General features: G+C 35.1%; 7 protein-coding genes across 7 annotated transcripts in view; 3 read left to right on the top strand and 4 right to left on the bottom strand.

The window, feature by feature from the left end:
- Nucleotides 1-1,536, bottom strand: part of LOC112716268 (uncharacterized) — a 7,136-nt gene extending 5,600 nt beyond the window's left edge. The window contains exons 1-2 of the mRNA XM_025768139.2: nt 1,204-1,536; nt 1-924 (exon numbers count right to left, since the gene is read on the bottom strand). The exon at nt 1-924 is cut by the window's left edge and continues 359 nt beyond it. Coding sequence (XP_025623924.1) covers nt 1-743 — 743 coding nt within the window. The 5' untranslated portion in view covers nt 744-924; nt 1,204-1,536. The remainder of the gene's footprint in view (nt 925-1,203) is intronic.
- Nucleotides 1,537-27,102: 25,566 nt separating this feature from the next.
- LOC112716267 (cleavage stimulation factor subunit 50) lies at nt 27,103-33,179 on the bottom strand. Its single transcript, XM_025768138.3, has 14 exons — nt 32,737-33,179; nt 32,494-32,577; nt 32,275-32,387; nt 31,572-31,644; nt 31,360-31,443; nt 31,199-31,285; nt 30,449-30,519; nt 29,842-29,893; nt 29,683-29,740; nt 29,024-29,124; nt 28,777-28,931; nt 28,130-28,238; nt 27,664-27,720; nt 27,103-27,587 (listed from the first exon to the last, which is right to left on the bottom strand). The coding sequence occupies exons 1-14, from the start codon at nt 32,836-32,838 to the stop codon at nt 27,432-27,434; spliced, it is 1,302 nt and encodes a 433-aa protein (XP_025623923.1). The 5' UTR covers nt 32,839-33,179; the 3' UTR covers nt 27,103-27,431.
- Nucleotides 33,180-36,500: 3,321 nt separating this feature from the next.
- Nucleotides 36,501-38,906, bottom strand: LOC112717877 (uncharacterized). Its single transcript, XM_025769803.1, has 5 exons — nt 37,851-38,906; nt 37,715-37,769; nt 36,846-37,459; nt 36,651-36,758; nt 36,501-36,557 (listed from the first exon to the last, which is right to left on the bottom strand). The coding sequence occupies exons 1-5, from the start codon at nt 38,904-38,906 to the stop codon at nt 36,501-36,503; spliced, it is 1,890 nt and encodes a 629-aa protein (XP_025625588.1).
- A 3,137-nt stretch (nt 38,907-42,043) lies between these two features.
- Nucleotides 42,044-45,284, top strand: LOC112716263 (protein COBRA). The gene is made up of 6 exons (XM_025768136.2): nt 42,044-42,290; nt 42,904-42,983; nt 43,250-43,706; nt 43,841-43,997; nt 44,139-44,410; nt 44,776-45,284. Exons 1-6 carry the CDS (start codon nt 42,062-42,064, stop codon nt 45,060-45,062), a joined length of 1,482 nt encoding a protein of 493 aa, XP_025623921.1. The 5' UTR covers nt 42,044-42,061; the 3' UTR covers nt 45,063-45,284.
- Nucleotides 45,285-45,289: 5 nt separating this feature from the next.
- Nucleotides 45,290-47,742, bottom strand: LOC112716264 (COBRA-like protein 4). The gene is made up of 6 exons (XM_025768137.3): nt 47,579-47,742; nt 47,395-47,474; nt 46,606-47,062; nt 46,358-46,505; nt 45,950-46,236; nt 45,290-45,739 (listed from the first exon to the last, which is right to left on the bottom strand). Exons 1-6 carry the CDS (start codon nt 47,679-47,681, stop codon nt 45,453-45,455), a joined length of 1,362 nt encoding a protein of 453 aa, XP_025623922.1. The 5' UTR covers nt 47,682-47,742; the 3' UTR covers nt 45,290-45,452.
- A 9,796-nt stretch (nt 47,743-57,538) lies between these two features.
- LOC112716262 (UDP-arabinopyranose mutase 3-like) lies at nt 57,539-60,748 on the top strand. The gene is made up of 4 exons (XM_025768135.2): nt 57,539-58,133; nt 58,939-59,189; nt 59,262-59,430; nt 60,030-60,748. Exons 1-4 carry the CDS (start codon nt 57,765-57,767, stop codon nt 60,423-60,425), a joined length of 1,185 nt encoding a protein of 394 aa, XP_025623920.1. The 5' UTR covers nt 57,539-57,764; the 3' UTR covers nt 60,426-60,748.
- Nucleotides 60,749-62,893: 2,145 nt separating this feature from the next.
- Nucleotides 62,894-65,965, top strand: LOC112717876 (protein FAR1-RELATED SEQUENCE 5-like). Its single transcript, XM_025769802.1, has 3 exons — nt 62,894-65,136; nt 65,376-65,481; nt 65,885-65,965. Exons 1-3 carry the CDS (start codon nt 62,894-62,896, stop codon nt 65,963-65,965), a joined length of 2,430 nt encoding a protein of 809 aa, XP_025625587.1.
- The last annotated feature ends 5,230 nt before the right edge of the window (nt 65,966-71,195 follow it).

Here is a 71,195-nt window from a genome sequence, read left to right as displayed (position 1 = left end):
AATAGTTCATTTCTATCAGCAGAAGCAGCAAACTCTCTGCAACTTCCACTCTCCCCATTAGGATCATAATTGCATATAGGTGCAATACCAGATGGATAGGAAGCCACACCTTTTTCAACCGAATCCACAGCCTTCAACTCAGTGCCAGAAACCTCGCCAGAGGTGGAAGTCATAGGAGGGGCAGGGGGCAGAATAGGCGGTGGAGAGGATGGCAGTGGCGGCAGCGGGGGAGCAACAGGAGGAACTTGATAATTCCCAACATATCCAGCAGGGGGTGGTGGAGGCAGACCAAAAGGAGGTTTACACAAAATTTCCCCCTGGGAAGATGCAGGCAGCGGCGGCGGAGGTGGTAGTGCTCTAGATGGTGGCACAGGAGGAGGAGATGGCGGAATGTGATGACTCTGAGCCCCTAAATTCTGTCCAACGCTAGTAAATGTTTGTGCCGCCATGCCGTTCCCATACTGCCCTGCACTTTGCACCATTCCAGGTGGAGCTTGAAAGGGAAGATTCACAGAACTAGTGGAAGGTGCATTGGGTGGTCCATGACCATGTAGGTACATATGATGACCTTGTGGAACCGGAATAGGACCACCCTGCTGAAACTGTGGTGGTGGAGGTGGAGGATTACGATTATGATGATGATGCGGAGGTTGTTGCTGTTGATAAGCATTCGGCGGAGGCGGCGGAGGAGGGTGAGAACCACCTTGTCCTAAAGAAGGGCCATGGCTCACTTGATGATACATCTATCTTATCTTATATATGCAAAATTCTCACTCCAACGCCAATTGCTGTTGAACTAAAACTACCAATCTAACAGCAACTAACACAAAAATAGAAAAACCACTTGAAGCACCAAAACTAAAACAAAAAATTCTCCACTAGTTTTGTTTCACACATTCAATCCAAGCCTCCAAAAAGCATCCCCTGAATAAACACAGAAAACAAAACTCTGAGCAATTCTTAGTTGAACGAAATCCAATCATTCAAATCCTGCAAACACTGTTACTTCTAAAAGAAGAAGAAAACTTTGCAACATATGCTTTAATTCTAATAAATAAAGAAAAAAACATGAAATAAAAATAGTGTTTTTTTTTAAACAAGTTTTAACAGTGCACAACTAGGACAATGACACACGGTGATTATTCCAATCGACATTTGCGGTTCAAAAGAAGCTGAATCACTGTGGAAGCATCCGCAACTTACCGCAAGGGTGCAGCAAAGTAGAAAGCGAGAATCGGAGATTGGAGGAAGTCTAGGGTTTTGTTTTGGAGTGATGAGAGTGAGTGAGAAGAAAGAGGTTGAAAATTAAAAATAGAAGGTTTTCACGAAAGAGAGTGAATCAGTGAATTGAGGTAAAGAGCATTCGAATGGTTTCAGCAAGGTGTGTTAATTGTGTGATAAGTGAAATGTAAGAACTAAAAAGAAGAAAAAAGAGGCTCTGTTTATGTAATGGGAATTGGATTTGGATAAGATTTCAATGCATCAGAAAAATCTCATCTTCCATTCGTTTGGAACAGCCCCGTTTCAATTTGGATTAACCTTTTTTAAAAAAAAAAATATATATATCAGCGTAATCAACTATTGTCAATTTGTAATTTTGTATATATATATATATATATATATATATATATATATATATATATAAAACTGTAAAAATTATTTTTTTATTTTTGAATTATAAAAAGTTATATTATCCGTTTTTGGTATCATTTCTAAAATATATTTTTAATTTTTTAAAAAATTAATTAAAAAATTTTGAAAAAATAAAAAAAATCACTTCTTTTTTTTAGAAGTTATTTTATTATTTTCATTAAAAAAATTTGACTTCAAAATAAAAGAGAGTATTGTGCTAATTTAATTTTTAGTTCTGTAAAAAATGTTTGTTATTTCTCTTAGAAATATTGGCCCTCGACTATCATCACGCAATGCTCTATTTGTTAAAAATATTGACCTTCCACTACTATTTTCACACAATGTTCCGTCTGAACCACCTGACATGTGCTGCATATATTTCTTTCAAGATTTTTTTTATCATTTTACTACTATTTTTTTTCAAGTTAATTATATATTCATTTATATTTGTAAAAATGAATACACAAAAGATAAGGGTCCATTTGGACAGCCAACAAAAATAAAAGGTTACCTATTAATTCATTACAAGCATCAAAACATGACTGCCTGAACCTATCTACTATAACAGCTACCTTCCATTTCTCTTCCCAAATCCTTCAAAAGGTTCTACGGCAGATGAATAGAGCACATCAGGGGAGGGATCCTAGGCTTCAAAGGTTTTAAGGTTTCGTGCTATCCAGTTCTTCCAAGTGAAAATTGCAGTAAGAGCAGTATTTGTCTTCCAACAGGGTCTTCTCTTCAGCGCCTCCATAAGCTTCATCCAATGCCTTCAAAAATCTTCAAAGCGGTTGGAGATGAGGAAATTTTCAAATTCAGCTTTCCTTCAAATTTTTCTTGCAAGCTTACAGTCCAATATATAATGATTTACCTTTTCTCGTAATTCTTAGCATATCGGGCAAACGTCCGTGATCATCAGCAGCCTACTGTGTAATCGGTGTCGGACAGGCAGACCATTGTGAAAATCTTTCCAGAGGAAGATTTTGATCTTTGGTAGACATCGAAGTTCCCACAAGCTATTTCAGACTCTCTTCTCTCTGCACACTTCTGGAAGCTGTTGGTTTGGAAGGTGAGAAAATTTGAAAGCAGTATGGTACCTAGAAGCTATCGAGTAGTGTCTGTTTTGTTCCCACTTCCAGATAATGCTATCTTCTCCATCTTCTGAAATAGATATTTGTAGGATCTCAATAGCAATATCGATTTTGAATATGGTTTTGACTAATTCTTCTTGCCACTGTCTGAAATTGTTAATGAGCTGATTGACCTATACCATGTTTGAATTGTGATTGTTTTGCTGGTAGTCTAAAATAGGATTAAACTTCCTTAGTCATGGGCCTTCAAATATCCTAATCTGATTGCCTCTTCCCACCTTCCATTCAAGTTCTTCCTCAGAAATTCTCCTTCTGTCTAGTAAACTTCTCCAGGCCCATGATGAATGCTGACCTGTTGTGGCTTGTACAAAAGGGGAATATTTGAAATATTTGCTTTTATAGATTTTGCTTATTAGGGACTCAGGTTTGGTAAGAATCCTCCAGGTTTACTTGGCTAGCATAGCTAAATTGAACGCTTTTAGATCTTTAAACCTAGCCCCTCATACTTCTTCTCTCTACAAATTATATCCCATCTTACCCACTGTAGCTTCCTTTCTGAGCCTCTCTGACCCCACCAGAAATTCATAATCTTCTTTTGTATCTCCTCTAGAAACGAATCAGGGAGCTTAAAGTAGTAACTATCGTCTTCACCAAAACTTCTCTACCACTAACGGATAAGAGATGTCTCTTCCATGTTTGCAGCTTTCTTTCCACCTTTTCTTTAATAAAATTGAATGTCTGCCTCTTAGATTTATGTATAATTACTGGAAGTTTTAGGTAGTTATTCTGTCTACCCACATGTGAAATTTGAAGAGATCTAGCTAGGACATTTTTAATCTATGTTGGGGTGTTTTTGCTAAAGAATACTAAAGAATTCGAGAAATTAATGAGTTGCCCACTAACTTTTTTATAGTCTTCCAAAATCTTTAGCAATCTCTGTCATTCATGCTCATTAGCTTTGCAAAATAGGATTGAGTCATTTGCAAAGAATAAAGGACTAATCGTAGGACATCTACCATTGAGTCGTAGACTTGAGATCTTTCTCCTCTATTCTCCTCTATGGAGCATATGAAAAAGCTCTTCTGCACAAAGAATGAAAAGATAGGAAAAAAGGGGATCGTCTTGCCTCAATCTCCTACATGGTTTAAAGTAACCATGAGTTTGACCATCCACAGTAATAGAGTATGATACAGTGGTAACACATTCCTTGATCTAGTCAGACTTCCCAAACAAAATATCATTCGATCCGATCGTAAGCCTTGCTCATGTCAAGCTTCACAGCCATCTCATGATTACCATGGTTCTTTTTTTTCAAAAAATACATAAACTCATGAGATATTAGTATATTATCACTCATCAGGCAACCTTTAATAAAAGCACTCTAGTTAGCACTTATGATTTTATCCAAAATACCCTACATAATATGAACAAGAATTTTGGATATAATCTTACAGAGGACAGTGCTGAGGCTAATGGAATGGACCTGACTCATGGTTTCTGTGCCTTGTATCTTCGGGATTAGGAAAATATAAGTTTGATTGAATGCTCTTAACATTCGACCTCCAGAAAAAAAGCTCTTAATAGAACTACATAGATCACCCTTAACAATTTCCCAATAAAGTTGATAAAACTTTGCAGTAAATCCATCATCTCCTAAGGCTGAGAAAGGATTAATGAATAATGTAGTTTCTTGGTTTCTTCCTCCGAAACACTTCTAGTAAGTATTCAATTAGTATCATCATCAATTTTCTTCTCCAAAGATTGCAATTCTACCGAGGAAGTACTAGGGTTAGAGGAAGTGAACAACTCCTTAAACTACTCAGTGAAAATTCAGGCAATGCCTCCAAGATCTTTGCTAAAATTACCCGAGCTGTCTTGTAGTATGAAAATCTTATTTTTTCGATTTCTACTTTGGAATTTAGTATGAAAGAATTTTGTGTTTTGGTTGCCCCATTTCAACCATTGAGTTCTAGATTTTTCCTTCCAATACCTCTCCTCCTGTAAGTAGGCTTCAGCTAATTCTTCCTCCAGCTATAAAATAAATGATCTTGTTGCCTCTATCCCTTCATTTTTTTTAGTTCCAACTGATTTTTCATATCAGAGATTAGCTTTTGCAAATTGCTAGAGCCAAACTTCTATCATTCTACCAAAACATGCCTGCATTTCTTCAGTTTAGAGAATAATTTGAACATTGGAGATTCATTAAATTCAGTCATCCATGCTTCTTTCACCATATTAAGAACTTCTTCACTGTCACACCATCTTTTTTGAAATCGGAATATTCTTTTTGTATTGTGCTCCTCCATGTCCGCCAGTATCATCAAAGGGCAATGGTTAGAGCCTGTATCATCTAAATAAAGGATTGTTGCTCGTGGATAATTTGCTCTGAAATGATGTGAAGAAAGGCATCTATCTAGTTGTTCTATAATTAGGTTGTCACCGTATTGTCTATTACACCAAGTGAATTTTCTCCCTTCGAAACCCAAGTCCACTAAATCACTATCACTAATGAAGTTGTTAAAAGCCTCTATTGATGAGGCCGACTTCATTCTTCCTCCCTCTTTTTCATGATAGGCGGAGATGGCATTGAAGTCGCCTATCACAAGAAAATAACGGCTGACTGTCATTTTGAGCTCAATAATTCTTCAGTATTGATTGAATCGAATGTTGTCATCACAATGTAAATGAATAGCAACTACTTCTCATTTCCTTTAATTGGTAGGATTTGTCCACTCAAAGAAAATAAAAAAAAATCATCACTAGAAAAAATTGAGACAACTGCATTATCTTTCCATGTCAGCACTAACCCACCAGATTGACTTCTAGGATCCACATAATATACCTGCTGATAACCTGCTTTGTTGCATTGAGTTGTAACATTCGAGATAATATTCTTAGTTTCACATAAAAATATTACCTTGGGGAATAAGATATAGAGATCCCTTGTATGTTGTGAACTGTCAGGAGATTTTTCGTATCCCGACAACTCCACATCATCATCTTCATGGGTCATTGGGTGCTCATTGTGGGGTGGCACCCTCTCCCTCTTCATCTTGTACCTTTTCCTCTGAGCATAATTTCTTCTGATTGAGTGAAACCCTTTCTCTTCTTCCTAAAAAATTTTTACTAACTCTGGAAATGGGTAATTCCAAAATATAAAACCTAAGTCTAATTTAATACTCTTTCTAGCCAAGCAATTAGCATATCTATTGCTTTTCCTATAAATTTGTACAAAAATGATTCTCCAATCATAATTCTTTAGCTCATTTATCTTTCTAATTAGAGAATTTAGATGCTTATCTAATCTGCTGTTTTCATTTAACAGCTTCACTACGCTCTCAGAGTCATTTTTCATCACCACACGCTTCATCTTCTTGTTCTTTTTGTCTGTTATTTTCATGACTTGGAGCTCTTTTCAATGGACATTGCTTCTGGTCATGGTAAATTTTGCCACACGAAAAGCATATTTGATGTATGCCTTCATATTCCGCCTGATACTCTCTTCCATTGATCAAGTATCTCCCCATAAGTGGCTTTGTTAGGTCCACTTCCATACATAATCGGGAAAATTTTTCTCTATAGAGATTAGTTGTGTTGTTATCCACTTTGACTGTCCTTCCTATTAAATTTCCTATTTGCCTTAGTATACTTCTATCATATAACTCAATCGGCAATCTGGATAATCTTACCCAAGCAATAACCTTGTCTATTGTGCTATTAGAAGGTTAAAATGGGGTTCCCACAATCTCACTTTGAGATAGTGATCATATAGCTTCCAAAGTCCTTCCAAAAGTGTAAAGTCAAAATCCTCATTTGCATAGAATTTTACCAAGTAAAACTCTTGACCTAGATCTATTACATCAATTGTTTCTTTCTTATCCCACATTGTTTCAATCCTTCTCTTCATGGCCGCATAACTTACCTTCCTTCCTAAAAGCTTCACAATTAGAGTGTTCCACCATTTTCCATAGTTTTCTTTCTGTTTCTTCGTCAATGAGAATGTTGTACAACCCATCTTCTATTTTCTCCACTCTAATTTCTGAGCTTCCTTTGTTTTCCATGTTTTTAACATTATCCTTCATCTTATCTCTTTCTTCCTCTTTCGCAGAGAGGTCTTCTTTCTCTTTCATGCTCTCATCCCTTAGTCCATTCTTTGCTATTTGAGCAAAAGATAACTATTTTCACTGACCCTCTATGTTAGAAGATTCTTCGATCATTCAATCTTCTTCTCTTGGTGTTAATAGTTGTCCTCTTGTGAATCCTTCTCCATCTTTTTTGACCTTTTTCTTGTTTTTTTGTAGGGTTTCTGGTTCATTCCGAGATGGTTGGCATTCACATGGTGTCCTTCCCGGGTCTCCAGAATCTCTGGTACCATTCATCAGTGGGGGAAGGGTGATAATCACTCAGAAAGATGTGCTTTATTGGATGATCCATCTACGTATAAGCTCTAAGTTGTCGAGCTTCCCGACTTTCAGTGTATTTAGCTATGAAGTCAACAAGGTACTATGACTTGATTGCTGTCCGAACTTCATATTTCAAGTCGAACTCAGATAATTTCATAGCTCATTGTAGCATCCTTCCTACTAGATCCGTTTTTCATAGAATGCGCTTCATGGGTTGATTAGTTCGAACCTTTATAGTGTGAGCTTGGAAGTAAGATTGGAGCCTTCAGGAGGTAAGGATAAGAGCGTAGGCAAACTTTTCTATCTTTTGATAGTTTAACTCTGCTCTCTGTAAGGCTTTGCTGACAAAGTAGATAGGTTGCTGTCAATTTTCATCTTCTCGGATCAGGGCGGAAGCTATAGCTCGGCTTGCCACTACCAAATAGAGAATGAGCTCTTCTCTCACAATAGATCGGTGACTATAGGGGGTTGGTCCAGAAATACTTTAAAACCTTGAAAGGCTTGTTTGCATTCTTGGGTCCATTCAAATTGACTCCCCCTTTTTAGTATTAAGTATAATCATAGAGACTTCAATGCTGATCCTGCTAAGAACCTGGATAGTGCTGCCAACCTTCCATTTAGTTGTTGGACTTCTTTGAGACAAGTCAGACTCTTCATCTCTATTATGGTTGTGCACTTGTCCGGGTTGGCCTCTATGCCTCTTTAAGTGAGCATGAAACCTAAGAACTTCCTGGCCTCTACTGCAAAAGTTCATTTTAAGGGGTTTACTCTCATTCCATGCTTTCTTATTATGGAGAATACCTCAGAGAGGTTGGACAAGAGAGCTGCGTCATCCTTGATTTTGACGAGCATGTCGTCTACATATACTTCTACAAGTTTTTCTAAGTGGGGAAAAACACCTTGTTCATTAGTCGCTGGTATGTGGTTCTGGCATTCTTTAATCCAAAAGGCATTACTACGTAACAATAGTTAGCTTTGAGAGTGATAAAATAAGTCTTTTCTTGGTCCGGTTTGTACATCAAAATTTGATTATATCCTGAGTTATGCATCCATGAAGGATAAATACCGATAACTTGAGGCTGAGTCAACCATAGTATGAATGCTTGGGAGCGGATATGGATCCTTGGGACAAGCCTTATTGAAGTCAGTGTAGTTGACACACATCCTCTACTTTTCATTCTGCTTTTTTACTAGAACTACATTAGCCAGCCACAACGGATACTTTACCTCTCTTATGAATCCGGCTTCCAATAACGCTTGCACTTGTTCTTCCACGACCTATGTTCTTTTGGGCCTGAGTTTCTGACGCTTTTGCTGGATAGGTCTGGAACCCGGGTAGACGAAGAGCTTATGAGACATCAGGTCAGGTTCTATACCAGACATGTCAGAAGCTTTTCAGGTGAAGAGGTCGGAATTTCTTTGTAAGAGGTCAACAAGCTGTGCTTTCAGGCCTCCATCTAGGCCCCTATATTCGTTGTTTTTTTAGCATGATCTCTGATTTGCATTTCTTTTACTTTTCCTCCAGGTTGGGGACATAGTTCTTCCCGAGTTCAAATACCACCGACCTCGATAGTGTTGACTTCTTTTCTGCCCGGGTTGCTTGTTAGATTAAGGCTTTCATTGTAACACTTTTGTGCCAACTTTTGATCTCCTTTTATGGTGGTGATTCCTTCTGCAGTGGAAAACTTCATACACAAGTGAGGTGTAGAGACAACTGCTGCTAGTTGGTTTAAAGTAGTCCAACTTATTAGGGCATTGTATGTTGACATGACGTCGACCACAATGTAGTCAATGCGTAACTGATGTGTGAGCATCTTCTCTATCTTTTCCTAGTGAATTTACATTCAAATTGTTGAGTTTAATCAAAATTTAAATATCTTTTAGCCACTATAGATGCTACTTTGAGTTGTGTGCAATTTTATTTATTTCAGGTAGCATTCGGATGGATTTGACGGAGTTTTGTAGCAGAAAAGGAAGAAAGCGAATGATGCTGTCAACCCTAGCCTCCTTGCACACAAACAAAAATAACTTAAGTTACCGAGGTCCAATTGACGTAATTTTAGCGGCATTGAAAAGCTAAGTTTCAGGGCTTTCTAACGATGTATAATAGTGCACACTTCTTCTCCAACAATCTCTGCCTCCTCCACGCTGAACTTGGCTCTTTTCAAGTTCAGCGTGGACTTGAAAACTCCAAAGGAAATCACGTGCATTAACCCACGTTGAACTTGGCAAATACCAAGTTTAGCGTAGATTCAAAGTGCACAAGAAACACACTGCTTCATCCACGCTGAACTTGACATTTGCCAAGTTCAGCGTGGACCTTAATGAGTCCAATGGTCCCAACGCTCCTCAAGCCCTGCATGGATCAATTAAATAAATTTTGATTTAACTTTTATTATTAAAATTAGGAAAATATATTATTTAGTTTTAGAAAATATATTTTACATTTATGAGGATTAGAATATCTTCTCTTCTACCTCATTCTGGATTTTGACAGTTTTACGAATCCTAGTTTTTCTCTCTGAACCATGAGCAACTCCACTGTTAAGGTTAGGAGCTCTGTCTATTGTATGGATTGATAATATTATTTTTCTATTTTAATTCATGTACTGATTTATGAATCAAGAATTGTTTTCGTTCTTTATCTTATGTATTTGGGTGTAATGGAAGTATGACCCTTGTTCTAATTGTATTCTTGTATAACTTGAAAAAGTTGTTTACTTGAACAACAACTTGAAAACATATTCTCTTAAATTTCTAATTATCTAGACTTAACGGGATACATGACATATAATCCTCTTATATTTTGGTAATTTGAATTTCTGTGGCATATAACTAGAATTGAACTTCACCCTCTAATTGGAATTAAGTGACCAATGAATTGGCGATTGATGAATTTTAGAGGAGACTAAAAAGGTCTAAGGAATTAGGGTTTAGTCACATATAGTTTGTCATGAATTAAATCTTGCATGATTAAAATAGTTAGTAAGAAAAGTCAATCTGGAAAATAGATATCTCTGAAGTCTTAACTATTTCTCCATATATATTTCACAACTTGTTTACTGCTTGCTTTCTGATTTACTGAATTCACTGGTTAATGCAACTGAACTCTCAAACATCATTTTCTGTTTGCCTGACTAAGTAAATTAATCAACCATTATTGTTTAGTCCATCAATCCTCGTGGATCAACCCTCATTCATCTGAGGTATTACTTGGTACAACCCTGTGCACTTGCCAGTTAGTTTGTGGTTGTAAATTCTGCACCAGTAACGTCCTTGACTTTGTGCCGTTTCCAAAAGTGGTGTACATGAAGATGAATCCAAGAGGTTGGATCGGTGTGTCCCCCAGCCCAAAGAGGTTGTCTGGTACGCATTTGGATCCTTTTCTTCTAACCGGAGCTTATCAAAGGCAGGCTTAAACAATATATTCGCCGAACTCCCTTGATCCACCAAAGTTCTATGGAGATTTGTATTGGCAAGGACTATTGTTATTACCACTGGGTCGTCAAAGCCAGGTGTCACTCCTTCAGCGTCTTCTTTAGTGAACGAGATGGTTGGTAAATCAGAAATTCTGTTATCTTCCCCGACTTGGTACACCTCTTTAAGGTGCCTTTTTCGTGAGGATTTTGATATTCCTCCTCCAATAAACCCTCCGTTAATCATGTGTATGTATCATTCAGGAGTTTGTAGGAGGCGTTCTTGATGACCTCCATCTTCATTTCTCTTCCTTTTCCTTTGATCGTCCACCTCTTAGCCAAGTACTTGTCTAGACACCTTCTCTGGCTAAGTTTTTAATGACATTCTTTAAATCACAGCAGTCATTAGGAGAATGCTCATAAAGCTTGTGATACTCACAGTATTCTATCTAACTTCCTGCCTTTTTATGTTTGATAGGGTGAGTGGTGGAAGCTTCTCAGTGTGGCATATCTCTCTGTAGACATCTACAAGAGAGACTCGAAGTGGGGTGTAATTATGATACCTTCGAATTTTTTTGAGTTATTCTCTTCCTTTTTCTTAGCTTCTTTCTCTTTTTTCCGAGTTGGGTAGGACAGGTTGGGCCTTGGGGAGGCTCTTTAAGTCAGGAATTTTCTTCCATATTGATATATTTTTCTGCCCGCTCTTGTACTTCGTATAAGGAAGTTGGGTGTCGTTTGGATATGGATTGAGAGAATGACCCTTCTTTAAGGCTATTAACTAGTCCTATAATTACTGCTTCAGTAAGCAAGTTTTGTATTTTCAAGCAAACTTTGTTGAACATTTCTATGTAGTCTCGAAGTGTCTCTCCGACTTTCTGTTTAACCCTTAGCAAGCTTGGAGCATGCTTCACTCTATCTTTCTAAATTGAAAATATGGTAACGAACTTTCTAGCTAGGTCATCAAAGCAAGTTACAAACCTGGGAGGTAAGTTATCAAATCACTTTATAGCGGCTTTAGTCAAAGTTATCGGAAAGACTTTGCAATGAATCGCATCAGAGACATCGGCTAGGTACATCCGACTCTTGAAATTACTGAGGTGATGCCTTGGATTAGTCGTTCCGTCATAGAGATCCATGTCGTGAGTTTTGAAATTTCTGAGAACTTTAGCTCGCATGATCTCTTTAACAAATGGATCTTTTTCTCTCAGATGACTTTTTTCCCGATCCGTCTGATTTCTCTGTCTTCAAAGATCGGCCTCCAACCTTAAGAGCTTTTTCTCCAGCTCTTTTTGTCGTCGTACCTCCCTTCGCAATTCCCATTCTGCTTCTCGTTGTCATTCAGCTTCCAGTTCGAGCTGTTCCAGTCACCCACGGTGGCTGTGAACTAATCCTAATATTTTCGTCGGATTAGGAGGTTCTTCGTCTTCAGATGGGTGGACCTTTGAATAGATTCGCCATGGTTGAGGATTTTCCGACGTTCCTTCCCCATGGGGACATTCGTTCGTTCTCGAGGTGGAGGTAATGCTAGTGTCAAGTCGTCATGGTGGTGCTCCGGTTCCGACTCAGACGCCATGTGACCGTCTTTGTATTGATTGTCCACCATACACGGATGTAGACTTTCAGGTCCCCGACAACAATGCCAATACTTCAGGGGTTACCTGAAACGGTGATTTGGGCCTGAACGTGAGGTTCATACTCCTTATGGTGCAGCGTCTGACTTGTTCTGGTGCCGCCGTCTGAGTTCCTCGTGAAGAGATGCGGGATGATACCTGCAAGAGACTCCGATACTTAAGTTAGTAAGGGCTTTGAGCAGGATTTTAGTAGATTGGGACTTAAATATACTTGAGGGATGTCAGTGTATTTATAGTAGAATAGATAACAACTTTTTTTAGCAGTTCCACCTTTATTGGTAGATAAGAGTTTGTCGAGATCTATCTTTTAAGTGAGATAGAGATAGTAGGAGAGACTTAGGGAGGTAGTTACTTATTTCGATAAGTGGGACCGAACCTCCCTTATCGCGTCCGACCTCTTAAGAGGCCGGGTAGGTGGAAAAGGTCACCTTTTTGGGTGGGCTTTTATTCTTAATGGGTCTGATTTGGTGTGGGCCATGGTATGAACATAGACAAAGTAAAATCACCACTAAAACTAAAATGAATGCATGGCATTTAAAAATATAATGTGAAATGAATATTTTAAAATAAAAATATTTAAAATTAATATTTTTAAATATAAAAATAAATTATATTAATATGAAAAATAAATATAAGTTACAAATATGAAACAAATAAAGAATATAAAATAGGAGCACGCTTGAATTTAATTTTGAAATGAGAGTAAAAGAAATTACATTAAATAAGAATACAAATAAATATTTATATTGACATCTTTATGTCTCTTGTCAACTTTATTCATATTTATTTTTCAAATTAAATAAGAAACACCAAAATATATACCAGCCTAAAAAGTAAATAATATGTTAGTAGAAAAATTAACATATTCCCATAAAATGAAAAATACTTTATTACAAAAATTTTAGAAGAGAGAGCGAGAGAGAGAGAGAGAGTACATGGTTTGGTTTTAGGAGTACATAAAGAGTACATAGTACATAGTATGAGAGAAAACGCGAGAGGGGATTAGGAAAACACTGGGCGGGGTAGGGTTCGTCAACTACAACCTCAAGCCAAGAATCCTAGGGTTTGAAACCGAGAAGAGTATGTTAGATTGGAACAAGATTCTTTCTCCGTCTTTGTGGATAGGCTACCGGGAGATATATCGAAGTAGGAATTGTTTCAATTGTTTTCATGGACGGGGAGGATCAATGACATCTATCTCTCAAGAAAAATGAGAAATGATGATGTAGACCTTTTTGCGTTCATCAGGTACACTACGAAGAGAGGGGCGCTGAAAGCAATCTCAGAAATGAATTCCATGCGGCTACGAGGGGAGAAGATTTTTGTAAGGGAGACTAAGTACAGGAGGATACCTCCAAGGGAAAGATTGCGGCCAGAAGTACAAGGAGGAATGCGGTGGACGGTAGGGCTGATGATGGAAAATTCCCCGGGTAGAATGAAGAGCAAGTATATGAAAGGAGGTGCGCAGATATTGGGGAGGCTACTCGTGGGATTATTGGTAGCAAACCTTATGATCTTGTGGACGACGCGAAGGCTTGTAATCATGTAGGAGACTCATCGATAAAGGAAATTCGGGTCTCTGTGGATACCGCTAATTTGGAGTGGCATAGATTTTCATTTGTTGACTGCAACAGCTCGGACGAACTGGTCTAACGTGGTAAAGATTTGTGAGATGGAGAAGTATAAAGCTTTATTAGTTTTCGATAGCCTTCGTAGTGTGGAAGAGGCTCTTGCTCTGAAACTGGATGACCTTTTAACGTTCTTCAGTAGTGTTAAATGGTGGAATGAGGCTGAACGATGTGATAAGAGAAGAGTTTTGCTAGAATGCTTGGGGTCCCTCTACATGTTTGGTCAGAGGTGGTGTCATGTGATGCTGCGACAATTTTTCTTATGAAACTGGATAGCCTTTTAACGTTCTTCAGTAGTGTTAGACGGTGGAATGAGGCTAAACGATGTGATAAAAGAAGAGTTTTGCTAGAATGCTTGGGGTCCCTCTACATGTTTGGTCAGACGCTACGTTCCTTATGATTGGTGAACAGTGGGGTGAGGTGGTGTCATGTGATGCTGCAACAATTTCTCTTATGTCATTTAGCGTGGGGCGTGTGCTGATTGATACATTTCGGCTTGACGCCATTAGTGAAAGAATCCATCTCGTTGTAGGCACGGCTGGGTTTGATGTGGTGGTTAAAGAGGCGGGAAGTAATGCTTGGGTCTTACCGGGTTATATGTTGAAGGAGGTCGTGGTCGGCAATCGTGATCCCATGCTCGGCAGCGCCTATGATGCTGGGGAATGTAGTCACGTGCAGGTAGTGGGACGGGAAGCGGAGGCGGAGATGGTTGTCATGGTGGCAAGGGATGAAGAACAGCTGGAGGGCAAAATGGTAATACCCCCGGAGATTTTGAATGAATGGAGTACTGAATTTTTGAATTCTAAAATGGCAAAGACAACAGTCAAGGGATTTAAAGAGACAACGGCTGACGGTGTAGGATCGCTACCTAATATTGCGGAAGAAGATTTGGGTTGAACCTTATCCTGGGACTATGGAAGTGATCGTAGGACTCCTGGGGCTGAGATCAGCAGTATGTACAGGGAAAGTACAGTTGCGAGTGGGGCGCGGCACAAATTGAATGAGGTAGTAGGGTGTGGTGACGAATTCGGTGGGTCGAGTGCGGCAGGGATGCAGTGTATTGATGGTGGCTTGGAGATGGCGAGGCTGAGAGGGGAGGTCTCGTCTGGGTTGGTGGGTCCTCTTGAGCTCGTCGACATGCAGAAGGGGGAACGGGGTTGTGATTTGGTAGGGGAGGGGATAAAGACAGGTTGCGGTCCGTACAAAAAATGTTCGAAAAGGGTTCGACCGATTAAAGAACTGGACAATTTGGAAGGCCAAGGTCTGGCAGTAACAGCGGAGGTAAAGGAGGATGGTGCAAGGGGGAGCCAGAGGACCTGAGGGATGCAGCACTGGATGCTGACAGTGATACCGGCACGGAAGAGTCTGAAAATAAATGTGAGAATGACATGCAAGAGAACAGGAAGGCTTGGGAGCTGGCAGTTGAATTTGGAGCGGTTCAGTACAATGAGGAAGATGATATTATGGCAGTGGTTCAGTACAATGAGGAAGATGATATTATGGCAGTACTGCAGGCACAGAATGAGGCAATAGCCCGAAAGAAAAGGCAAGCAAAGCAAAATGAGAAAGCTAGAAGAAGTCGTCCAAAAAATCAGAGTAAGGTGTGTTAGCTGGTTTTAAATGATTTTTAGCTCTTGAAATGTTAGAAAGTTGGCGGGAGTTGGAAAATTAAGTATGGTGAAAACCTTTAGGCGAAATTTTAATATACATATGCTAGGCCTGGTAGAAACTAAAAGAGAGGTAGTAACTAAATTTGATGTTGTGCAACTGTGGGAAAATGATGCGGTAGGATGGAAGTATGTCGGGGTGGAAGGTGCTTCAGGCGGTCTATTGTTGATGGGGATGAAACAATTTTTAAGATAGACAACTGTTATAAAGGAGATAGATGATTGTGCGTGGAGGGGGAGCTGATCAAGCGTAGTTTTCGTTGTGCTATTTGTTTAGTGTATGGTGCGCATACTAGAAATGAAAAGCTGGTTGTGTGGGAAGAGCTGAGCTTTTTATCTGGGTTATGTCAAGTACCTTTTTGCTTTATGGGAGACTTTAATGAGGTCGTTAAAGTGGAAGAGCGAAAAGGGGCTACTACTTTGACGGGGTCGGCAGCGGACTTTAAATCTTGGATTCAGGATATGAAACTAGTGGACTTAGACTTATCTGACCGCCTGTTTACCTGGTTCAGGGGCCAATCTTGTAGCCGCATTGATAGAATGTTAGTTACTTTGGAATGGCTAGAAGAGTTTCCTGATACAAGGCTACGAGGTGGTCCAAAAGGGTTATCGAATCATTGCCCAGTAGTGATGGAAGCTGCAAGGGTCGGAAGGGGGCCGAGACCTTTTCGAAGTCTTGATTCATGGTTCACTCATGAAGGATTCTTGAGGATGGTGAAGGAAGAGTGGAGAAGCCTAGGGGAGGTGCGGTTCTTGGACAAGTTAAAGGCCATGACGATTCCTTTGGGCAGATGGCATAGAGAGAATTTTGGATCTATGGACATGAGGATTAAAAAGTTTGAGGAGGAGATCAAGAAAGTAGACGATATGGTCAGTAATGGAGTGCATGATGGAACCTTGGAAGCAAGAAGGAAGGCACTGGTCAGCTCTTGTAAGAGGTGGTATATAGGAAGGAGGTACATTGGTAGTAGATGTCAAGATCCAAGCATGCAAAGGAGATGGACAAAAATACTCGGTACTTTCATAATTTAGCCTAAGCTTGAAGGAGGAACAACCGGATTGATGCTTTAATGATTCATGGAAGAGTATTGAGGAATCAAGCCAGGATTAAGGTGGCTATAAGAGATTTCTACAAGGACTTGTACCAACAGGAGGTGTCACCTAACGTAGGCTTTCGGAATGGGTTAGTAATGCAGATAGATGTAGAAGAGGCAACAGAACTGGAGTTGATGCCATCTGTTGAAGAGATAAAGGAGGCAGTATGGGATTGCGAGTCAACACAAGCACCAGGAAGTGACAGATATAATATGAATTTCATCAAGAAGTGTTGGGAAGAAGTTGGGCAGGAGTTTACTGGAGCAGTCTTGGATTTTTTCCGGTCTTCTAGGTTACCTAGAGATTCGAATATCACTTGGGTGGCGCTGGCGCCAAAGTTTGTTGGGGCTAAAGAAATAAAAGACCTCAGGCCGATTAGTATGGTAGGTTGTGTGTATAAGGTCATATCTAAGGTATTGGTTCGGAGAATGAGGAAGGTCATGCCAGGATTAGTAGGAGAGACACAGAGTGCGTTTGTGAAGGGCAGAAAAATTCATGATGGGGCATTGATAACCTGTGAGACTGTGTAATGGCTGAAGGCTAGGAAGAGGAGTGCCGCGATTATTAAACTTGGTTTTCAAAAGGCATACGACTAGGTCAAATGGAGTTTTGTGGATATTGTTTTGCAGAAGATGGGCTTCGACATATATGGAAGGGGGTGGATTAAGGAGTGTGTCTGCTCTGCGTCTATGTCGGTTCTGATAAATGGGTCCCCCACTAAGCCTTTCAAGATGGAAAGGGGACTTCGACAAGGAGACCCTTTATCTCCGTTTCTGTTTGTGCTAGTTGTTGATGTGCTACATAGGATGATTAAGGAGATAGTAAGGAATGGCCGCATCTATCCACTTTTGGTTGGAAGGGATAACATTGAGCTGTCGCACTTATAGTTTGCAGATGATACCATTCTATTCTATCCTACTGAGAAAGAGACTATCAGGAACTACAAGCGATTGTTACGTTGCTTTGAGCTGATGTCAGGGTTGAGTATCAATTTTGAGAAGTCTAGCTTTATTCTGGTTAACAGTGATCGGCATTGGGCACGTAAGATGTGTCAGTTGCTAGGTTGCAAGGCGGAGTCTCTACCAGTCCGATATCTTGGCATTTCTCTTGGAGCAAATCCAAGGCTTGTGAAGACTTGGAAATCGGTAATTGATAAGGTGGAAGACAAGTTAAGTCTGTGGAAAGCAAAGACCCTAAACAAAGCGGGTAAGCTGGTTCTTATTAAGTCTGTTCTGAATAGTTTGCCTATCTACTATCTTAGCCTATACAAGATGCCGAAGGCGGTAGCGAAGAAGTTGATCTCACTCCAAAGGCGCTTCTTGTGGAGTAAAGAGAATGGGAGAAATGGGATACCACTAGTAAAATGGGAAGTGGTGATGGCTCCAAAAAAGGCAGGTGGTCTGGGAATTGGAGACGCAGTAATTCGGAATACAGCTTTTCTCTTTAAGTGGTGGTGGAGGTTCTCGAAAGAGGATTGTCCCCTGTGGAAGAAAGTCGTCTGCTCCTGTAATAACTTGAATCCGAATGAGATGCTGTGTGGTCAGCCTGTACCTACAAGGGGGTTCTTGGAAGGATATTTGCCAGTTACAAATCAGTGAGCCACATGTGAGAGAAAAAATGATCAGGGATTTGTATATGGATGTAGGGAATGGCAGAATAGTACAGTTCTGGGAGGATATCTGGTTACCTCACGGTGTTCTTAAAGAGTTGTTTCCAAGGCTTTTCTCGGTCTCAAACCTCAAAGGTTCTGTTATTGGGGATTGTGGGTTTTGGGATGGGGGTAGAGTGGATATGAAATTTTCAATGGAGGAGAGAGCTTTTTCAGTGGGAGTTGGCACTAGTAAACCAACTCCATCAGGTTTTACAGTTTGTTCAGCTAACATCTGAGAGGGAGGACAGAGTGGTCTAGAAATTTGATAGATCTGGTATTTATTCGACTAACTCATTTGTGCAGGTGTTACAGGAAGCGGTTCTCCCGGAGGAAATAACAAGCTATAGCTTCACAAGTGCAATTTGGAAGGGGTTCGTTCCACCAAGGATCGAGTTATTCTCTTGGTTTGTGTTGGTGGGAAGGGTGAATACTAAGGACAGACTGTGTAGACTAGGTGTAATTAACCCAAATGATCGTACATGTATCTTATGTGGTAAGTCTGTGGAGTCTGCTTTTCATTTGTTTGCTGGTTGTGAGATTTTCTGGCAGTTGTGGTGTGCTTGGCTATTCGCTCTTAGAAGGAAATGGACCATGCCTGGTACACTCAAACAACACTTTGAAAGCTGGACGAATGCTGCAGCAAGAAGATGTGAGAGGAGGAGGTGGGTGATTGGCTTCTTTGCTGTTATCTGGACGGTTTGGCTAGAACGGAATGATAGAATTTTCAGGAATCAAAGCTCACGTGTGGTAGATATTATTAATAGATCCTTCTTGCTTTCCGATGAATGGAATGGTTGTGAACCCTATGGTTGTTGATGGCAATGTCGAAGATAACTAGGGGTTGTCATGACTAGAGTTGTCGGGTTGTTCTTTGTTATTTTATATGCTCCACCTTGTTGTGTTGAGCTCTTTACTTAAAAAAAAACAAAAATTTTAGAAAATTACTAAAAAAAATAAAATACATTGAAGACAGAGAGGAATTTGAAATTTAAAAAAAGGACTAAATGTAACCAAAAAAAATAGAACTCAAACTGCATACTATTTAATATTCTAATTTAATTTACAAAAATAATAAGAATTTTTATGTAAGTAAAAGTTGTATGGACCTAGAAAATTAGTGACAAGTAAACAACTACTAGAAGACAATGGGCAACGTGAGTAAGCATGGGATGAAAGAGAAGATAAAAAATACTAGTAAAAAAATAGTCAAATTTGACACCATATTAAAATTTAATTTTAAAAAATATATCAAAATTTTTTTAACGAAACAGCAAAAAAAAATTGAAAAAAATCTTTTATCTTTTACCTTTTAATGAACGAAAGAGAAAGAAAAAATGGATGGAAGAAAATAAAAAAAACTACGGAGTTGGAGGCGCTGATTTTGTGGTTTTCAATCCTCGTGGATAAGAAGTGATGAAAGATCGAACACCCAGGAGATCCTCAACTAAAAACATCCTGTGTTTTGATTGGAAATATTTTCATCATTTTTAATTGGAAAAGCTGGAAACGAAAAAACATCTTTTTAGTTTTGTATTTCTTTTTGAAAACGTTTTCGTTAAAAATATCTTTAAAATGTTCAATCAATTATATTTTTATACTTTATTTTCATTTTCATTGAAAATGAAAATGAAAACACCCAAATCAACCAGTCTTTAGTTTTTAGCACAGAAAAAAAATCAAAGTCCATTTTTCGTTTTTTTCTTTTTCTTTTGGGTCTTATATTAAATCCAATTTGCACCAACCCAAATCATCTGATCCAAATTCGTAGGCATACATGATTGCTCAATCCAGCCAAAACATTGATCAACGAGCATTTAAAACTGCAGCTAAGGTTTAGCTCAACTGGTTAAATTATGTGCCTCTTAATATGTTGCATCTGGGTTCAAACCTTGATGAGTGTATCAAGTATTGAATATGAAGCCTTAAATGTTGTGTGGGTGAGTGTGTAGTGTGGGTGTGTTGTGACTTGTGATGTCTAGGATTGGGAGTTGTCCAATCCACTTAACAAAAAAAAACACGACCCAAGAAAAATGGTTTTCCTACACAGTGGAAGCAGAAAAGTGCAAATCACATCAGCACTGAAGGTGAAATTGAAGATTCAGGTGCTGGTGGTGACATTACTGATTCTGGTCAAGAAGAAGGTGGTAATGAAACTGCTCTTGTCTTGACTCCAAACCAGAAGCAAACTTTAATTGCACTTCTCCAGCAACCACCCATAACAGCTTCAAGTAGTGTGAATCATATCACTTCCTCAGCCACCTTAACTCAACCAAAAGGTAGACATATTTTGACTGCATGTTTTACTAAAACCTCTTGGATACTAGACAGTGGTGCTACTGATCATGCCTGTTATCTTCAAGATTTTTTTAAAACTTTTTATCATATAAAGCCTGTTTTGGTCAATCTACCTGATGGATCTAAGACCTCTACGAATATTTGTGGAATTGTGCAATTGTCAACTTCTTTAATCCTGACCAATGTGTTATTCATACCTAACTTTAAATATAATTTAATTTCTGTTTCCAAGCTTACTAAATCATTACATTGTGAATTTCGATTCACTGATTCTTACTGTGAGATACAGGCACTTCCTTCATTGAAGATGATTGGGCAAGCTGAGATGCAAGGAGACTTATATGTGATGAATGCTGAACCTATGAAACTGCCTTCATTAGATTTTAGGATACAATCTATAGCTCTTAGTGTGCAGCAAGACCTAGGAACTCTTTGGCATGCTAGACTAGGTCATTTACCTTACAGCAGAATGATTGATATGCAAAAAAGCTTTCCTTTTATTGATTGCATTACTTCTTCACATATTTGTGATTCTTGTCAATATGCTAGACAGAGAAAATTACCTTTCACAACAAGCAATACAAATTCTGAAAATGCTTTTGATTTATTGCATATTGATATTTGGGGACCTCTTTCTATTCAATCAACTTCAGGTCATAAATATTTTCTAACTATAGTTGAGGACAAAACTCGGTTCACATGGATTTATTGCATGAAATTGAAATCTGAAACTTGAAAATTGGTTCAAGACTTTGTCCAACTTGTGCAAACACAATTCAGCAAAAGAATTAAGCGAATTCGGACTGATAATGGTATGGAATTCAAAATGGACTCATTTTATAGTTCAAAAGGCATAGAGCATCAAACTTCTTGTGTTGAAACTCCACAACAAAATGGTGTTGTGGAGAGAAAGCATCAACACCTATTGACAGTTGCAAGAGCATTATTATTTCATTCAAATGTTCCCAAATGTTTTTGGCATTATGCTGTGCAACATTCAGTTCATTTAATTAATAGGTTACCTAGTGCCTTTTTGAACAATACAGCTCCATATGAGGCTTTATTTCATTCAAAACCTGATCTAAATGAGCTTAAAGTTTTTGGTTGTCTTGTGTTTGCTTCAACACTTACAGCTGGTAGGACAAAACTAGATCCTAGAGCTCGAAAGTGTATTTTCTTAGGATCCAAGTCAGGAACCAAAGGTTCTATTTTGTTTGATTTAAAGACAAAAGAAATTTTTATCTCACGAAATACAGAATTTTTTGAACACCATTTTCCTTTTAGATCTGTTCAAACAACAATTGGGACTCATGCAAAATCAAATTCTCACCCACAACACTCTTTTAATTCAACAGATTTTGATCCTTTTCCTGAATTACAATTGCCTTCTGCATCACATTATGAAGATATTATTCATACATCATCACATCCTAGAATTACTTCTGATGTCTCTAATAACAATAGCTCTCTTTCATCTTTGAATAATGACATTAGTAAGAATTCTACATCATCTGCATCTGCATCATCCATTCATGAACATAGTGATAATGCTACTGTCCTTATGCCTCATGTTGATCACATTCAATCTGAACCAACTCAGCCTGCCCTGAGAAGGTCTGAGAGGGATAGAAAACTACCCTCATACCTTAAGGACTTTCATTGTTTCAGTATGGCATCACATGAGGATCCCATCAATGCTGTTCGTTCTTCTTCAAACTGTAAGTACCCTTTATCACACCATTTGTCATATGCATCTTTCTCTCCAAAACACCTAGCCTTCACTTTTGCACTTATAAATAACCCTGACCCGAAGTACTACTCTGAGGCTGTTATGCATGATTGCTGGAGAAAGGCTATTGATGCAGAACTTGCTGCTCTTGAGCAAAACAAGACCTGGATCATCACTTCTCTTCCTCCTGGCAAGAATGCAGTAGGTTGTAAATGGGTTTTTTGCACGAAATTCAACCCAGATGGGACAATTGAAAGACATAAGGCTCAGTTAGTCGCTCAAGGGTTCACTCAAATTCCAGGCATTGATTATATTGACACCTTCAGCCCGGTTGTTAAAATGAGCACAGTGAGAGTTCTCTTAGCAATTGCAGCATCAAAGAATTGGCATCTTCATCAACTTGATGTCAATACTGCCTTCCTTCATGGGGATCTCCATGAAAATGTTTATATGAAGTTACCAAAAGGGCTGAAGTGTGATAATCCCAAGTTAGTTTGTAAATTAGAAAGATCTCTTTATGGTTTGAAATAGGCGAGCCGTCAATGGAACATCAAACTATCCAATGCTCTAGTTGATTTGGGATATATTCAGTCAGAAAATAATCACTCTTTATTCATCAAGTCCACTAATGTTAGCTTCACTGCTATTTTGGTCTATGTCGATGATCTTGTGTTAGCTGGTGATGATTTCTCAGAAATTCAAGCTGTCAAACGCTTCTTGGACAGCAAATTCAAGATAAAGGATCTTGGTATTTTAAAATTCTTCATTGGCATGGAAGTAGCAAGGAGTAAAACAGGGATTGCTCTTTATCAAAGAAAATACGCTTTAGATTTGATCAATGATTGTGTCTTACTTGGAGCCAAACCTGCCACTACACCCATGGATTATACTACATCTTTGTCAAGAAATTGTGGCTCTCCTCTACCCGATGCTGCTCTTTATAGAAGGCTGGTTGGTCGTCTTCTTTATCTCACCAATACCAGACCCGACTTGAGCTACCCTGTAGGCTGTCTTACTCAATTCATGGATTGTCCCACTGATGTTCATCTCAAGGCAGTTTATAGAGTGATTCGATACTTGAAACAGTCACCAGCATCAGGTCTTTTCTTTTCTACCTCTAATTCTTTTATTCTCTCTGGATATACTGATTCTGATTGGGGGGCTTGTAAGGATACTAGAAAATCTATTACTGGTTATTACTTCTTTCTTGACCAAACTCTTATATCTTGGAAAAGCAAGAAGCAAACAACAGTCTCTAGATCCTCTTCTAAAGCTGAATATAGAGCTCTAGCAAATGGAACTTGTGAACTTGTATGGTTGCTAAAACTTCTAAAAGAATTCAAGATTTCTCCTCCCCTGCCCGTTGATATATTCTGTGACAATAAATCTGCTATATATATTGCCTCAAATCCAGTTTTTCATGAACGGACAAAGCATGTTGAAATTGACTGTCATGTAGCTCGTAACAAATATAAAGAAGGAGTTTCAAATCTTCAACATATTGCCTCTAGTGAGCAGCTGGCTGATCTGTTTACAAAGCTTTTCGCACCGGGACCCTTTTCCTACTTGCTATCCAAGCTGGGATTACTTGATCTACACGAGCCAAGTAATACCAGCTTGTGGGGGGATGTTAGTTAATATATATGCTGAAAATAATATTTTCAAATGTTAAAGATTTGTTAGCATATTTTGTTTGTTTGTTAGATTGTTCAGCTGACTAATTTGTTAGGGCTAGCTAATATATAGTTTGTTATTCCTTTTGTTTTCATACCTTTTGCACAGCTATATAAACCATATAGCATAGTGTGAAGTTCTGATGATGTATTATTCAATTGGAATCAGAAAATTCATCATCACAACACTCCTCTCTCTCTCTCTCTTGGTTTCTTCTCAATCATTATTTTCTTCCTCATTCTACTGCAGCCATTTCACTAGCTATACAGCTAGGGATTGTACGAAGGTTCTCTAATTCTTCCCAAACAGATTTCAATTTGGTAAAGTAGGAAGTAACAGTTAAATCACCTTGCACGATTCTTCAAGTCCTTCCACAGATCTGAAGCATTGCTAATCCACATCACACTCTTAGCAATTTCTGGGGAGAGCGAGAGGTTGAGCCATGAAAGCAAGATGTTATTGCAACGATCCCAAGCTTCAAACAAAGGTTGATTCTCAGCTGGTTTTGGAATTGAACCATCCAAGAACTTCACCTTGTTCTTCGATCTGAGTGCTCTCCACATATCGTGTGACCATTGGTAGTAGTTTTGAGAAGTAAGCTGAAGCGGAATCAAAGCTGTACCTGGGCTTTCACTTGGATGCAGATAATACGGGCTGATGGGGTCAAAGATTGGAGAAGAAGAATTCGATTTGTTGAGCTGAGCTTGAAATTGCGAGAATTGGCGCATAAACGCTGTGAATCGTTCGAAATCTGCAGCGGAATCTACTTGAGTATTGGCATTTGAGCTGTTTTCTTCGCTTCTCGCCATTGATGTAACCTAGCTCTGATACCATGTAAAATAGTATCAATCTTAAGTAGCAAATTAACAATAAATGGAGAAAGTGAAAAAGAGTTACTAGCAGCTAGTGAAATGGCTGCAGCAGAATGAGGAAGAAAATAATGATTGAGAAGAAACCAAGAGAGAGAGAGAGAGGAGTGTTGTGATGATGAATTTTCTGATTCCAATTGAATAATACATCATCAGAACTTCACACTATGCTATATGGTTTATATAGCTGTGCAAAAGGTATGAAAACAAAAGGAATAACAAACTATATATTAGCTAACCCTAACAAATTAGTTAGCTGAACAATCTAACAAACAAACAAAATATGCTAACAAATCTTTAACATTTAAAAATATTATTTTCAGCATATATATTAACTAACAAAAAGAAAAAAAAAAGAAAAAACACAACCATTTCAAACATTAAAATATATTTCATGATAAAAAAAATATTAACATATACTCGACCCAAAAAGATTTCAAATATAAAGTGCGTTTGAATAGCTTTTTAGAATTGTCCAAAAAAAAGAGCTTTTTAGAGAATTTATTTTAAAAAAATTTAACATATTTGAATTAACTTTTTTAAGAAAAAAAAACCTTACGATTAAAGAGACAAATTCCCTGTTTATAAGCCAATGATATTGCTACGAGGAAATAGGTTCATCGGTTAATTAGTTCTGATTTTTATAGTGTAGATTAATAGGATCGTAGTCTTCTAAAAACTAAGATAAGTGCAAATGCATACTTTTTTAATTATCTGATAGTTCAGTTGGGACTCTTGTAATATTTTGCTTGAAAAAATAGACATATTTTTTTAACCTGTATTATTGTTTCGGACAAGTACTGATGCTACTGCTTTGTCGATCACTGTTGGATACAAACACAAACTCTTCACCCATTTCAGTTAGAAGGCTGTGAGAAAAACTTTTTGAACATTTGAAAAGCTTACTCGCACTCTTGTGTTCAAGTGTAATTGTGTCTTTCTGAGGATTGTGAAAAGAGGCAACAATTTCAACCCTGATCTGACCAGAAATCTTAATAGCGCTGTTAATCTTTCATTCAACTGTTAAACTTCTTTTAAACAAGTCGGACTTTTTATGTTTATGACCGTCTAGCACTTATTGGTGTTGATTTTAATTCCTCTTTGGATAAGTATGAATCTGAAAAATTTTCGTATTTTTACTACGAAGGCACATTTGGTGGGATTAAGTCTCATCCCATGATGTCTTATCATTGAAGACTTCAGGTAGATCAATCAGCAATGTAGCTTCAAACTTTGTCTTGACTAATATGTCGTCGACATAGGCTTCTATCAGCTTTCCCAGATGAGATCGGAACGCTTTGTTTCTTAGCTATAGGTATGTAGCTCTTGTGTTCTTTAACTCAAAAGGTATTACCACATAACAATGATTAGTCTTCGGGGTAATGAACAATGTCTTCTCTTGGTCAATTCATACATCGAGATTTGATTATATCTCGAGTAAGTATCTATAAAGAAAAGGAACTTATAACTCGAAGCTGAATTCACCAAAACATCAATATCGAGTAATGGGTATGGATCTTTGGGACAAACTTTATTAAGGTCAGTGTAATCTACACACCCCTCCACTTGTCATTCTGCTCCTTCACTAAAACCACAATGAATATTTGACTTCATTGATGAATCTTGTTTCCAAAAGTGCCTGAACTTGTTCCTCCACAATTTGTGCTCTTTTAAGACTGAGCTTCAATTGTCTTTGGTGCACAGGTTGTGATCCAGGATAGACTATTAGCTTGTGACTCATGAAATCGATATGTATGCCTGACATGTCGAAAGTTTTCCAAGCAAAGAGGTTTATTCTTTTTTTTTAGCAAACTAATGAAATCTTCCTTTAACTTTCCTTCTATGTTGGCACCTACACTAGTTGTTCTCTCAATCTCATCCCTATCTTATAAACTCTGCTCAACACTACTTCTGTCAATGTCCTACTTCCAGGCACTGAATCTTTAAAATTTTCTAAGAACCCACGCGTTACATTCTGGAGACAAACAAATATAATCCATACGTATCAATGTTTCTTGGAATCCATACTAGAGACTTGCCCATATTGCATAACTCAAATACTCAATCAATCTCACATATCTAACTATCTATGAGAGATTGACAAGTCTAAAAAAAAAAAAAAAAGCAGACACTAAAAGCAACTCCAATCAAATGTTTTTAAAGTATTACTTTTAATACTTATAAGAAGTAAACTGATTTAAAATCGAAATTTACAATGACATTGATAGATGAAATTAAAAAATCTCACTTTAAAAAGATAGTATCATTTTTATGAAAAACCAATAAATTTTGCAACTATGTAATTTTGATAGAATAATTAAAAATAATATAAAATTCAAATTACATTGATATCAAATATTAGAATGACAAATCTCGAGTTTAGTTTCAAATTACTATCTATGACACAATCCCTCAAATACTGATGTAGCATTTTGTGACATTTTATGAGACCCAAAATAAAATTGAAATAAGAACCAGCATTGGAGTTGCTCTCACAATCCTCAAATCTCAAGTGAGGATCACATGCATTAACTGCTCATGGAGGATATTAACAGAGTGAGGAAAATTTATGATAACAATTTTCTGTGTAAATTTTCATTCAGCGATCCCTTTAACTAATGCATGTGAATACATTCATCTTCCTTACACTTCATTATATAGTTTCCTTCCAGAACCTAACTGACCTATCAGTTCCACAGGAAATAAAAGCCGACTCTGTTGGCGAGTGATCGATCCAGCGGGGTGCGCCGACATGATTAGAAGGCCACTTTGCTACTTTTTCTGTTGTCATTGCATCCCAGATAACGATCTGCAATGCACGCCAGATCCTCAATAAAATCCAGTTAATAAAGCTAACATCAAACACTATATGGAGTTAAACAAACCTCATTGTTCAGTTCATCTATGGAAAGAATAAACTCTTCTGTCTCGTTGAAAATTGCCTGCAAAAACAAATGGTATTGCCTCGTGAACTTAGGTGCAAGTAATCGACAGTTTTGGACAGAGATTCTATTTTAACGCAACAAATACCTCCGGATGCAAGATTATAAGATAAACTTATGGTAAGCATACATGTCAGGTCCCATAGAAGATATTATTTGCCTTAATAATAGTGAGAAACAACAATTTCTTGTGAATAAAGCAAACAAAACATTTTCAAAAATAAACCATGGGAATGAGTTACTAAGGTGACACAAGGGATGATAGAATAGACTTAATTTCACTCTAATGCAAAAGAAAACTCCAAGTATATGCATCACAAATACTGAAGAATCGGCTTGTTAGTCCGGAACTGACCAATATTAATTCCGAAAATTTGCTAGAAAGGGAAAAAAAAAGTTATGTATGTACCTGGCATCTTAGCTGTGTATGCATGGCTCCCAGATATTGTTTGACTAATCTTCCAGAACCAACTTCCCAAAGCTTTATGGTAGAATCCTTACCACAGGAGAGCACAAACCTACAAAGTTAAAAGTTATGTCACTACAAAGATCCAATCCTATCAGGAAACTTTGGGAAAGTGTAACAAGTTGACAAATGGCTATCTGCAGCAACATCAATGAGGCCGGTCATAAATTCAACAAACTAGCACAGAATGCAATACTTCCGGCAAATACTAAAGCAAAAAATTGCTTTGACTGATTTACAGTATAAAACACAAGCTCTTAAATGTGTTTTGCAGTAAACAGGATGTTAATTTAAGATTGTTAATTCTGATGTTACATATTAGTTGATAAGAATGTCAAGTGTTGGAACTACAAGGGAAGTGCCTACTTCAAAATCAACATCCTTGTACATTGAAAATGCAAACCCTCTCGTCATTGTAACTTTGCAACACGTCAAAGGCTAGAAGGTTTAAAATATACGACCGAACACAATCAGTCATGCTGTCCTTAAAGAACTCATCATGCCACTGAAAGTGCACTATCCTTCAAATGGTAATTTAGTGCATCAAGGTTTGTGTTTGCTTAACTAATTGACCCAAAATATAATTATACCTTTCATCCTTTGTAAAAATTGCACTTGTAGCCTCAGCTGTTCCATGTGCTCCAGTTATTGAGCGCACACAATTAGCAGTGATGCCATCCCACAACCGAATAACACCATCTTTAGATGCCGTAACATACATGGCACCTGTACAAGAATATCTGACCTATAAAACAGAAAGAATTCATTAACATCATTATAGAGGAATAGAAGAAAAATACAGGTCCGCATAGTTTTTTAACAAGAGAAATGACATGCCTGGTTTATGGCTCCATTTGGGCCAACCTCGGGAATGTTTGCTGATAGATAACACTGGAAGGTATTTATATCATACAAATGTGGAATTGCATGATCAGTTCCTGTTAGAAATTGATATTGTCATGTGAGTTTATTTTGTGAAAAAATCAACAAAGAAAACAAGGACACTAATTGGAAGATAATCTACCACGAATACATGCTTTTTGGTCAAACTCTCACAATGTTTATAAAGAGAAAATCATTCAAATTGCACATGGTTATTACCAAGCTCCAACATAGAAGTGGATATGCAAATGTGAATTTTGAGATATTGTCCAAGTGCATTGAGAACGACCAAAAGCAGTTCACACAATTAAGGGTTGGCTACATATAGAAAACATTTGACGCTTGAAGGTGAACATTATGTAAACTGAAAAAGCATAGCTTAACACTTCATCATTCAAACTACTACCTAGGTAATGAGTTGACCTGAGAAGACTATGAAAAGAAAACAAGGTAAAATGAATAATCTTATAAAACAGCAACAAGTCACGAGCTAGGGAGTAAATTATGGTTGGCTCATACTTATATCAATTTTATCTTAAGAAAATGGTGGTACTAGCAAAAACAATAGACAAAACTTCAGCAGGATATATTTTATATTTGATAAACTTAAATACCTGCGAGAAGAAAGTCTCCAGAAGGATGAAACGATACAGATCGAACATTGTGTGTATCCTGCAGAACAAAAATTTAACAAACTGAAGGTTTACAATTGATTCTTATACTTGCTCATTAGTTGCAAAAGCTTAAATATAAGAAATGTAAGATGGCACCACCTGTATAACCCTGTATGCTCTCTTTGCATTGGTCTTAGAAATATCAAAAAACCTAAACAGGATAAAAAAACTAGCATGTCAGATGTCACATTGAAAAAGCATTTCCAAAACAACAAAGACAAGAAAAAGCGAACTATTTGGATCTCCCCCCCTGTAGTAGTTACACATGACACCCTACTTGTTTTAATCCTCGCAACGACACCCATTGCAGCAAATAATAACTAACACCTTTTATGTTTTAATTTTATTTTGCTACGTTACCCTCTCAATGCACCACATTAACCACTCCCTCCTTCAAACAAAGCTTTCATTTGGCGAATAAGAGATTTTCTCCTCTAATACAGGATTTCACGAAAAATGTAGTTTAAAATGTTACAATTTAGCTGTTAATCTCACCTGAAGACATATACTACTTCTTACTTAAATTTCCTGACAAAGTAGGCAGATGCTAAAGGGCAATGAATACATATAAACAAGGGGAAGTTGGTACAAAATTTCAAAAATAAGCAGGGAGCCATGTGTAATTACAGAATATTATGTAAGCTCCTAATATACAAAATGCAAATGAGAATAAAAAATTACATAGTAATACTATATGTGGTCTTACTTCATTGTTTGATCTTTAGCTCCAGAAACCAAGATGGTACCTTGTGGATGAAAATCCAGATCATTTATTGGCTGCGGTTCATTATTTATTTTTTTTTAAAAAAACTAAAATAAAATACACATGAACAAATTTGCAGGATCATTCTATAATATTTGCAGTTTAAAAATTTAATGCCAAATGGAATGAATGAAAAGAATCAGCTAACAAAAGTCATTGATATTAGATGAAGGTAAATTCTGGTAAGAAATATGTCACTGCAACAAAGACAGATAAAAGTTGATATGTTGAATGTCATGTTGCTTTGTTAGGTAATTTATCAAGTTTAAAATAATTTTGAACTTTGATCATCCAAAAGTCTCGCAAAAGAAGTATAATTGAAAAGAATGGATCTCAAAAACAGAAACAATACGATTTCAGTGATTAGTATCTTTGGTGATCAGCATAGACTTATATACTTTTCAAAAATAGGTATTCGACATGCTAATCAGGTATCTGACTCTACAGAAAGCATACATTGTTCAATATTGTCATATTTCCAAATGAACTATAAAATATATTTTCAAACTCCCAATAAACTAGGAATTTGACTCGTTAGAAATTACACCTACATCATGAAGCCAAGTGAACATAAAAAATTAGTTCAAAAGTGCTGATTACTTATCTTAATCATAGGTAAGACATCAATTTTGAGATAAAGGAAATATTTTTCACATAAAAAATCCAACTGAACTAGAGAAAATGTAAATATACTTGTGTGTGGTCATAAAATGTTCGAATTACAGGCCGCACAGGGCCATCCTTTGCATCCGGAAGTAACATTTGCTTGATCTTTGAAACCTGCCAAAAAATGGAAGCATGAGTGCAAAAGTCGTTTATGAGGAAAAGCGAAACAGATAACATTAAATCAGCACCTCAAAAAGCTTTATTGATGTATCTGCACTACCAGTCGCAACAAACTTCCCATCAGGACTAAATCTAGCACATCTGGCAATATTCTAGAAATTAAGCCAATCAGTCTAGAAAACAGATAACTAGAAAAAAAAAATTGCTTACAGTAGGGTTTGCATAGTACTTTTAATTGTTAGGGCAAGATGCATATATTTCATTACAGCATATTACATACCTTGTGCTCTGAAAGGTGTCGTGTCTCGTGCTTTGGAAAGCTTTTAGACGTGCCTTTTATATCTGGCACAGCACTGTTGTAACAGATATCAGCCTTTAGTTATGTGAATTTCTCTCGAGGGCTTTGTTAATGTTACAAGAGCATATCACCTATATCTGAGTTTCACTTTGAAAAACGAAGGAACTTAAAAGTACTGAAATGATACTTCAGAAGAAGTCTATATTAGTCGAGCGATGAGTCAAGATCTATGGTCTGATTTCATTAGATCATTGTGAAAAGTGAAAGCTAAAAAAAAAACACACTCCCCCAAGTTGAACTTGAATATAATATGCTAACATGCTTGCATGTTCAATTTTTAATTTTATCAGCATATAATGAAAAGAAATTAATATAATTGATTCCCATTGACATACTTATCCACCTGAATAGATAAGTACTAGTTGCTAGCCCCCTTCAGAACTCAGAAGTTCTAATACATTATACATTTTAGATTAAATGTATATGGTATCAAATGCTAATCATACCGAAGCGTGATAGAAACAACCAAATTTAACTTGCCATTATGAAATGACATAATTGGCATTTTAAGGTACATTAACCACACATTATCAACTACTACTATAGATTATAAACTATACGAGTTACACAGTCACACTAACTTCAAATTGGGAGAAAAGAATAAGTATCAGCAGAAAAGAATTGCCTGAAATCAATGATGGTAGCTCCAGGATGAGTCGGCAGCACGGGTGCACCCAAGTCGCAAAAAGGAGACGACAAAGTCCCTTTGAAAACATCATCTTTCTCCACTGCAAGACCCTGTTATCTCCTTAGAATCAAAAGCTTCCTCATGCAGCCATGCTTAACATAAAAAGTACAAGAGAATCATACAATAACAACAACTAAGCAAAATAAGAAAAAGAACCTTAGCAACCAGCTCAAGAAGCTTGTTGGGTGGAGCTTCCACATTCAGTGGTGTCATAGTTGCTGAAGCTACAGCACTTGCAGCCTAATAAAATAAATAAATAAATAAAACTTATTTTTCAAATGTAATATTAATAACCATGTAAGAATATCATTAAATTACAAAAAGGAGCGTAAAAAAGATATCAACTTTGTCCTCTCTCTTTTGTGATGCAAAAAGATGAAATAAGATTTAGGGTTTTGCCTGAGTAAGATTGCTGTCGCGAAGATGAGCGACGATTAGGGAATTGAGGTGCCGATAGAGTTTTCCATCTTGCAGAGTCTGCTCCCAGCTATTGTTCTCCATCAATTCCTGATCTCTGCTTCTTCTTGCAAGAAATTCCCTACTCTGTCCGAATCTAAAACCCTATCCTAGTTTTCTAATCATTCGATTCACTAATTTTCAGATTTGATTTAAGATTTACGATTCAAATGTGTCTGATAGAGTAACTTTTTTCCAGGTGTTTTTACGGCTTTCTCTAATTTAGTTCTTTAGATTCAATTATTTTTGGAGATTCAGTTCTAATTATCATACTAGTTCTGGATTCTTTTCGACATTGGATCAAATGAACCGAATGTAGAACTAGTTTTGATTTATCACAAGGCTAAACGATGTTGCTTAAAAAAAACAAAAACAAAATTGTTTTTGAAAATAAAAATAAAATAATATGTAGATTATAAAATGACAAATCAAAATTAATTTAATGGGTTAATACTCAAATTCGTTTCTAAAAGATCACGCGATCTTCATTTTCGTCTGAATGATTTTTTTAATCAAATTACGTTAAGTACCACGTGGCATGATGATGTGACACGCAACGTGGCAGATCAGTATCACTTGACATGTAAAAAAAAATTTTATAGTCAAAATAGTTCTTGAAAGTCTAAATGTAAGTCATTTTCATCCCTCAAATTTTAAAAATTAGTCAAACTAATCCTTATATAATTTTTTTATAATATTAAATTTATAATATTTTTTGATACTACTAATTTTAATATTATTTTTTAAACCTTAATAAACAAAATTTTCTTTACATAAAATAATAAAAATAATTAAATTTTTATAAAGTTATTTTGTCATTTGTATTTTAAAATTTTATATTTTCAAATTATAATTTTTTATGTGAAATTTTTTTATTTAAACGAGTTTATCAAATTATTGTGGATTATATATTTAAAAATTTAATACTTTAAATTTTACTAAATGATATAGTAATTATTTTAAATTTTAAATCTTTTAAATTTTTTAAAATTATAATTTTTATTATTGTTTAGTTTATATAGTAAAACTCAATAATTGAAAAACTGATTTATGGAATCACTTTCTGAATCTTAATATTCTAATACAATTTTTTAAATATTTCATTTAAAACAAAAGGAATTTTATTTTAATACGAAGCATATCTATTTATATAATGTACAGTGTGGAGTAATATATGTTATGCATAAGTATAATGTTTTCTATTTCATTTTATCTCATTGATTTGTGAAATTTAAAAAAATATATATATAATCTATCTAAAATATATGAAACACACAAAAAAATTATTATAATCTTTGCACGTATTACGCTTAAGAAGCAATTCGTTTATAATAATAATAATAATAATAATAATAATAATAATAATAATAATAATAATAATAAGGGATAAGTATGGTTTTGGTCCCAAAAATTTTGCGCCAGAATCGAATTCGTCTCTCTTCTAATTTTTTATTTAGAATCGTCCTTAACATTTTTTTTCGTATTAAAATCGTCTTTTTTAATAAAATTTTTTATATTATTCCTAAACTACCCCTATTCCTATTTTAATAATAAAAATTATAAAATTAAAAAAAAAAAAAGAAAACGCGTGTAATGCTTGTTGGAGGGGGGAAGAAAAGGGTATACGAAGGGGGAGGAGGGGAGGGGAGGGGAAGGGGGGAGGGGGACGGCGCCGGCGCCGGTGAAACTTGGAGCTGCCGTCGCCGAAAGAAAGGAGAGAAAGGGATACAGAGAAGCGGGGGGTGGGAGAGAAAGAAAGGGGGGCGAGAAACAGGTAGGAGGGGGGAGAGATGGGGTCGTCGCCGCCGACGCCGCTCCTCGCCCTCCTCGTTGTCGCCGCCGTGACCTCCTCGTCGTCGTCGGCTTCCGCTCTGCTGCTCCTCGCCGCCTCGTCGCGGTTCTTCGCTGCCTCGCTACTGCTCCTCGCCGCCTCTACTTCTTGGACCTCTGTTTCTACTTCGTCTTCTGCTTATCTGATTTAATTTGTTGAATCATTATTGGTCTTGTTGAATCTGATTTGATTTCAGAATTGTTGGTTTTGTTGATTTCTGAATTTAGTGGTGGTGTTTGTGTTGGTGGTGGTGGTGGTTGTGTTGGTGTTGGTGTTGGTGTTGGTGTTGGTGGTGGTGCTAGTTGTGGCGGCGGTTGTGTTGGTGTTGGTGGTGGTGGTGGTGAGGAGGTAATTGTGTTAGTAGTGGTGAGGGTATTTTAGTCCAAAAAAATTAAAAGAACGATTTTAATACGAAAAAAAACATTAAGGACGATTCTAAATCGAAAATTAGAAGAGAGACGAATTCGATTATGGGGCAAAACTTTTGGGACCAAAACCATACTTATCCCTAATAATAATAATAATAATAATAATAATAATAATAATAATAATAATAATAATAATAATAATTAAGTAACAAATTTTTAATATTTTGTAAAGTTTGGAATTAAAGCAAAATTTGTGGATTTTCTTGAATTTTGACTCTAAGTATTACTACCATTATATCCTATATGTAAGTAATACCGTAATGAAAAAAAAAAGATGTAGTAAAAAAAATAGTGGTATAACTTTGTTTAGGTTAACATACATAAATTTTGATTTTGAGCATATAATTTCGTTTAGGTTAATAAATACATACATTTCAATTTTATATATATATATATATATATATATATATATATATATATATATATATATATATTCCAGCAAAATGTAATAATGTAAGAAAAAGGTTTTAGAATAGAAATGAATAAGAGAGATTTTGAGAAAAATTAAAGGAGAGAGATAATTTTATTGAAAAATTTTTTAAGAAGAAAAGATGCAATTACTAATGTTTTATTTGTCAATTACATTTCTATTAAAATTAGTAGTATCAAAAAATATTTCAAATTTAATATTATGAAAATATATATATATATATATATATATATATATATATATATATATATATATATATATATATATATATATAAGAACTAGTTTGACAAATTTTTAAAATTTGAGGAATAAAAATGATTTATATCTGGACTTTCAAGGACTATTTTGACTATAAATTTTTTTTGAGAAAATGTCATTCCCCTCCTCTATAACCTTTAAAAAAACCCCTTTTTAATCCATTTTAAATTTTATGTTAACTAATGTTAACTTTATTCATTTTATTTTTGAAAAACAAAATTATTTTTACAAAAATATCCTTTAGTAAAAAATTTTATTTTTTTGTCATTAAATTTTGCTTACTAAAATACCCTTTAATAAATTATTTTTTTATTGATTAAATTATATTTTTACTAAAATATTTTTAAAAAATTAATAATTAAATTATTTTTTCTAATATACCCTTCAATAATTTTTTAATTATTAAATTGTGATTTTACCAAAATTTTTGTTAATAATTATTTTTATATTTTACTATTATTTTAACATTAAATAAAAAATCTTACCATTGCTAATATGTATAACAATTAATATTGATAAATAATTTGTTTCATAAAACTATTGAAATTTATTAACAACTTTATCAAAATTTAAAAACAAGTCGAGATGAATAAATCTCAAATTTAAAAAATCAACATCGCATTCCTTCATATCCCTACAAAGTAAATTTCTTAATCTAAATAAAGAACATTGTGCATAATAGAATATGTTTTTATGTTGGTGTATTGTCCCTTGTACAAGCTGCAATCTCCAATACCCAACTCTTGAAACTTCTAAATACTCATTGAATCGTCAAATTTGAAGAATGCTTTCTAAGAAGTTTATCTTTCCTAATATCCTACAACATCAAATAAATAGTGCATTTTAATTTTTTGCTTTTACAAAAGCTATTAATAAACATATATTTGTTGTAAAGTTAGCTAAATCTAACCCTTTTTATTTGTTTGGCTTGTAGTTGTGACTTTGCTTTGGCCTGTGCTGAAGCATGTTGTTGAGTTTGTTTTATCATTGAAGTTTGTGATTCACTTGCTGAAATTTCCTGTAATTTGAAAAGGTAAAAAAATACATTTGTATATATAAAGTGTGTGTCAAATTGTATTTATTTAAAAATAGAATAGCAGAATACCTGTCTTGCTTTCTTGGCTCTTACTGGAGCCCTTTGACAGTCTTTTCTATTGTGTCCTAAATCTTTATAATTAGAGCATCTAACTGTTGAAATTCTCCTTGCATTTGATGGTACATCTTCATCTTTTTCCCTTATCCTACTTTTTCTTGGCCTCCCCGGAAGTTTACGCAATGGTGGTGGAAGCACATTTGTATCATCCAAAGTATCCAGATCTGGTAAGGGACTGTGTAGTCCAGAATAAGCTATGATGTACTTATCTTTGTGGTAATATGCATCACAATAATTCTCCACTTTTCCCCGTATGTAAATAATGGCCGCCGCACCATGTTTGCATGGCAACCCACTTATTTGCCATGCTTTGCATTCACATGTATGCAATACTAAATTCACAGGGAATCTTGTAAAACCATCATATACTTCATATCGATGTCCACCAGCAGGTTTTACTTTGCAATATCTTGCATCTTCAGTAGTTTTATTTATTTTAGTTGCAATTCTTGGTCCAACATTATATGACCAAGATGCAGTAGAAGAAAACTGTGTGTAGAATCTCATCATGATTTTGACTCTTAGCCCATCCACTAATTTCAACACAGTCATGCTTCTCAAGTTGTCTATCCAAGCATTAAACGATTCACACACATTATTAGTAATATGTGGACTTTTATGATTTGTGTAAAATGCATGTGTAGATCAAGTGTGTAATGGGATATCCATCAAATATTGGTAGGCATCATTATCAAATGTTTTCATCTTTTCCATTACCTTTTTAAAAAGAAATTCATTTGGAGCTTTGACAGCCATCCAAAAAAGATCTTGTAAGATCAATAATGGATATTTTGCTTTGAAATTATTCAACAAATGCTTACTACAATGTCTATGCCATGAATTTGGAAAGTACTCAAAAACTGCACGTGTCAATCCCTGACATTAAATAGAAACAAATTAAAATAAATTATTAATAATGAATAATATGTCAAAATAATACAAATTAAAATATATTACCTTTTGTCTGTCACTCATTATTGTGTAACGATCATCTTCTAGTGCATCATGTAAGCAGTTTAAGAAAAAGCTCCATGAGTCTCTACACTCTGCCTCCACTATAGCAAATGCTATGGGAAATAATCCATTATTTGCATCAAGAGAAACTGCACATAGCAATACTCCTCCATATGGACCTTTCAAATAACAACCATCTAAACCAAAAAATGGTCTACAACCATTTAAAAATCCTGATATACAAGGAGCTAGACACACAAAAATCCTTTTGAAAGTACGATTTTCCTCTTCCAATGTCATTTGATCATAGTACTCCAATCTTACTATGCTCCCCCTATTTTTTTCTAGTAACAGATTAGCAAACTTAACTATTTTCTTATAACTTAAAGCATCAGAACCTTCAACTTCTTCCCTTCCTTTTCTTCTGGCCCTATATAATTGCTTAGGATGGGCTTCAACTCCAAACTTGGTAATTAATTCATTAGACATGAGTTCATAGCTCATATTTGGATCAGCATTTAAAGATTGTTTTAACTTTTTTGCTATCCATGTAGAATTAGCATTTCTCTTCTCAGATTTTCTAATACAAGTATGCCTTGGCTCATAACTCTTGATCATAAAAGCAATACCATCTGGAGAAGGAGAAGCATGAATCCTCCAAGGACAACCTTCAGAAGCACAAATGGCAGTCACTCTTGCTTTCTCATTTTTCACTCTTATTATATCAAAATTCTCTTGAATTATGTAATCTCTCAATACACTCCTGAACTCATGTACGTCAACAAATATCATAAACTTTTCTAGACTAATTTTTTCATTATCTTCAACATCAAATCTTTTCATTATCTCACCTTCATTCTCTATGTTAACTTCTACTTCACTTTCTTCCTCTGAAGTGTAGTCATCCTCATTCCACTCCTCATCATCCAAATAACTCTCTACGCATTGATCCTTATTAACATCATATTCTTCATCACTATCGGTAAATAATTGTTCAATAGGGGGTTCAGTTCCATCGTACTCATTAACACTAGATATAGCTTCAATATTGGTAGACATTTTCCTAATATGAAAAAAAAAATTGGCGTAATTAATAATGAATAACTATAACAGAAACGACGAAGAAAAGGATTTAGGGATAGCAAAAGTGAAGGGTTTAGGGATATATCCAGAATTGCCAATGATATGAATTTTTTTTTGTAAATTAATTGAATTTGAGAAAAGGATGTCAAACCTTATTACTTGAATTGATAATAACGGCGATGATTACACAAAGCTATGCAGCAATGGCAGCACCTAGTTAGCGATGGCAGAGACAACCAAAGGAAATTGAAGAGATTGAAAGAGAAATAGCGCTGGAACGCGACTGTGAGGGAATTGGAATCCTAGCTCAGAAATTGAGTTTAGTTAGTAAATAAATATAAAGGGATAGTATGGTAAATTAGAATATTAATTTTATTGAATAAAATATTTAATTTTTTTAAATAAAATATTCTGTTAATATTTTTAACTAAATGGATTAAACTGTACATTTTACAAATAGAGGGGAGGGGAGTGTCATTTTAGTATCTCTCAGGAGAGGGGAGTGTCATTTTCCCAAATTTTTTTTACATGTCAAGTGACATGTGGCATGAAAGGACTAATTTAAAATGGATGGATTTATAAACTATTTTGACACGTGTCACTAACCTGCCACGTGACACTTAACGTGACACGTCATCATTCAACTGACGGAAGGACTAATTTGACTTACATTTTATCTTTCAGAGACTAATTTGATTAAAAAATCATTCATGAACAAAAATAAAAATCGCGTGATTTTTTAAGAACGAATTTGAATATTAACCATTAATTTAATGTTTATTTATTGATCTAATGTTAGAAATTATCTAAAAATTAATCATTTTTAATATTTTTTTTCTCAAACTTACTACTTCAATGGTCAACACTCGTTAGTCCAATTTTGTGGATAGTTTAAAATTTTGCTTAATTAAAAGCTAGAATCATTTTTTTTATTAAAATTATGAGTGAGATTCTAACTTACAACTTTTAGATAAATATAAAAAAATTATGCTATTTGAACTATAATTTGTCGATAAAAATTAGAATGAGTTATTATTAATTAAATAAATAAATAATATTTTTGTAATTTTTAATGAGGCTAGTATAAATATATTGAAAATATCAAATTTTTAAAATATTATTTTAGTTTGTTTCCTTAATTAGTATCTTTAAAACTTTTTAATCAAACTCTAAAGAAATATACTCGCTTATATTAAAAGAATTCATTTTTTTTTTACTTATAGTAGAAGTACCTGTTATTATTCATAAAGTAATTTAATTTTCCAATAACAAAATACAAATCCAACCTACACTTGATCATGGGAGAATGATATTTTTTTCTAAAGAAAAACAATTGCCAATAAGAATAAAGCAATCAAGTAAAATTTGGTTTATACTTTAGAAGGATATGAAATCAAATTCTGTTTCTTAATCATCTTGGATGGATTATAATTTATTAATTAATTTTTTATTTATTTAAATAAATATTAAAAATTCAAATCTTATTTTTTATATAATAAGTTAAGAATTTATTGACCAACAAAAATTTTTAAAGAAAAATTACAGAAAATTAATCTGACTGATTTAACTAAAAAATTTTATTAAAAAAACGCTTATTAATGTAATTTTTTTTTATCAAAATGGTCATAGGCTATTAACCAAGTGGAGCAAGTTTATTGATTAATAACATAATGATATGATCCATCTCTTTCGTAAAAAAAGAGTACCTAGTTGTTGTATTTATTATTAAATTAGGTTATTACTTATTAGACAGATTAGATTCAGAGTGCAAAAGATGTAACAAAAATATCAAAGATGAGACATTATATGAAATTTCATTTGATTGAGCACCGACAGGGACACCATAGCTAAGTGTTGTGCCCACACTCCCTTGCTGTCATCCTTTAACAATTTCACATGCTCTTTTCTGTCGGTATTATTTAATATTTATGCTTCCAATATTATCCCTATATCAATTTTATAACGGTTTCACTAGGAAGTAGGAACCAACTAGTAATATAGCTAATTAAAAAATAAATTTATTATAAAAATAAATTAAAAAATAATTTTTATTATTTTAATTTTTTGAATTTTAAAATTAAAAATATAAAAACTTGACTTAAATTAACTTATATTATAATTAGTTCTGTAGACTTTTCATTTTATAATACTTTTTTAGTTAATTAATTTCATCCAACAACTTTCCAAATCTAACTATTTTATTACAGCATTATTATAACCACTTATAACCTTTGTATATACATATAAAAGAAAAATAGTTCTTATAAAAATACATATTTAATATTTTATAAAAATATTATATTATTATAAAAAGTTTGATCGTTTATTTTTATATGTTTTATTATTTTAAGAATTAATTATTTAATTATATATATATATATATATATATATATATATATATATATATATATATACAACAATTTTTATCTTATAACACCATGTGCTTACATGTTACAAAAGTTTGATTATTTATTGATTACAGATTTAATCATTTTAATAATTAATTATTTAGTTGAAAAAAGATGCGTGAATAAATATATATTAATATATATAAATACATATTAATTAAGTTGATGGTTGATTTTTATTATGTATATAATATTTTTTATTTTAGTACACCAATATATCCAATGAAGTAGGATAATATTGTTTCATGAAAATGAAATATATATGATTCAGTTAATGAAAAAAGTTATATTTTTGTTAATATTTGAATTTAATCTGATTATTACATTTTATTTCGAAGTACAAAATTACTATTTTTTTTTATTGTCCACGGTATTTTTTAACCTAATAGGCTAAGGACTAATTCGTTGCTGCATACACAAGATGGAATTCGAACTCTCGACACTTACTTAAATGAACGAGTGAGTTGACTACTCGATCAACCCAAGTTGATTATAAAAATACTATTTATGATAGCAAACACTAATATAATTACACGAATCTAACAAAGGTCAAATTTCAAACACTTAATAGGTGTAACGATATCACATAAATTTAATAAAATTAATAAGAAGGGTATTATTGACATTTGCTTTGGAAATATCCGCATCAGATCTTGGCAAAAAATAAATAAATAACAATCCGAAGAAAAAATGCTTATAAACGTGCGTAGAGAGTTTCATTTCATGAGAGCCAAACTTCGTTTCAAATTAAGAACACAAAAACTTTGGTGTATACATCATACATGTATATATATAGAGAGGCCTATAGTATATACCATATTTAATTTGGTGCAGATCTTCGAAGAAGTTGCGCAAATCTGCACCAAGAAAAAATTAATGGAGTCTATGTTGTTGTCGTCAATCACAGCATTACTTCTGTTACTGCTCTCTTGCTTCACATTCACTTCTACAGGTAATGCCATTGCCTTGCTTCACATTCTTCAGTTTTCTTTTTCAACGAAATGAAAAAGTTGGTAGAATAAAAAAATAAACGTGTATTGAATTAGTTTTCGAAATTTTATTTACATAAAAGTGTAGTATTAATTCCTAATGGTTGCATTCTTGCTTAATTGCTTTGCTTTTGTTGGGTCCCACTTCCCTAAGATTTTGTTTTGGTGTTTTTTTTTTTTTTCCCGCTAGCCACTTTGTTTTGAAAACTTGACTAACTGAATTGATGATGGGAGCTTCAAGAAGGGCATTATTGTCACCGCCAAGATTTGAAATGAATGGATCATGGATTCATGGATCTTTATTGTTGCTTAATTTTTTTTTTTTTAAGAATCTATACTCACTCCTGTGTCGGTTCATATTTTTAAGCTTGCTGCATTTTGTAATTCAACTTATTTTTCAGCAGAGTATCATGCAGGAAGTGTGATGTTGTTTATGAATCTATTTTACTCTTTCATGTCCACTAGGGAAAACAATATAGTGGTATACTGAAATTTTGATTTGATAAAGAACTCAAATTCAAATATAAATCATCATTAATATTTTCTTTTTTATTTTTTTATTTTTTCATGTGACAGATGCCTATGATGCACTTGATCCAACCGGTAACATAACGATCAAATGGGACGTCATTAGCTGGACTCCAGATGGCTATGTTGTAAGTTAACTCGATTAAGTGCGACAAAAAAAACTTCTAGAATTTAATTTTTATGCACTGTCAGTTTAGAACTTGAACAAAAAAGTGTGCTAGTTAACTGTTTGTCCAGGTTATTACTTGGACTAAAATAGAAAATACTGAAAATGAAAACACGAATCATACAGGGCCTAGTATGCCACTAAGGAACAATGCAATTGTTTTCATTTTCTTTGAATTCAAATGCACATTGGCTTACATATCCAATCCTCTTGCCTTGGATTGAGCAGGCTGTGGTATCAATGTACAATTTCCAACAGTATCGCCATATTCAGGCGCCGGGGTGGTCGTTAGGGTGGTCGTGGGCCAAGAAAGAAGTAATATGGAACATGATGGGAGGGCAGACCACAGAGCAAGGAGACTGCTCAAAGTTCAAAGCAGGCCAACCACATTGCTGTAAAAAGGACCCTCTAGTCGTTGACTTGCTCCCGGGGACTCCTTACAACCAACAGATCGCCAATTGCTGCAAAGGAGGTGTCCTGAGTTCCTGGGCTCAGGACCCCACCAATGCTGTTAGCTCATTCCAGGTCAGCGTTGGTTCGGCCGGAACAACTAACAGAACGGTCAAGTTGCCGCGAAACTTTACCCTCAAGGCACCTGGTCCTGGATACACTTGTGGCCCTGCAAAGATTGTTAGGCCAACTAAATTTGTTACTAGTGACAAAAGGAGAACCACCCAAGCCTTAAGTAAGTTACTTAGTTTTGTATTTAGTATTAAGTTACAGTTAATGATTATTTATGCATAATGGTTCATACATTGTTAAGAAGTGTCTATGATGGTTCTGTTTAGACTTAGATTGCAATTTTTTTTTTTGTGACAGTGACTTGGAATGTTACCTGCACATACTCTCAATTCCTGGCTCAAAAGACACCAACTTGTTGTGTTTCCCTCTCATCCTTCTACAATGACACAATAGTAAACTGTCCAACTTGCACCTGCGGCTGCCGGAACAAAACAGCGCCCGGAAGCTGCGTAGAGTAAGTCTCCGTTTAGTCATTCCACTGATATCTGAAACTGAAACAATCTTCTATTTCTTACTGCAGTTCTTCAAAATGTGCTTAGAATAAGTTTGTTACCATTTTCTCTATTCTGATATCTTTTGTTTTATGTCATTACAGTCCAGACTCTACACATTTAGCTTCAGTTGTATCAGGGAAGCCTACGGATACGCCTCTTGTCCAGTGCTCCAGCCACATGTGTCCGATTCGAGTGCATTGGCATGTGAAGCTAAATTACAAGGAGTACTGGAGGATCAAGATCACAATCACAAATTTCAACTACAGAATGAACTACACACAATGGAACCTTGTCGTGCAGCACCCGAATTTTGATAATCTAACTGAGTACTTCAGCTTTAATTACAAGCCACTAATGCCTTATGAAGGCTTAAGTAAGTTCTATCTTTAATAACTATGGTCATGGATTATCCTTTTCGTATAGAAGAATGAGTAGACAAGCCTGAAAAGATTGAATGCTAACAAATTAGTCTAAGATCTAAAGCAGCTTGCGACACTCGAAAGATGCACTTAGTTTGAAAAATCCACCCTCCCAAAAAACAAAATCATCTCCATTTTGATTATGTTGACAGTAGTGCCTACGTGGGTTTAGGGGAATTCGTCGGCTACCATGATCTTCTTTAGGTTCTTTTAGGACTATATTTTCAGTATTTCAATCTTTAATGGCTAGATTGGTAGTTTACTTTAGAAGAGTATTTCATGATTTAAGTAATGATTTCTTAATCTTGTTTTTTGACAGATGATACTGCTATGCTATGGGGAGTGAAGTTCTACAATGATTTTCTATCTTCAGCTGGACCCCTTGGTAATGTGCAATCAGAACTCTTGTTTAAAAAGGACAAAGAAACCTTCACTTTTGATAAGGGATGGGCTTTCCCAAGAAGGATCTATTTCAATGGAGATAATTGTGTTATGCCTCCTCCTGATGCATATCCTTGGCTTCCAAATTCAAGTTCAAGACTAGTTTTCTCTTTACTAGGCACTCTCATCATAGCCATTTTAGCTTCTATAATCTCATTGAATTAGTTAATCAATCACATAATCTTCATACACTCTTTCTTTCTGAGTGTTGAGGACTTCTCTTTTTCACATAATCTTCATAGGAGATGCAATAAAAGGTGACTTAGAATGCATCACAGTATTTATAGGTTTAAGTATTGTATAATTCTTTTTAAGTTACTTGGATGATTATTTTTTCCTATAATATAATATCCAATTGATTTCTTGGTGTTGAGATGCTTAACTCAAGCAGATTTTGATCAAAAACTTGTTTCCAATAGTCCAAAATTAGCAGATTTTGATCAAATACATATATTAATCTTCACAAAAACTTTCACCACATGTGTATCCCCTGCTAAATTAGCACTATATTCTGTAAGCTTCTTAACTAAGTTGTCACCCTTGTTCATAAAAGAATCACAACCAAATGAAAAACGATGCGAAAATGGTGCTGGCTACTATCGACGAAGCACTAATCAGTAGTCTATGAGCAGAGTTTGGCAAGAAAGGGTATGAATCAGGAGGTGGCAGCATGCATTCTTCACCATTGAAGTAGACCCTCCTTGGAAATGCCCATCCATGCTTGAGTGTGAATGTGTTCTTGTCCTTCTTCATAAGAATCTCAGATTGCACATTCCCTTTAGGCCCATTTTCCATCAATAGATCATTGTAGTACTTCAAACCATAGAACATTCCTGTGTCATCTGCATACACACAATTCAGCATTCACATGGTTAGCGAAACAACCTTAAGGCTATGTTTGGTAACTGTTTCAGAACAGAAAATACAAAGACAGAAACACAGAGACAATGGACATAGACTCCTTTGTCAAGCAGGTTTGAGATAGTTAGCGAACAAGGCCTAATAGCATGAAAAAGACTAAAACATTTTGTGTGGATTCTGAAAGAACTTACTTATGGCTTCATAGGGAAGAAGTGGCATGTATTCAAAGCTATAGACTTGTGTGACATTGTTGAGATTGGGGTGTTGAATAACAAGGTTCCATAGAGTGTAATTGAGTCGATAGTCGAAGTTGATGATGGCAATCTTGACCCTCCAATAATCTTGGTAGTTGTCTTTGATGTGCCAATGCACCCTCACATGACAAAGGTGGTGTGTGCATTGTAGCAATGGTTTTGGTGTCATATCACTCTTCTTAGTCTTTACTCTCTCATCTTCTTGTAGTAACTTTGAGTCCTTCCTGGACATCCCAAACAAAAAGGAACCAAAATTAGAGCGAAATACTAAAATTATCCACAAATATGTCACGAAAAAACTTATCTGTGGAAGAATAAAAGTTCATATCTTCAAGAGTGGCTTACGTGACACAGGTATCATTATTTTGGCAACCACAAGCACAGGTTGGACAAGCTGTGACTTTGTCACTATAGAAAGATGACAAAGAAACACAACAACTTGGATTCTTGGAGGCTAGAAACTGCGAATAAGTGCATGTCACATTCCAAGACACTGCATAGAAGCCAAAGAAAAAGACCAAATAACATTAGGTACTAAAAATGCTGAAGGAGTAGTAGAGTTTAGGACTAATGAGAGTTAGTGTGTTTCATACTCAAAGCTTGAGCTTTTCTCCTACGATCATCGGTTGGGATGACAGTGGCAGGCACAAGCTTAGCAGGGCCACAGGAATAGCCTGGCCCTGGACCGAGAAGCTTGAAGTTCTTGGGAAGCTTAACTGTCTTGTTAGAGGTGCCAGAGAGGCCTACACCTATCTGAAAAGCCGAGACAGCGCCGGAAGGGTCCTGACCCCAAGAAGTTAAGACACCACCTTTGCAGCAGTTATTGAACTGCATGTTGAAAGGTGCTCCAGGCATTAAGTCAACAACCTGAGGGTTCCTCTTGCAGCTGTGTGGGATCTTCAACTTGAACTTGGAACAGTCGCCTTGTTCTGTTGCTTGAGCTCCCATCATTGTCCATATTATCTCTTTCTTTGCCCATGTCCACCCTATTGTCCATCCAGGGTTCATGATTGTCCTGTATTGTTGAAAGTTGAACACTGTCACAGTGGCCTGCATTAGTTGAATAGCTACAACATTAGTATACACATTTTGTTTGGTTGATTGATTACTTAGCCAATCCCTATTATTTCATCAAATTTATGATTAAGTCCCTTTAACTTAAAAGCTTCCAATTGGATTCTTACACTATTTTGAATTTTGTAATTAAGTCATTGGCGTGTCAAAAACATTAGACTTAACAGAATATTATGAAAATAAGAGAAGTTCAGGTTTAGGAATTTAGTCTTTAACTGTATAAGACTTTGTTATTGTTTTACACCGGTCTTTTTATGTGATTAAATTACGAGTAATTTCTTTAAAATCATAATAATTTTAGAAGTTACCATATAGCCATCTGTTGTCCAGGACATGATATCCCATCTTATTGTCACATTCCCAGTTGGATCCAATGGATCAAATGCATCTACATGAACAAGGATTTCATAAGTTAGAATTAAATTAACCCTTTATTATCAGCTAAACAATTTTCAATTTTGAATAATAATGTAGTCAAGTAATTAATTATACCTGCTTGAGAAAGTATCATAAAGCATATAGCAGCCAAGGTAACCACCTTGAGCTCTCGGAATTCGCCGCTTCGCCGCCGCTTGTCACCATTATCAAATTCCATGCTTAAAGATCAAAGCTTCACTCAAGTTTCAAAATGTTAATTAACACTTTGCCTAGTGTGCAAAGGTGCTAGTGTTACTTATATATATATATATATATATATATATATATATATATATATATATATATATATATATATATATATATCATTTATATTGTAGCTAGTAGTTGTTAGGTCACTATGATATCATGTTCATCTGAAATATTATGTCTCCATCTTCTTAATTAATCATTTTGCCACCAGTTAATTAAGGTAGCATGAAGTTTTTTGTGCAATGTATATTGGTGTTTATGCAAATGAGTGGTGTGAGAGTTTTTTCTGTTTGCCTCACTACACATCAGGTGGTAACAAGTTCAGTTTCTTGAGGTTTTCACTGAATTTTCATTCATTCCAAATCACTTTCTTCAACTTGTTGCTTATGCTTCATGGCTTGCCACTTTTCTTCGGTCTTTGCTTTATAACAAAACTTAAAATTTAAATTCTGTTTTATTATATGCATTATGCTTATTTTTCAAAAGAATTTTTCAGAATTTAAACCTGTGTCTTTTATGTATAAAATCAACTAAAAATTTGATTCACTTTTGTTAAACTAAATCTCATTGAGTAAATAGAATTCAAAATCTTGACTCAATTATGTATGCTTAAAACAATTATGGGTTTTCTTTTTAACTTTAAATCTTTTCCATTTAACTGGCATTTATTTATTTATTTATTTTTAGTTTATCAGAATCTAAAATATATATGATGGTCGCTACTTATGTATATGAATAAATTGTTATTATTATTATTATTATTATTATTATTATTATTATTATTATTATTATTATTATTATTATTATTATTATGTCCATATACAGAGCAAATAGGTAAATGATGATAAAATATGAGAATCTGAATTGAAGATATTTGGTAGCCAGTAAGCATCTTGGGGTTGATTGAAAACAAATGTAATGTTAATTTTGCCCAACAAAGCTAAGCTTATAAATAATTGAATAGGATAATTGATATATGAAGCTCTTCGGTTTGTCGGAAATTAATTTTTTTTTATCGAAAGATAGGAAGACTTGAAAATTAATTTAATAATAGAGTAAAAATTAGTATAATTTAAATATATTGGTGTATAATATGTAATACATAGATGTAGATCTACAAATTCACAAGTCTGCAAAACGCAATTCATGTTTTGCAGAAAAAAAAAATAAAATGGTTGCTGCCAAGCGCAACCTGCATTTTGCAGGGAGGTACAACTACAAGGCGAAATGTATTCTTCTTGTTTCCTGCATGCAGATTATAGCTGGACTTTGACTGTGTTGGAACATGCCAAACACGATCTACATTTTACAGGTGGTCAATGCAAAGTGAAAATTGCATTTTGTAAGAAGACTCGTCGTATGTTAGACACGTATATTTGGGAGGATTTTTATATTTATATTTTAGGCTTTGAATTTGAATGTGAAGAAAGTTGTATAAAACTCCATGCATAATGTAAGAAGAAAAAGTATGAAGTGAGTGAGTTAAAAGGAGGAAGAAAAAAATTTATGTAGAGGAAGAAGCTTGAATGAGTGAAGAGTAAAATTAATGAGAAAAATGTTTTGTAATTTTACATTATCTCAAAAATATATTATTAAATATTTAGATCATTCTCAATAGATAAATATTTTTTGTATTTTAATTATAAATAAATTTATTTATTTGTGTTGTTGTTAGAGTTATTAGTAGATTTTGATATGTAATTTAACGGTTAATTTGATTATTATTATTATTATTATTATTATTATTATTATTATTATTATTAAAATGTTATTATTTTTATTAGTAAGTAGAACTATAGTTATTATTACTACCGTCATTATTATTATGATTATTATTATTATCATTATTATTGTTAGTATATTGTTATTGTACTGTGATGATGATGATATATTTTTTTATTAATGTTAATTATTATTATTGTTATTATTATTATTATTATTATTATTATTCAAAATATATTATTATTTTGAATAATATATTAATAATATAATAATAATATTAATAGGTTAAATATTTTTTTTTGACATTTTTTTTATGAGACACAATACATCTTAATCATCTTTAAACCTCAACTAGACTCGTATTCATCAAAGAAAATGGACAGTTGTAAAGGTGACGTTGTCAGGTTAAAGTTAATGTGTCAATCCTAAATGGTTATAGAGACTAAAAATTTCCTCCTCAAAAAAAATTTTCTCTTCTTCTCTTCTTTTTCTTCTTCCCTTTCTTTTTCTTTTTCTCTTTTCTCTTTGGCCAGTCACCATCATCTCCATCACCATCATCATCGAGCTTCACCTTCACCACCATCACCACGGCACCACCATCATCGAACTAACCTCTCTTTTTTTCTTTCTCTTCCTTTCCTATTCCTATGTCATGCCTTGCTTTTTTCCCAGCACTCCATTGCTGTTGTCTTCGCCGATTCGAGGATGAGCCTTCGCTGCTACTTCTGTTCTCTCTGCATTGTAACCGTCTCTGCCACGTGTGCTTTTGCCGTTGTTCTTCTGATTTCCATTTTTCTGCGCCGTAGCTGGCTTGCATTCGTTCTGTCTTGTTCTACTGTGATTGTCGTTTTGACTCCAGGAAATTGATGCTGTCGAAGTTACCGATGCCATTACTACTGTCGCTGTGTCTGTATCTTGCTTTTCTTGTCTATATCGCAGTCTCTGAGCTGTCAAATCGCCACTACCGTCATTTTGTTGTTGCTACTGTTGGTTGTTGAAGCTGTACCAAAGAAACCGTTGGCCACCATTACCCAACCTCACAATCTTTGCCAGCTAATTACTTTGAGGTAGCGCATCTTTAGTGAAATTAAGTATCATTCTCTCAAATCCTGGATTATGCGATTTTGATGAAAGTGGTGAACTTAATTCTGTTTGTTGTGTTGATTATTGATTGTATGATTATCATAATCGTAAGTGAATATGATTGGGATTTATGTTTGAAGGTTTTAGAAGGCTTAGAGAAGGGGGAGATTGAATCTATGATCTTCTTTAACTTTAATAAAATAACCCTATAATACAAACTTTCAGTCTGATTCTATTTGAACTCAGCAGCGGAAAATTTATGAGACAATTTTATTTTGTCTCATGAATGTCAGAAAATAGAACACAAAAGGGAAGAGAGAAGCTGACACCATCATATATCCTAGTTCAGTTGCCTTGTGCAACGCAACCTAAATCCAGTCTCCACCACAACAAAGTATTATACAGTGTTGTCAGAACCGGACCGAACCGGCCGATCAGACTGGAAAACCGGCAAACTGGTGCCATAACCGGTCCGGATAAGTTTTCGAACCGAATAAGGAATCGAACCAGATTGAACCGGCCGGTTTGATTAGAACTGGCGAACCGGCGGGTTTCATTTAACCCGGACCGGTTCGAACTCTTTTTTTTTTATCCTTCGCTTGAAACGACGTCGTTTCTTATTAAAAATTAAAAAAAAAAACTAAAGCTGCTGATTGCTGAAATGGAACCCTAGCCCCCATCGTGTTCACTCCATCCCCTGTTTCCCTTCCCAACCCTTTTTGCCATGAGAGACCACCATGACTCCATGAGAGCTGAGGCGTGAGAGATAGAGACTAGAGAATCTGCTTCAGTTTCAGCCACCTCGTCGCCAGCGCGGATCGGAGACCCGTTCAGCCTCAGGCAGCACGGCACTCACCACCGCAACCACACCAGTGCGCCACTAACCACCACCAAGAAGCATGTCCACGGTCCATCGAAGATTCAAGTCGCCACCTCGTCGCCTACCGCCTTCTGCTCGTCAGTCGTCAGTCATCACCTCCGGCCTCCCTCTTCTCTGCTCGAGTGCTCGTCCCTCCATCCCTCCAGGGTCCAGTCCAGGTATGTATTTTTAATTTTTTGAAGTTATTCAGGATATTAAATTTTCAATAATTTAGTAATGATAGTTAGAATTAATTGATTATTGTAGATTGATTATGTATGTTGGTTTCTGTTTAAGATTGTTGATTATTCACATAATCACATATGTTTGATTTTTGTATGTTGGCAGATGAAAACATGAATACTTTCACATATTTTTTCTGTTTAATCTCTCTTGTTTGTTGATTTATTTTTTATTTCTATTCAGTTTGTTAATTATCCATTGTTGTTAGATTGTTGATTGTTGATTATCTGTTATAGTGTTATATATGTTGGTTGCTATTGTATATTATTCTTAGTAGTTAGTGCATTATTCTTAGTAGTTAGTGGATTTATTTTTTTCAATACTTGCTTTGGAAGATTATGTTTATGACATGGAGAAAGCCTTAATTGGTTCTAACTTCTAAGCTTTATCCTGCGGATAAGGAGCTAGTAAATTCTACAATTGATAAAGCTAGAACTCTGCTTGATGATGGTAACAAGGAGAAGAAAGAAACTGATGTGCTAGTGGAGTATCTTACTGAAGCTAAGCTTGTTTTTGAGTCCATTATAGCTAAGACTGGTTAGTTTTGTTTAGATCTTTCCTTTGTTGAACTTTTAATTTGTTTGTGATGCAAATCTTTGTGACAGAAATTATCTAAAGGAGATTGGTCATTGAGTGTTGAAATTTGAATTTCGTGGACAGATCTTGTGAACTTTGAATGTGGTAAATGCTAATTCAATATCACAATTTGGTGTTGTTTATGTTCATTGAGTACTCTTTGATAGTGGGACTATAGGGGTGTGGTGATATCATTTGCTTTTCAAGTGAGAAAGCCAAAAGAAAAGAAAGTGAATTGACATCATTGACTTTGAATCTATGTTATGGAATCAATGCCATTGCTTTGTTATTGCAGTTGCAGATTTAATACTGTGGAGACAGAAGAATATTAGTGTGGGAATATTATTAGTCAGAGAATAGGAAGAAGGGGATTGGGAATATTGTTACTTAGTGTGAGAATATTGTTACTTATGTGGGACCGGGTTAACCGGTTCAACTAGTGACCCACCGGTTGAACCAATAATCCATTGACCCAGTAGTCTGACCGGTTCAATCACGGGTTCGGTTCTGACAACTATGGTATTACATACACCAATTCCATAGGATTGACACAATCCTTTCACTCTCAAGTTCTAACCTAACTTGACTTGGTTATGCTAATACCTAACTCTTCACTCTTAGTGCTCACCCAACTAAGAAAGGGGTACCTCACTGGTACAGGATACAAGACACAGAATCAACCGAAAAAAATCTGAAATTACTCTAGACTTTTCACTCAAGTGTATCACTCTGCTTCTTTCCATTCTTAGGATTTTACTTGAGTTCTCTCATTCTGCCTTTTACCTCAAGAAATTACAGAAAAGATAAACATTAAAAAGAAAATTACAATCTGTAAAACATGAAGGAGATTGATGCTTCAACAGCCTTTTTGCTATGTGATGAACCAGATTTGCTTGCCTCTGATTTAGTTTCTCATTCTGACGGAATGCTCCTTTGACTAGGAAGCACTGTCCAAGTTGATGAACTTCTTTAGAGAACTCTCCTCATAACATAAATCTCAAAACACTGGTTATCTCTCATTGCTTCAGCAGAAACAAAATTTTCCTTTTTGTATCACCTTGCATGTTGTTGAGGTGCTCCCTTCCAAGTCAACTCCTTGAAATGTGTGCTACACCAACTTAGTTTTTCACTTTCTTTCACTAATCCTGAAATTATGAACTTTGGTTCTGACCTTCTTTCTTGACCGAAAGCCTCAGGACGGCAAGGAAAAATTATTTTCCCATATCTGAACCCTTGAGATACTATTTGGTCTCCAAAAAATAATCTTGGCTTTTAATTACAGCAATTGTTAACAGAGATCACTTTCTCCATTTATCCCAAATTGGACTGGCAGAGAGTTGGGGAAGAGGAGAAGAAAGCACAATGCATGCATGAGGAAATAAGTTACCTTTAACTTCTGCATTAGCTTGATGTGGTTTGATTTGGGTGATTAGACCTCAACTTTTCTTGCTTAAACATTCTCTTTTTTTCTTCTTTGGTGAATGGCTTAGAAACTAAGCTTTCTCTCTCTCTTCTCTGTGTTCTATCCGAAATGAAAAAAAAGGTGAACGTTGCTTTTGGTGAAAGCAATTTTGGAAGAATTTGCTTGAGAGATGAAATCGGGCTTGGATTGGTCCTTTTCAAATTCAGTCCATTTGAATTCCTTGCTTTGTTTTCTTTGGGCTTTCTTGTTTTGACAGCCCACCAGCTTTGGTTTTATTTTCCATCCTATTGGGCTGCTACTTTGTTTTTCTTTGGCCTGCAATACTTAATCAAATTCAATTAAAGACTAATTGGGTGTTTAACCCACTAAAAATAATGTTTGTTATCGTCAAATTAATTTAGTTAATTTCTTAACTCAACAATGTTAATCACAAGGGTATGGTGAGCTTGGCTATATTATAGGTTATAATTTAAAAAAAAAAAGAGGAAGAAGAACCGGAGGAGGAGGAAAAGGAAGAAGATGAAGGGATATGGAGGAAATTTTTAGTCCTTGCAACTATTTGGGAGTACAACGTGGCACTATTACTTGATACGTCAGCGGCAACCTTTTGTCATTCGGTAGCATGAGTCGATCTATCCATTTTTTTAATGAATTCTGATTGAGGTTTACGTATGATTAAGATGTGCGTCGTCCCACAAATAAAAGGTCAGAAACCAAAAAAGATATTTACCCTTATTAATATATTATTAATAATAATTTATTAATATATTATTATTCGAGATAATGTAATAATAATATATTATTATTATATCATTATTATATTCTTATTATTATAATTTTTTAATATATTATTAATTATTATTATTGTTACTTTTACTGTTATTATTATTAATTGCTATTATTAATACTAATTAGAACTATTATTAATATATTGTTATTATTAATATATAGTTGAATAAATATGTACGACTATTATTATTATTTTTATATTCATTTTTTAATATGTGTTATTAATTGTTATTATCATTACTCTTGCTATTATTATTATTATTATTATTATTATTATTATTATTATTATTATTATTATAGTACTAATATATATATATATATATATTTTTTTTTTTGCAGGTTATCAAAAATTCATTGTCCAAAAAAATTGATTCGCTAGAAACTTATAATAAGAGAACTGCAACGGTCTTAGTATCAACTAGGTTCCACCACATTTCACAAATAGACGAAATGAAAGGACATCCGCACTGTTGAGTGCTTTTGTGGAACAATGGAAGTCTAAAACACATTCATTTTATCTTTCAATCAGTAAAGTGACTATAACACTAAAAAACGTGATACATATACTTGGCCTCCTGATTATTAGAGAGCCCGTAACGGGTAAAATGGAGTAACGGACAGCAATCAAGAGTTCTTGGTGAAAAACTGCTAGCTATTTTTGGTAGGCCCCCCGGTCTGGACCTTTTATATTGGGGAAGGTAAACCTTGCATGGGTTCGGCGATGCAGAGACATCAAACCGTTAGACACATAAGAGTCGATCGAGTGGTATGTCTGGGCTTACATTTTCTGCATGCTTAGAACGGTTGTATTTCCAGACAAGTCAATGAATTCTGTAAACTCGAAGTTTTTATCTTTTCTTCGAGATTTCCACCGCATTCGACTCTATAGTTGTAGGGCAGCTAGTCTGGCACATCTGTACAGGTCGTTGTGTCGTGCATCACGATACAACTGTAAATAGATGGATGGCCCTCTTATCCTGCTTTTTGTTTGGGCGTAAGAGCGAATGCGCTCTTTAGCACCTATTTCTCGCAATGACTTGTCGTTGTTGGTGTTTCACTTGCGCAACGATAATGGTTATCGTCATTATTATTTTTACTATTGTTTTAATATTATTGTTATTATTATTGTTATTATGTTGATTATAACCATTATAAACTTATTTAGGTGGAGTCATTGGCGCCGGCTAACGAGATATACGCGAAAGTCTACAGTGCACTTTAGACAACAACTAGATGACATGTGAGTTAACGATGTACGTTTTAACAATTTTTGTTAAGAAGTTTATTATGTCTAATAATATAACTTATCGTCGTTGTATTTACTATTGTCTAGTTTATATGGCGGCCATATATGAGAACGGTTGTTTCTGACGACCTATCCGTAATTTTGGTAGTGTGCTCTAGAAAGTCTCCATTGTCATTTGAGTGTATAGAGTGGCACCCAACAGACTGAGTAAGACGCCAATTCCGGTTTGAACAACTTCGACAGGAGGAACCATTTCATATTGGTGATGCTTATTGTAGGCGTTGACCGGCACACAGAATTATGACCGGAGCGACAGGAACAAGGATTGGGTTAACATGTGGATTTTTGACCCCTATAATACACTGTAGCTAGGGGACGAAATTGTTAATTTCCATCCTCTTCTAATGTACTATAAGTGGTACACGCAGCAGTACAGAAATTATCTACGGTTGTCAAATAGAGTTGCGCATGCAGAAGCCAGGTGAATGAACCACAGGCGTATTTTGAAATGTGACTTTGTATGTTCTCACAAAAACCATTTTAGAACTCTACAAAATTCACTGTGCATGGAATAGTAAAGGAAAATGGACATTCACAAATAAAAGTCACTCCTTTATGTATATTTAGTATAATCTCACCATTATAATATATCTCCGCAAATTTACAATACCTTCTATAATCTCAACTTCACCTCACCTAATTTTTTTGACACTACTAACTGTAAAAAAAACTCACAAATATAAAAGCTAAAAAAATGGAGCTTAGAGTTGCAAAAACAAATTAAAAAATTGATAATGGTATTTATAAGCAAGACTCTCATTAAAATATTTTGTTTTAAATAAAATGTAAACTGCATTTTGCAGTTTTTAATAAAAAAAATTTAACTAATATAAAATACAACCTGCATTTTATTATTTTAAAATAAAAAAATAAAAACACCAAACAGAACCTGTATTTTACGGACTTTAAATTCAAAAACAAAAAAAAACAAATTACTACCTACATTTTCTACTGATACTATATTAATATAATTACTTTATACACATTTATTTTAACATCAAACTCTATATTTCTTTTCATATAAAAAAAAATTCAGCCTCAATTTGTAATTTAGATCAACAAAATGTATATATATAAAAATTGATGGATCTCAATTATGCCCTTGGGCCTTGTATTCTGTCACTAACTTGGTTACATATAATATAATAACTCAAACCCGTCTTCGACTTGAGTGCACGAGCTCAAATAAATAAAGTGCTATGGCTGAGGCATGTGTTTCAGTGGTAAAAGTATTTGCCTCAAATTAAAGTCACACAAATTCAAATTCTAGCAGTGGTTAGTAGTTAGGTTAGTGTGTGTGAGTGTATAATTTAGAATTAGGGTTGTCCAATCTATTGAGTAAAAAAAAATAAATAAATAAAGTGTTTAATATGTTAAAAAAGCCATTTTTATTTTTTATTAGGTATTTTTAATAATAATAATAATATAAAAAATATCTTCAATATGATATATTAAAAATTTAATTTAAAAAAATATTGTTTTAAAAATAATTGATCTTTTTCCTATTTTGACAAATATTACTTAATATACTAGAGTAAAGTGTGCAAGCAAAAAAATATGTTCGTTCCCTTTTTACAATACAAAATGAACTTTAATCTTTGGTCTCTTATTTGGATTTATAAAAATAGCTCCAAAAGTATTGAAGTGGATTTTTAGAGAGAAACAAAAATAAAAAATTAAACTTAACCACGATAAGATAGTATTTAAAAATATACTAATTTTTTAATGTGCAAATAATATTTTAAATGATATTATTTACACATTAAGTTTGATGTTCAATTTAGACATTTCTTAAGTTCATATAAAAAAAAAAAAGAGATCAACAAGACTCACAAATAATTGATGTCCAAATCAAAACTACAAGAAGAGAATTTTAATAAAAGAAAAAGTGAAAAACATTGTTTCACAAGTTTGTTTTCTTAGTAATTCTTGTCTCACAAGAAATCACAAAGTCCCCAATGCTTCAAAATAAAAACAAAAGCCTCCTCAAATCCACCACCACAACAAAACATTAAACAAAAACAACACCATCCTCCTCCCAAGTTCAACAATGTTTTCACTCTCACCCATTGAAACCACAACAATGTTCGAACCAACACCACCACCATCTTCGCCGCCCCCCTCGACCCTGAAGGATGAGGTGGACATCGTGATTCCGACTATAAGGAATGTGGATTTTTTGGAGAAGTGGAGGGCCTTTTTTGAGCCCTACCACCTCATCATCGTCCAAGACGGCGACCCTTCCAAGGTCATTAAGGTGCCTCAAGGATTTAACTACGAGCTTTACAACCGAAATGATATTAACAGAATCTTGGGATCCAAGGCATCTTGTATCTCCATCAAAGACTCTGCTTGCCGTTGCTTTGGTTTCTTGGTTTCCAAGAAGAAGTACATTTTCACCATTGAAGATGATTGCTTTGTGAGTCTATATATATCCCCACCAACTCAAATTTTTAAGAAGCTTTGTTAATTACTATTGTTTCTTAAGTTATAGGAAAAATCAAATTTCCTCTTAATCCATGCTTTATTTTAAACATCCTTTTAACTTCTAAACAATTTTTTTTTGTTTTTCTTAAATTACGAAGTTAATAAATACATTTGATTTTCACCTTCTATATATAATTAAGAATAAGTAAAAAAAAAAAACTAACTTTTAATTAGTTAATATTAATTAGCTTTTTATTAGAAAAATATTTTTAATTTTTATTTTTTGAAAGATTTATAATTTAGATTTTATAATTTAAAATAAAAATAATGTCACAAAATTAGCTGATATTTGCTAACAAAAATTAATTCTCTAATTGAATTCTATACTTAATTTGTATTAAAATATTTTTAGAATTTCTATACCATATCAACTTTGTCTACAATTTTCTTAATATGAATTATTACACCTAGCTATATAGAAGTCTGGAGCTATATTATTCTAACTGGCAATTAAAAGCGGATACGATATGAACATGTTGATTTCTTATTAATCGATTTTTGAAAGACCCAAGAACTATAAAAAATATATATAAGGGTAACATTCGGTTTACACTAATATCAGTTATTAACTATAAGATATATGTTAAAATAAAAAATATAAATTAAAAATAAATTAAATAATATATATTTATAACTAATTTCAGGGTTGTATATATGTATATAATTGTTTCCATGTTTTATTACTTAAACACTTCGAATGGTGGTGAATTTGATGCATGCATATGTAATATGTATAGGTTGCTAAAGATCCATCAGGAAAGGACATAAATGCCCTGGAGCAGCACATAAAGAACCTTGTGACACCATCAACACCATATTTCTTCAACACATTGTATGATCCGTACAGAGAAGGAGCAGATTTTGTTCGTGGATACCCATTTAGTCTCCGTGAAGGTGTTCCAACTGCAGTCTCTCATGGCCTCTGGCTCAACATTGCTGATTATGATGCCCCAACTCACCTTGTCAAGCCTCTCGACAGAAACAAAAGGTTCATTTTTTTAGTAAATTAATATTATTATGTATAAATATAATGTGATGATTTTGATGATGACTATGACAGGTACGTAGATGCAGTGATGACAACTCCAAAGGGGGCGCTGTTCCCAATGAGTGGTATGAATTTGGCATTCAACCGTGAATTAATTGGGCCTGCCATGTACTTCGGCCTTATGGGAGATTCTCAGCCCGCTGGACGCTATGCTTCTATGTGGGCTGGTTGGTGTGTCAAGGTATGTATTTTAGAGAGAAAAATTTTTAATCTCTCACAATTATCTCGAAAAATAGCCAAGTTTTTAATAAAAAAAATATCATTTTTAATCTCCTGATATTTATTTTTATAAAATTAATTAGCACTTCTGTCAATATTTTTTATATATATTAGTGAAATAAGTCTATATAATATATTAAACTGTTGATTTGTCCATTAAAAATCAACTAAAATTAATAAATTTTTTTCGGTGAGAATTTCGTTATTTTTTAAAGATAATTATCAAGGTCATTTAGTTTTTATTTTTTATTATCTTTTTCAAATATATTAACTAAATTTATTGTGTAAAATTAAGAAATATTAGTAATTTTTAAATTATTTTTACTTATAAAAATTAAATAAAAAATATGTTAGTTATTAATATATTTTGAAAAGAGATCATTAACACAGAGACTAACCAATCTCATAAAGTTAAATATCAATAGTTAGAAAGAATATTTTTTTGTTTGGAGACTCGTAGTTTTTGAAAAAAATTATCATAAAACGGTTGGATATTCACTCGTATTTTAGATTTAATTATTTTTATCAAATATATTGGTTGTATGGATTGGAGGAATGCAGGTGATAAGTGATCATTTGGGATTAGGGGTGAAGACGGGTGTTCCATACATATGGCACAGCAAAGCAAGCAATGCATTCTTGAACCTCAAGAGGGAGTTGAAGGGAATCTTTTGGCAAGAAGAGTTGATCCCATTCTTCCAATCCGTATCGCTTTCGAAGGAATGCGATACGGCGCAGAAGTGCTACATAGAACTCTCAAAGCAAGTAAGGGACAAGCTTGGCAAAGTTGATGATTACTTCAACAAACTTTCAGATGCAATGGTCACGTGGATTCAGTGCTGGGATGAACTCAACCCACCATCACCACAATCACAATCACAATCACGAGTGCTTTCACTTTCACTTCCGCTTCATGATGATGATGCTGCAATAATCTTGTCTAATGGTTCAGCATAGTCACTACGATAATCATCAATGAATTGTTATATGCTTTAATTTGTCATTTAATTTCTTGCGGCTCTATAGGCACAATAATAATGGATATATGAGGATATATGCATGGCTCTTAGTAAATCATTTTACTTTCTTTTTGTTTTAATGTTCCTAGAATAATAACAATAAGAAGAAGAAGATCTGGGTGGTCTGATATTTAATTTTCAATATGTATTTGTCTTCGAGGGTGAAATTGGAATCATGTAGCTTATTATATATTATTGTTGTTGTTGTGAGACTATGTTAACTTTGAAATATGTAAGGGAGATTGATCATATTATTTTCAATTTTTGACCTTCTTGTTAATTAGATTAATCTTTGTTATTGTTTTGTGGTGTTTAATTTTAAATGTGAGTTGCTTTTAAATTCTAAGAATAAGTATTGGTTTAATCTCTAAAATTTAAAGTCGTAATTGGAATTGTCCTAACTTTTTTTTGTTTTAAATTTATCTTTAACGTTATATTTAGTGTTAAAATCATCATTTTAAACATCACTATAATTTTTTAAATAATAAAAATACTATTTGTTTTGTTTCAATGGGACATCACTAAGACAGCGGCACAATACAAAAAATTGTGACGAAGGGACAGCACATCGGCGACTTCATAATGAAGAAGGAGGGGAAAGGAGGAGAGATGCGGGCGGTGCTACTGAAAACGCATAGAAAAGTTGCGAGTGGTGCGACAAGAAAAAAAGAGGGAGAGCCAAACAGCGTGGAGGGAATGGATAGAAAAAATGCAAGAAGAAATTGCAAAGAGTTTAGTGACGCGGTGGGTAGCTCCAGCGGCAATACAGTGACTTGAGAGGAACAAAAATAGGGAAAGGAAGTAGGGAAGAGATCAAGAGATGACTTGAGATGATGGAGACTGATTGAAGATGACAATGAGAAAAAGGGCGTAATGGAGCTTGTTTTTTCCTTTTTAATCATCAAATGGAAAAGTCTAGGGCCAGCAGTCTTATTGAATTTTGGTCAGTATGCAACCAGTAGAGGAAAGTGAGCTATTGGATGAAATCTCATACCAATCTCACACCATCAAATCATTATTGATGGTTAGTTGATGGCTAACAATCACAAAAATTGCTGGCCCCTAGCATTGCTCTTATCAAATTTCATAAAGAAATTCGTCAAAAAGATAATTTTAATATTAAATATAAAAGAGTTACTTAGATAAAAATACTTAAAATATTTTTTAAGATATTTTTAGATAATTAAAATTTAATACATATAATTTATTAAACTATGTTATTTTTATCAAAATTATATCAGATAAATTGATTTGGACAAAAAAATTGATAAATTATATCTTGAACCGCTCTAAATTAATATTTTTTTATAAAAATAATTACAATATTCCTATTATAAAAATGACTAAAATACTCTTATAAAATACTCTTATTATAAATGCTGGCATGTGGCTTAGTAAGTAGAAACCCAAAGGTTTGTTTGACTTTGCTGACCATAGTAACTTAGGTAATTATACAAGGTAAAAAATTTAGATGGTAAATTAGGAATATTATCTTGAGAGTTAATTAGATTTAGGGGAAGGGCCAATTAGGAATTTCAAAAAGTTACCCAAAAAAACCTAAATGACCAAAAAGCTCTTCACGCTTGAGTTTGAAAGCTTTGCTGTGGACGGCGACCATCACCCAGAGTTCATGTTGCGGTCAACTTGGACCATTGTTGGCGGTGAGTTATTAACCGGTGGTTTCATGAGTCAGCCCCCGGTTGTTTCGGGGGAGGATTCTAGTTGTTGATCATCTTGTGGTTCGGGCGCATTTGGTACAGTAGAAGATTCAGCCACTACTGCGTCGTTCCAGGTCCGCGACATTCGCCGCCGTGTGGGTGGCTATCGACGCCGAAGCTGCCTTTGATCTGAGGTAAGTGTAACTTTTGATTTGTTTTATTCTTTACATCACATTCGTCTCTTGTATGATTGACGATGAATCTGCATGTTGCCGACTTAAATACCCAGTTAAATCCCAAGAAGAATTGCTCAGTGTGGAGAGCATTTGCACTAACTTCGTGACCTGCATACTTTTTTTGTGGTGTGGATTGTAATTAGTTTATTGTAGCAAATAAGTTCACCTTTATTCTTAGCCATTATGGTTAATTTAAATTAATTAGTTTAATTCAATGGAGGAATTTATCATCTTCCTTGTTAGCCATGATGGTGCATAGTGCTTTTGTGGTGTTGCCAGTTATTAATTTAATTCACCGCACCATGTTATCATGTTCTTTCGTAGCAAATATCCTACATGTTGTTTTTGTCTTGTTGATTGTGTTTAATTTAATTGTAGTATTTAATTTAATTCCGCTATCGATTTATCTTGTTAGCCGTTCTGCTAATCAGATATCTTGTCCTTGGTCTTTGGTATTAATAGTTAGCCTTTTTGAGAATGAGAATTTCTTTACATAGTGCTGCCAATTTGAGATGGAAAGCCATGGAGAAGGAAGTTCTGATTTCTCCGTCCAATGGACTGATGGATGGAGCACGGACTCAACAGATGATGATGAAGGAAGTGCTGCACGGTCACTAGAGACAGAGGAAGTTCAATCGGCAGCGGGGGATAGAGAAGATGGTTCAGTGGCTGGTGATGAGGGTTCCATGCCAGTACCAACTGGAATACACGTTGCGGCTGACACAGAATATGGTGACGAAGAATTGGGATCAGCGGTTTTAACTACCGCCGCATTGGAATCAGCTGAGTATAATAGTGTGGAAGAGGTATACAAAGCATATGTGGCTTTTGCGAAGGCAACTGGATTCGCTGTACGAAAGGGTGATTCTGTGAAAAATGAGGAAGGGAATATCGTGCGGAAGTTCTTTTATTGCAATCGACAAGGTTTGCGTGAGAAGAAGCACTATGAGAGGGTCGATAGGAAGAGGGCTCATAAAGCAGAGACAAGAACCAATTGTTATGCCAAGTATGTTGTATACTTGGACATGAGTTCTAGAAAGTGGAGGACGAAAACGTTTATTGTGGATCATAATCACGATTTGGCCCCACCGGATTTCACCAACGTAATGGCGCCGCATCGGAAGCTGACTGATGGAGACAAAGCTCACATACATAGCATGCATGAGGCTGGATTCCAGACAACTCAAATCATGGGGTTCTTTGCTCACTTGTGTGGTGGATATCGGAATGTCAACTTTATCAGGAAGGATTTGTATAACTATATGGATGATGTTCGGCAATCCCGCATTGTTGAAGGGGACGCTGTGGCAGCAATTAGTTATCTAAAGGGTAAGACTGAGATGGATCCGTTAGCAGTTGTAAAATATTCTTACTGCGCTGAGAAGCATCTAGGTAATCTTTTTTGGTCAGACGGCCACATGCAATATGATTATGAGTGCTTCGGAGATGTGTTGGCATTTGACTCTACTTACAAGAAGAATCTATACAATAGGCCTTTGGTTATTTTTTCTGGTACTAACCACCATAGGCAGACTATTATGTTTGGATTTGGTTTGCTAGAGGATGAAAAGATTCCATCATATAAATGGTTGTTGGGCTATTTTTTGGAGGTTATGCAGAGTAAAGAGCCAAAAGTTGTTGTCACGGATGGTGACGAGTCTATGAAGGAGGCGATTCGGAGTGAGTTCCCTAACGCGACCCATCGACTCTGTAGCTGGCACCTTGCTCGGAATGCACTTCAAAAAATAAAAGATAGTGATTTCTGTGCTGCATTCAAGACAGCTGTGTATGGCCATTTTGATGTTAAGGAATTTGAAGATTACTGGGCAGAAGTGGTCCGTAGCTTTGGGTTGGAGGATAATGATTGGATTGCAAGCACATACGAGAAAAAGGAGCAGTGGGCGCATGCTTACTTGTGTGACAAATTTTGTGCAGGCTTGCGAACAACATCCAGATGTGAGGGCATCAACTCATCATTAAAGAAATTTATAAAATCTGGAAATTGCCTGCTTGAGCTGGTAGAGAACCTCGATCGTGTTGTGAAAGATTACCGCAACAACGAGTTCATTGCGGATTACAAGTCATTGTATACTGATCCTGTGCTGACAACCGGATTGGAGTCTCTTGAGCGGTCGGCTAGTAAGTTGTACACAAGGGAAATATTCTTCGAGGTAAAGAAACAAATCGAGAGTGTTGGTGGGATGATTGTACTGCACAAGGATAGGTTTGGTAGCACTGAGAAGTTTATGCTAAGGAAGTTTAGAAAGCCACATCGTGTTCATGCGGTGCTGTATGATAGGGGTTCTGACAAGTTCGAGTGTTCATGCAAGTTGTGGAATACTGTAGGTATTCCTTGTGGTCACATATTCTGCGTTCTGAAAGAGCTGGACGTAGAAGAGTTGCCTGATCGATTGGTTCTCAAGAGGTGGCGTAAAAATGCCAAATCCGATAGAATTAGCACAATAGAGGTCCAGTCAGATCCGGACCGGGCAATCCGCGTTAGGTACGGTGCGTTGTGGGCTGCTTGTTCGAAGATGTGCTTCCTGGGAGCTCAGGGTTCAGAAACCTACAAAGAAGTGGTCAATGTAGTCACGAAGACGTCTAACGAGTTAGAGTCCATGTGCTACATAGGCAACAAGGGTGGACAGGCACATCCTGCTGGAAATGACATTGACATTGGAAATCCTCATATCATAAGGTCAAAGGGTGCTTCTCGAGGCAGCACTCATGTGAAGAATGGGAGACGTTGCAGAAGGTGCTTTGGGTTCGGTCATGACCGCCGCAACTGTTTGGCAGATGAAGATAATGCGGACGAGGTTTGATTCTTCTTCATAAATGACATCAATGTTGTGCTCCATAATTATGAAGTTTAGATTTTATAATCAAATTATAAGTTAAAATTGACTACAGTGTGCATTTACTTTTAGTTTGTTCATGCTGCTTCTTAAATTGCCATATGTTTCCCTATTAAAGAACATGTTGATTTTGTTGCAGGAATCAGTTTCCAGGTCGAGGAGAAGCCACAGCCGTGGCAGGAAAAGGGGCCGGGATACATAGTATTTGCAACAATGCCAATCAATGTGGGGTTGTTGGAAATGAAGTATGTTCCATTTTGTTGTGGTCCTTTCGGTTGAAGATGTCATCACATGGATGTTGAGTTTTAATTAATTTATTTGTAAATTTTACCTGTAGAGTTTTGATGCATTTTTTAATCAGTTGGGAGATTCATGTTTGACATTAATGTTATTGAAGACCTACTAGGATACCTTTAGTTCAAATAGAATTTCTCATGGTTATGCAAAGATTGTGATGCTTCATGAATTGCTTGGTTGTTATCAGGGTTTAAATAGAATATCTCATGGTTAGGCAAAGATTGTGATGCTTCATGAATTGCTTGTTCGTTCCCAGGGTAAAGGTTCACATTTGATTTGTTTGAGTTCCAGGATTACCTACTCTACAATTTTAAATTACGATGGTCTTATTGTTTTATTGTTCATGTATAGGTTAAAGTGATAATGTTCACTGCTCACTTGGAAAGGCATTTGGTGTTGTTTGATAGGGATTTTGCTGAATTTTTTGCTTAACCTACAAAACAAATTTCTATTTTATGAGTGCCACCTTTGCTAGTTTTACTAATTTGACTGTGAAGGGCTTGTGTTTGCAGTTCCAGTAATACTACAATTATCTACTTTTATCTGCAACTATCATTTATTTTTAACTGCCACAGGTGTTTTTCAGAAAGGCAAATTAGCTTCCGGAGGGGGGGCATTGTTGTAGTGATTAATTGCATATTTAGTTGTCTCAATTGGACTGAGAAATGGTGTTGAAAAAAATAAAGAATATCTGCAGAAATTAGTCATCAACTTCAGTGTGTTCCTCTATGGACCAATGAATCTGTCAAGTATTGCTGGGTAACTAATCGAAAATTTAGGACTGTAATGTTTGATATTGTAGTTGCATCAGTAGGCACTAACCTAAAATAAGCGGTATTTAAAAGGCTAAAATGTATAATGTATAGGCACAGGCAGCTACAACACATGAACCTTATTTAAAACTAAATAGAGTCAGCTGAATAGATAAACAAAATACACACTAGGCCTTTTATAAGATCCAAGATTCCAATAAATCTTTTTAGCATAAGTTTTGGCTCCTGAATTTATACATACCCAAAAATAAATCTTTCCTATAAATCAACATGTATAAATTATGAAATCACAAAGATGAGCTGGTTATGGCCACTTCATGTGAAAATGATGCTATAAATCAACATGTATAAATTATGAAATCACAAAAAGGAGCTGGTTATGGCCACTTCATGTGAAAATGATGAAAATTTAGGACTGTAATGTTTGATATTGTAGTGGCCAATTTCATTTTGGTTTCCCCGTAAAAGAACATAAAAGAAAAGAAAAGGGTGCTAATAATAAGAAATGAATGATGATAGATAGATAGATACTAACATGAGCATATGCAGCATCTAAGTATGTAACATTGATCTCCACAGAAACCCAATCCTGCCAGACATGAAGAGTCAACACAAAAGAGACCTTACATATTTAAGTCACCGGTTCCATACCTAAATAAGTTTAAATATTCAACTTTCCGGTAATGCCCAGTATAGGATAAAATAATTTGCCTAAACTACTTCAGTGGCAAAAGAAAGTTGTATCTATGAGTGCCTTGTTTACTCCAAAATTTGCGCTAAAGTACCAAGTTCAAATGAAAAGGTTACTGCAAAGTACAGATGCTTTCAATATTAAATATTGATAACGTTTTGGAGTACAAGTTTTGCACGAGCGGTAGTAGTTATGTGTTATGCAGTTTCTAGAATTGGACATAATAGATTACAGGCAACACTAAAAGAAATTTAAATTTCATGTCACCCTTGAGCACAACCATGCAATAATCAATGCGTTTAATTACAAGTCAGGAACTGGAACAAAAAATTATCCAATACATCAATACTTGTGCTAGAAATATTTACACTGACCCCTGCTATTTGTGTGGGTGTTTACCAAAAAAATAATTCTATTCCTAGCTACCTGTTGAAGTCCATGGGTGCCGAATTAGAGGGCAAAAAATACCTTTCACATTAGCTATTTCTGATAGGGTTGGTGCCGAATTACAAGGCAAAAAATACCTTTCACGTTAGCTATTTCTGATAGGGTTGTCGCACAGCGAAGGGCATGATCAAAATAAAGGGAATATCGGCATGTTCATGATCAAAATAAACGGAACATCGGCATATTCAGACCTTAGAGCTGGGTTTGAGGAATTGGAACAAAGTTCCTCCAATACTCCAATGCAGCATTGACGATCTTCTCCCGATTGTCATTGTGATATCTGAGCAACATGTCAACAGCTAGGCGCATGCGGCTGTAGTCGGTTACTTTCTGTAGATGTTGGTGTTAAACAGTTGGTGAATATACAACAGATTTGTTGTGACATTGGTTTACCTCAACGTCATAATTACCCCATAGATGATACATTATCATCCATTGAGCAACAAACATCCCACAATCGTTGCTAGCATGTGCGGAGTAGTGCAAAGAAATAGAACCACAAATTAGTTCGCCGGTAAAAGAGGACAACCTAAATGAGCCCATTTGGCTAGAATAGACATGCTAATATAGACAGTAATAAAATACTTATGAATAAAGTTAAACAAGAGGAATGGATATAATTTCCAAAAAAAAGTTTACAAGTTGTAGAACAACAGTTAGGCGTACTCTATACTTGCATGAAAGTAGTGTAGTTTGAATGAGTTTACCTAAGCATGTGTTTTTTAAACTAATACAAGTCAACTTTCTTTAATTATATTTTAGCCTAAATTTTTAACCTGTAAAATCCTTTAGCTGAATCTGAAACCTTTAATTCAACTATTAAACTTCTAGAAGCTGCTTGTAAAATACATGAGCCACAACATTTATTCCCAATAAAACATCGGTTGCCTTTCAGTCAGGAAAAATTAACTTCTCACATATGTGGAAACGTAAACCTTTCAAAAGGAACATAACTTATTCGAATTGCAAGAGAATAATGCAATTATTAGAACGGTCTGTGTGATGGAAAACCAATGTGGTCGACAGAAAAAACGTGAATGCATAAAAAATAGGAACATATGAACTCTTCATTATTTAATACTTTCTGCCATTCATGAAGCAAACTAGAAACGCAACTCATTACCACTGTCGACTACTCATTTTATTTTCTACAATAGTACAATTCAAAAAACATAGAACTAAAAGTACCTGTAAGGATCTTGCTGTACTACTACTGGCTCGATAATTTCATAGTCGCTGACAAGTTCTCGACCCTTCTCAGGTGCATCGTACCACCTGTCATGGTCGAGTAGCTCCTCTAGGAATGTGGTCTGTTCAAAGAATTAGGTTTTTTTAAAATTTACATCAAGTAGCAGCAATAAAATGGGAGTCAAAGGAAAGTCTGTGTGTTTTGCTAACCACTTTCTTGATCTCTCTACGACGCTTTGCTCTTGTATCTGCGGACTTGAGTGAATCAAGATAAACTACTTACCGGCGAACTACGTCGACAACCACAAGAAACCAGTGATTCTCACACCAGATGGGACAGTATATCTGTGGATGTCATACATGATTAACATACCTGGTCAGCCATTTTAGCGTCAGAGTGGACAAGGCCAGGTATTAGTACAAAATTGCTGTTGGCTTACCTTGCAGTCACGGTTGACCTTGCCCATGAATGCTGTCTCGATGGCTGTTAAAGTTGCCTGCGGAATCGGGCCTCTGCTTGTTGCAATTTGCTGTGAACGAAAAATGGCACACCCCATGAAGTGTTCATGTTACAGAATATGAACTTTGGGGACGACCGATAAGTCAACCATGAGAAAGTTGTAAAACAATACACAATAATTAACGATATACTCACCGCAAAGGTTGTTGGCAGAAACCAGTGTAACTCAGTTGTCTCCATTCTAAGCATTGACACCACGAGAATCAGAACCTGCACCATAGTTAATGGAAAAAGACAAACGAGATTGTGTTGCATGCGGAAATTAATTTAATATTTGAGGCTAACAGGTTAATTACGTCATCTACGACTTGTTTTCCTGGTTCTAGCGACCTCAGCACCCTCCTGGTGATTGCGCAGTGTGCGTTTGGAACAAGCAACTCCCTACAAGAATAAAAGTAGGTTTAGTAATATTTCTTAAAACATCACCACTTGATTAACAAGCTGCAAGGTTGTATGGTGGAAGGAAACTTACTCTTGATCCATTACTGGGCTGAATATATATGCTGCAGTGGCTAAGTCAACTCCAAGAATCTTCATGTCATTGGTGGGGACGAACGTCATCGGCATTCCCTTAGATAAAAAATGGTTCAAAGATTACTTGTGTGAGATCAGAGGTATGTGACCACTCCTCTACGAGACTTGGTTTTAAAGAAACATTTAGTAGAGATGCATTTTACCTCAGGAACCAAGGGCCCAATCTCATTTGCCCATGGGCTAGGATCAATACATCGTTGCTGGAGGAAGTTTGGGCGGTCTGAGGTTAACATAATCCGATCTGTGCTAGTAGTGACATATGACCTGTCGTTGTTCAAACCCTCATTCCTATCGGTCGACGAATCGAACAGAATCCTTTTTCCCTTACGCAAAATGCCTCTAGACCCCTTCTTCCCAGATGATTTGGATCGGATGTGACGGCGAATAAAGTGGAAGGAGCCGTTGTCCGAGCTTGTCAGTGGTGTAGCTGTGGGTACATAATTAGGATCTTCTCTACTAGTGGTTCTTGTACTAGTCTTTCGCATCTTGTACGCATGGGTTGTCCTCTTTGCATCGTTTGTCGTTATGCTAGCCTTTGGAAAAGCTTTCATGTTTGACTGCATTGCGTGTGGAGAGTTACTGCCAATGACCGAAGAATCCACCCTGGGATCCAGAGCTTGTTTGAGCATTCCCATCACAGACTCATTGAATTGACCCTGGTTTGCCACGATAGACTTCAATTCCATTATCTGGTTCTGGATTAATTTGACTTCGACCGACAAGGCGGACCTGTCCTGTGCGCTGCCTGCCATTGCGTCACCGTCATCCTTACTGTACATAGATAACACAATAACACAGCTCAGCCGATAAACAAACTAGATTCATTTTGAAACCAAAATAAACAATTACAAGCAAGGTCAGGTCTAACGGGGTTGAGTACTGTCCTTGTCCCCCAAGATTTTGAAGACGTATATATATCAAGTATGTGAATGATAAAGAAATAAATATTTAGCGATCGTATACGTAATTATTTTTAATTGTGTGATAGGTTTAAGCTTTAGTTATCTACTTCAATATTTCACTTAATCAAATTTATATCATACATTCAGGCCTTTATACTCTTTCAAATTAATTTCAATATGCTGAATTGTACAGATATAATAACGTACATCATCTCGTTTTAACATCGTACTCTCTATTTTAGATACTCGTTTCTTGTAAATAATACAGAGTACTTTTCTATTTGTAATATTTTTTATATGTAATTCTCATATGGAAAACAAAATTACAATCGAAATTTCTATATTTTCTCTTCAGAAATCCTTAAAAGTTAAAAAAATGGCAACTAAGGAAATAAATATCATTCATAAATTACTCCTATATAATAAATAATACAGATAAATAATAAAAATTTTACATAAATAAATTGGCTCCTGCATCAAAATTTTTAGATTCGTCCCTGATTATAAGACAGTTCGATTACAAGAAACGATTATAAGAAACGATTATATGAAAACGATGAAACGAAGTTGTGATTAGGATGCGACCAACCTGGTATTCGGAACCACT

Source organism: Arachis hypogaea, chromosome 10 (assembly GCF_003086295.3).
Source record: "Arachis hypogaea cultivar Tifrunner chromosome 10, arahy.Tifrunner.gnm2.J5K5, whole genome shotgun sequence".
Lineage (NCBI taxonomy): Eukaryota > Viridiplantae > Streptophyta > Magnoliopsida > Fabales > Fabaceae > Arachis > Arachis hypogaea.
This window is presented reverse-complemented; position numbering and strand designations above follow the sequence as displayed.

Bases quoted from the DNA above. Each gene is read 5' to 3' on its own strand.
- LOC112717876 (XM_025769802.1), top strand. From the start codon at position 62,894: ATGGAAAGCCATGGAGAAGGAAGTTCTGATTTCTCCGTCCAATGGACT. The intron at 65,137-65,375 runs GTGCTTTGGGTT...ATTTTGTTGCAG, and splicing joins AATGGGAGACGTTGCAGAAG to GAATCAGTTTCCAGGTCGAG. The intron at 65,482-65,884 runs GTATGTTCCATT...GTTCATGTATAG, and splicing joins GTGGGGTTGTTGGAAATGAA to GTTAAAGTGATAATGTTCAC.
- LOC112716262 (XM_025768135.2), top strand. From the start codon at position 57,765: ATGTTTTCACTCTCACCCATTGAAACCACAACAATGTTCGAACCAACA. The intron at 58,134-58,938 runs GTGAGTCTATAT...TAATATGTATAG, and splicing joins CCATTGAAGATGATTGCTTT to GTTGCTAAAGATCCATCAGG. The intron at 59,190-59,261 runs GTTCATTTTTTT...TGACTATGACAG, and splicing joins CCTCTCGACAGAAACAAAAG to GTACGTAGATGCAGTGATGA.
- LOC112717877 (XM_025769803.1), bottom strand. From the start codon at position 38,906: ATGTCTACCAATATTGAAGCTATATCTAGTGTTAATGAGTACGATGGA. The intron at 37,770-37,850 runs GTAATATATTTT...ATTTAATGTCAG, and splicing joins TAATGAGTGACAGACAAAAG to GGATTGACACGTGCAGTTTT. The intron at 36,558-36,650 runs GTTAGATTTAGC...TTGATGTTGTAG, and splicing joins AAGCCAAACAAATAAAAAGG to GATATTAGGAAAGATAAACT.
- LOC112716263 (XM_025768136.2), top strand. From the start codon at position 42,062: ATGAGAGCCAAACTTCGTTTCAAATTAAGAACACAAAAACTTTGGTGT. The intron at 42,984-43,249 runs GTAAGTTAACTC...TGGATTGAGCAG, and splicing joins GGACTCCAGATGGCTATGTT to GCTGTGGTATCAATGTACAA. The intron at 44,411-44,775 runs GTAAGTTCTATC...GTTTTTTGACAG, and splicing joins AATGCCTTATGAAGGCTTAA to ATGATACTGCTATGCTATGG.
- LOC112716267 (XM_025768138.3), bottom strand. From the start codon at position 32,838: ATGGAGAACAATAGCTGGGAGCAGACTCTGCAAGATGGAAAACTCTAT. The intron at 32,388-32,493 runs GTTCTTTTTCTT...AGGAGATAACAG, and splicing joins TTCTTGAGCTGGTTGCTAAG to GGTCTTGCAGTGGAGAAAGA. The intron at 30,520-31,198 runs GTATATTTACAT...AATGAACCGCAG, and splicing joins CATTTTATGACCACACACAA to CCAATAAATGATCTGGATTT.
- LOC112716264 (XM_025768137.3), bottom strand. From the start codon at position 47,681: ATGGAATTTGATAATGGTGACAAGCGGCGGCGAAGCGGCGAATTCCGA. The intron at 47,063-47,394 runs GTAACTTCTAAA...CAACTAATGCAG, and splicing joins GGACAACAGATGGCTATATG to GCCACTGTGACAGTGTTCAA. The intron at 46,237-46,357 runs GTAAGCCACTCT...TGGGATGTCCAG, and splicing joins AATAATGATACCTGTGTCAC to GAAGGACTCAAAGTTACTAC.